Raw genomic sequence first — 72,089 nt, forward strand, 5'->3', positions numbered from 1 at the left:
TCATGAAAAAAGGTTGTAAGTTATGCCCTTGGCGCATATAAGGTTCTTATAAAAAGGGTGGTCGTATATGCTTTGGAAGGGACTCATTGGGTTGGTAATCATAAGTTCTATTGCCCCCTTTAAGAGGCAAAGTGATCAGAGGACAGCTACCCCGCCCCCCACACACACACAAGCACGTCGTTCTTGCCTGAGATATATCCAAAAGATATTTCGAGACAGTCCTTTTATTCAAGATAGTTCAAATATCCTATAACAAGGCTTTTGATGTTGATTCAAACCACCAGAGACGGAGGGCGAAAGTTTTAAGTTATACCACTGGGGCATTTAAGGTTCTTATGAAAGGGATGGCTTTATAAGCTTTAGAAGTGGATTATTTGGTTGAAATTGGAAGTTTTTGTTCCCTTTTAAAAGTTAATAGTGATGGAGGTCAAGTAGCACCCCCGCCCAACTACCCCTTTTTTTCATCAAATACATCTGATTAAAATTGTACGATGGCAATTCTGTTTAAATTAGTCCAAAGAACATACAAAAATGCTTCCAGGGTTGGCACAACCCCCCAGAGCTCTGGGGCAAGGGCTTTAAGTTATGCCCTGGGGGCATATAAAGTTTTTATCGAATGGGTGGTTGTTTTAAATTCAGATGGGTTTCGTTTGATTTTGGAAGTTATAGTGTCCTTTTTAAGTGTCTTAGTGATTTAAGAGACCCCCCCCCCAAAAGCATATCACATCCTATAAAAAATATCCAAACTAAGTTTTGAGAAGTCAATTTTTCAGCATTGTTTAATGGTTCAGTAATTATTCGTAGCAATAGTTTTAGTAGCATTAGAATCAGTATGCAAATAGCACCTTTTTTTCAACACCCCCTTCAACACACGATGTAATTTTTAACTTAATACCATCAACCGGTTCTGAAGCATTGATGATACGTCCTCTTGACAACCCATATGGGCATAGTGAGTTTCAATTCATTTCAATACAGGTACAATATTGCCCAAAATTTTGGCCTTAATACCCTTAGGTTTATTAGTTGTAGTAGTAGCACCAGTAAATGTAGTAGTAGCAGTAGTTATAGGAGTAGAAGCATTAGTATTATGATCCAAATATTGTCTTTTGGTTAGTTCAACACCCCCCACAACAAGTGTTGGAAGGTTTAATTTAACACGAAACTGTTTCTAAGATATTGCTGATATGCCCTTTTGACAACTTGCATACGGATAGCAGGTTGTCATCCCTACAACAGAAATATTCTCTGAAATGTTCACCTTCATTGGTTTTGAATCTTGACCTAGCCAGAAGACACTGTGTGCATTCATTTAATGCTGCTTCTAAGCTTACTGTAACTAACGACACTAATAGCCTTAAGTTGAAACTTTTAGGAAACGTTTAGGAAGAGTTTCAATTAAACGAAAAACCTATATGCATTCAGGTATTAAAAGGGCATATAAACACTTCAGGGCATATAATGACATAGACAGCGATGGTCTATCATAGCAAGTAGTATCATTGTTATTTACCTTGACTGAAAATTATAAGTTCTAGTGTCCTCTTACGAGTCAAAAGTGATTGGAGGGCAATCAGCCCTCATCTTTAGTTCACAATTTTCCACACTTCCAATCAAAATTTTAGGACACTCCTTTTGTTCAGAATAGCTTAATGGTCTTTTAACTATATCTTTAGGGTTATTGGGTCGGTCAAGCCCCCCCCCCCAGTTATGTAATTGGCCCATTATGCTTAAAAACTAAATGTTGCTTTTAAATTAAATAAAAACACACTGTTTGTATGTAGGTTGCCAAAAAAACATTTCAGCAATAAGAACGACTGAGGGTATTAAGTTCAAATTTTTGGGGCGACTTCTATTACTACTTCTCCTCTTAAAATTCGACTAAATCAAAAGAGGGTAAGTGATTACAGGCTGTGAAAGAGCATAACATCAGTTCAACTAGAGGATGTGTATGACTAAATTAAACACTACTATTTATGTCATTATTTTCAAAAGAGTTTATGTTGTTAAAAATAGCTGAAAAAGTTTCTTCATCATATAAATAAAAGGCCAAACTATAAATTCTTGAAGGAAAATCTGGAAGATTCGAACTGTTAGTTTCTTATCCCTGAAAAAGACTATGTCAATATAACACGAACAGAAATTAATTAAAAAACTACACAATACGTTTTTTAAAATAAAGTAAAGAACTTCGTTAAACTAAAATGAACAAAAAAAGAATCAAATAATCTACCAAGCATACAACTACCAAAAATCAGTGTCAATAAATAAATGAAACCCAAAACAAACAGAAATTAAAATAAAAGTCCAACTCAAAACGAGCAGAAATTAATATGAGTAAGGTTCAAAACCCCTATGTTTTCTAAAAGCCAGAACATAATTTGTACTTTGCTGAAAAATTCTTATAAATGTTTTTACTTTTATCACTTTAAGAAATCAAAAATTAATTAAGATTTTAAGTCTTTTTTTTTTCAAATGACAGCATGCCTAGGAGAATTTTTCATGCGAAACTGTCCGCAAGAAATTCCGGGGGATTTGCAGCAAGGATGGCACTGTCCAAGGGTAATTTTCCAGGGCGGATGGATTTTCTACCTGGTAGGAACTTTCTATGGAGAATTTTTTATGGGGGAGGGGGGATATTTCATAGAGGGAGGTGGATTCCCCGGCATTAATTGAGTGAGCTATCAGAAACTAAAAAACAAGGTTTTTTCAACTAAAAGTAAGGAGCAACGATTAAACTTGAAATGAAAAAAAAAATTTCTGTAGATAAAAGGGGCTGCCTTCTTTTGAATACCACGCCTTTACGCTAAATTTCTATATTTTGTGTCAATTATTTAAGAACGACTCCTGAAACGCAAAGGCCGCTTAAGTATAATCTGAATCTTTTTTATAAGTACTAAGCACTTTAGCATAAAGAAGAGGGTATGGATTGGGGACAGCTCCTTCCATACATGGAATAATGCCTGTTCGTTAAAGTTTTAAAGCTGGTCCTTACTTTCAGTTGAAAACTTATTTTTATTTAATTGTTATCAAAGTTTCCGTTTCTAGATTTTCAGGTACTATTGAGTCAAGCCACTTCTTACTTACAATTTGTTCAAAGAATTGTTTGATCTCCGTGATATTGGTTGCATCATAACCTGTTACTGAAGATAATCCTAAATAAAAAAAAAAAAAAAAGAAAAGAAAAAAAAATAAAGGCATTTTACAAGTTCTTATAAGATGATTATGTATTTAAAAAAAAATAAAAGCACAAGCCTAGCTTGGCCAAATACACACTTCATGGTAAAACAAAAAAAGGACAATAACAACAATGATGGTTTGAATTGAACCTTACACTTAAAACTTGCACTTTTTTCATATGAAATCAAGCGTAATAGTAATTCAAACATAAAATGAACGTAAATCTCAATCATTGAATGAGGGAAAATTAAAACAAACAGAAACTAGTAGTCGTAAGCAAAAACAGTCACAGTTACAAGGAGTCACCACTGCAAGAATAGACAGTCTCCAGAAGTCAGAGTTCCAGTTGTTGCAGTCGTAAGCTGTCACATGTGAAAGTGGTCGTAGTCACAAACAGTGTAGTCCCATCTACTCATAGTCACATTCACAAGGAGTGGCGTTAAAATAATTTGCAGTCGTGGTCGGAAGTACTTACCGATGAAAACAGAAGCCTCGGACAAAGCCTAAAGCCTCAAATGAAGAGGAGAAAAATGGTTAATAAAAAGCTAATAAGAAAAAATATTGCGAAGATAGTGAGGTACAATATATGGTCTTGTTTACCAGCGCTAATTTCGACAATGAACAGTTAGAAAAAGCAAACTTCACAGTAAAAAAGGATGCGCCTTTAGGTATTTTAGATATATTTGACTTGTCACCAGAAAGACCTGAAAAAAGTAACTATAACCAACTAGAAACCATAAGTGATAAACTAAAAAATAGTCTAATGAAAACGATTTCTAATTTTGAAAGTCAAAATAACGACCAGCAACGTCTATCAAAATCTAAACAAGAAGAAGAAATAAAAAACTTTCTATATCGGTTAGTTTTTGTAATTAATCAACCTAAAGCAGATGTTTTAGAGTTGAAACTTAGTGGTCTATATCAACAAGAAATATTGAAAGGTACTATTTTCAATGAAATACTAAGTAATTCATTAAAACAGTATAAAAAAATCTAGAAAAAGGCCTATGTAAAAAAGGTGGTCGTCCTTCTGGCTGGATTGATGGGGAAAGTGTCGTACGTTACTTCAAAGAACTGGAAGACAATGTTGTCACATCTTACATAGTAGCTAACATGACTTTAATGTATAATGAAAAAAACCTTGGGTGTGGTTCCTTTCAAAACTTGAATTCATTAACTGACCTACATCAGTTTTTAGATGATGCTAATGGACGTTTATTGCTCGTAGAAACCCTATTCAGTACTATAAAACTTTTGCAGTACCTTAATACTAAATACGACTATACTTTAGAAAAAGCTAGTCGGATTTATATTTCCCTAGAAGAAATTTTACAAAGTGAGCAACATAGAGAGGCTGTTGTGCACGCATTCAAGAGTTCAGCCACCAACTTATTGACGATAGAATGTGATGATAAGGCGTATAGTCAAGAAAGCCTTTTGGGTCTATATAATTCATTATTGTCCAGCATAACTGAAGTAGGTTCTAAGAAAAAAATCATTTTAGTTAATCATAAAGAAAAAACTAATGCTTTAGTTGAACATTTTCAAAGTAAAAATGCACTAAAGTATTATGAATTGGATGATGAAATTAATCTACAGGATTTTAAACCATGTTAAGACCCTTTGGAGAAAAAGCTAATACTTCTTCAGGGCAAAGGAGAAAGAATAAGTTTAAATCAATTGTTACATCCATTTCCTCGAGATATTATAGATTTAAATGCATATGCTGATCTTGTCCAAGGTAAAGAGATAAATTTAGGTTCTCAATTGGCTGATTTACTTAAAACACACGATTATTATTTAAATCGTGAATTCTGTCGATTATAGATGAATTAGGTATTAGAAAATGATATATCATTTCAGTATACACTGATTTAGGCCTATACAAAGGAAAATTTTCATCTCTTCTGTGAAAAAAAACCCTATTGCGCATATTCACTGCCTAAAGCGTGAGCCTGGAAAATTAGTTTGGCAGAAGTCATAAGTCTCTGTATCTTCATTACATAAATATGTCAAGTCTGGAAGAAGTTGCGTTGAGTATTATTCAGAGTCAGAGTTTTTAGACCAGTGCGAAAGAAATAAAGTAGTAATCATTTCTGATACAGCAGGGATGGGGAAGACGACGGTTCTGACGAGCCTATCTGAGAAAATAAAGGAAAGATATTCTGATAGATGGATACTAAGAATTGATTTAATCAAGCATACGGATCAGTTAAATATTCTAAATAACTTGACAAACAGAGGCCAATTAAATGAGGATCAAGCAATAGATTTTCTGCTCAACAAACTATTGAAGCTTGATGATGGTCTAGAGAAGAAACTGTTAGAGAATAATCTTCGTTTCGGTTCTGATAATGGATTACAGGTAGTAATCCTAATTGACGGTTTTGATGAAATTGCCCCAGATTATAAAGATATTGTTATTAATTTGCTTGGCGGGTTGAAAACGACTAAGCTGGAAAGATTGCTGGTAACTACTAGGCCAAATATGAAAACGGATCTGGAGCGTTCGTTTTGTGTTCTTGCCTATGATCTAAAGCCATTTTGTAAAGATACAGATCAAGTAGATTTTTTAATTAAATTTTGGAAACAAAAATTCAAGCAAGAAAACGTTGCTCAGGTTGAGGATCAACAACTAGAAATGTATTGCAAGAAATTAATAGCACGATTTTGTGCATCAACTAGAAGAAGAGAAAAAGAATTTACTAGTATTCCATTGCACACTTGGATGGTAGCAAACGTTTTTTATGAGAATAAAGAGAGAAAACAAACAGAGCCATGGCAAGGATGTAAAGAATTTTTAAATACTCCTAACATTCAGAATGAAAAACCAGTCCTGCCAAGTCAACTTAACATTGCAGATTTATATGATCGTTTCATAGAAACAATATTCTATGATATAAATTTTAAAGAGAAACAAGACACAGATTTCACAAAACCAGTGAACAAAAGGTTACTTAAAAAAGAGTACCAAAAGTTTAAAGAAGAGAAACAAGAGCTAGCACTATACACATTGTTGAATAACGAAGATTTTAAAAAAGTGTCTTCTACAAATCAGGTGGAGATTAATGGTTGGATCCAAGATATTCAAAAGTGGTGATGAAAATACAGGTATTATTGATCAAATTATAGGTGATAAACCCCATTTTACCCATGCTACTTTTGCTGAATATTTTGCCTCTTTTGCTGCAAAAATTATCGTTGATATTAATGGGACACTTGAAATCACGGACGAAATATTACCTTATGCCTCTTGTATTTTTATTAACAGCATAATTAAGCGATTAGAGAATACAAAAAGAGCAGAAGTTCGTGCATTGTTAACAGGACAGCCACTAATAAAATTTACTTCTCAAAAATGATTTTTAGGCGTTGTTGAGGCTTTATTAACGTCAGGCCATGATGAGTGGCCGCAGCCTGACGATGAAGGGAAAACAGCATTACATTATCCTGTTCCAATTGGTCATAACGACATTGGGTTGTATATGGATAAATATTTTAGTATATATTGCAATTACATCTTAGATAAGGAAATTTTAGAGCATGGATACTTCAAGAAAGAGAAAGAATATATAGCGTCGAAGTTAGTTCGTTTTGTAAACAAAAAAGATATTCATGGTAAAACTGCTCTTTATTATGCAATCGAAGACAATAGACTAGGAACTCCTTGGGAATTGCTAAAAAAAGGTGCTAATAGTAACAACTTAAATGTAAAAGCATTAGTGTTATATGTTATTAAACAAGGACTTCAGAATATATATAATAATGGCGAGCTAAGGCAGATAAAAGAGAAATTATTATTACAAGATCCAAGTCCAGTCTCTGAACTTAGAGATTATGAACTTCCAAGGTTGCTTTCTTATTATTTTGAAAATGGGCGGCTTCAAGTGATTATAGCTATACGAAATGCTATAGAGGATCCAGTGAAAAAAAAAAGGATATACTCAATAAAAGTTATGCCGGTTATACACCTTTAGATCGTGTGAACTTCAGTGATGAACTAAGCGATGATGACAGACTGCAGATTACAAAATATTTAGTCAAAAACGGAGGTATAAAGACCAATAATCAATTTTATATTGATGATCCTTGTTATCATTTCTTCCTCGGACATCGTGAGAAATGCATGTATAATGTTGATCATTATGCAAGAATTCTAGAGGGTGCTATTAGAGAGGGTCATATAAAAACCTTTCAACATTTTGAAAGTAAAGAAAAAGATAAATTTTTATATTTATCTATGGCATTGCATTACAGAAATTTTGATATTATACAATATCTATATGATAGCTATACAGAAGCTATCGCATTAAATGAAGACGGCATAACTGCATTACTAAGGGCAATTATTTCTAAAGCTAACCTAAAAATCATTAAGTATTAAATTGGCAAAGGCGAAAATGTTAATGCAAAAGATAAGAAAGGTATTTCCATTTTATGCTGGATTATAAAGCTATAACTTAGATTGAATATAATAAAATATTTGATTGACCAAGGAGCTGATGTTAATATGGAAGATAATTCCGGTAAGACACCTTTACTTTACGCTTTGCAGACTATAAAGGTTCCTTCACATTGAATTTCGGCTTTCCGTTCTCCCCGTCACACTAAACTCCGTAAGCCTTCCGTAAGACTCATAACCCTCCGTAAGACCTTACGTTAACGTAACCGTAAGTCAAAACGCAATGCTAGAGGTCAGACGGAAGAAGTTGAAAGTATTTCAACTTCTTACGTTTACGTTTGAGCAAAATGGAACTTAGATGAGAAAATATTTGAGTTTGCAGAAGCTGTAAAAGGTTATATAGCTCAAAGTACCCTGTTTTCAAGGACAAGCAATTTAAACTAAATTCTGTGGAAAGTCTGAGCCAAGTTTTTCATCAGCAGGAAAGAAAGTAGTAAGTATAGACTTTCTTGATGTGTGGGCCTAGGCTAGGATAGGATGTACTTTGATAAATATTGCTAGTTTTTTTTAAATTCTTTTTGGGTTTGAGGTTAAAATAAAACCTTTTGTGGTACAGTTAATCATTTAAAATGATATTTAGGACATTAGTTTTGTAACTTAACTCAGGATTTAAAATATTCTTTATGAGATTGAAGCAAGAATAAATTTAGATTAGGATCTAACCTACTTTGGTACATTTAAATGGATAGTTTGATCTAGTTTCTCAACATCCTCTATAATCAAAAAGATTTAGGATCATTGAGGAAAAATAAAGACTAAGTTAATTTTTTTTGGTAATTTAGAGGTTTTATATAGGCTATCTTAGGGATATATCCAGGACCACTAGGGAAGATAAGGTGCAGTGTCAGAAACACATGTGATACAGGAAAAGAGCATAAAACAAAGAATCTAATGGTATATCTTTAAGTTTATTAAGCCATTTTCTCCTAAAAAGCTGCTGATCTGTAATGCTACCTTGCATTGTATTGCCATTCCCCATGATTGGGTTCACAATGGGCTATTTAAGGCTATTTGTTTTTTCTCAAAATGATAAAACTACAATATTACCTAAGTTTTGATTGGAATAAGTACAAAAATATTACAAGCATCAATGATTTGCAAACTTTTGTTTATAATATAGGCAATAGGCTATATATTTTAAATTATTTTTTTACACCAACACTTTATTTACATTTCCAACATGTGAAAATTATATTTATGGAATTCACAACAGACAGCATATTCACAGTAGGCTAGAGCAATATTTCCAGTGGTGTTGAAATATATTTGTATGGATTTATTGACACAGATAGATATATCAACTACCAAACATTACTAAGAATTTAAATGAAGGATAAAACCATTTAGTAAAAAGATTTGAGTGACATAGTTGGAAATAATATTTGGTCATTATATCCATGTAATGTGTGATCTTTAAGAACTTTGTCAGAAAGGAAGGAAAATGTCATAGAAAAACATGAACTTTGAAATAAAGAAAAAAAAGAGAATAGTAAATACAATGTCATCATTTCCCCAAACACCTGTGTGGATATGGTCTTCAAGTAAAAGTTGATTTTGAATAACTTTAGTTGGACCCAAAGAAACCTTAAAATTTGATACAAACACAACAAATTGTATTGTATTTTAAAGCTTCAAATCGGGACACTGAATATGCATGGTATTTTGGCCCATCACCAACATGTTTTAAGTGACACTCAACTTTGATAATCAAATGAAAATACAGTAGAGTCTATTGAGTATTTGTGCATTGATGTATTATAGTAGTAAAGAAATGATATTAATTCAGTTAGTACCCTAACAAATGTTGTATAATTGGTTTTAGGCAAAGTACTTGTTTCAATAAATTTGATTTAAGGCACAGTAAATTTTACTTCTTTTCTAAGTGATCTTTGACTTTCTGTGGTTCAAAAATTTTTTTTTGTTGCTCCATAGAATTGATTAGCTATGGAGTTCGTGCTATTGAGGAGAAAAATTAACTAAATCTCCACAGTATATTTTATGAATAAGCTGCAATAAAAATTGGGCTATAAAATGAGTATGTTTAAAGTTTAAAAATTGAAAAATTTAGTAATCATTGTGTTTTTTTCTAGTTAATGAGCTTATGGAAAGAAGGGAGCTTGAGAACCTGAGAGACCACTATGTCTGCCTAGAGAAAAAAAGGGAGATCTAAAACTGGATCTGGTGCTAGTATAAGCTTAAATCCAGAAGACCAAAATTTTGTACAAAGAATGAACTTACTTTCTGAACATATAATTGAAAGGAACCACAAGACAAAAGGGAACACTGTTCAAGATGAGAATATATCAGTGGACATTTATTCAGAGTGTGCAGGGGGTGCCCACAATATAACTATGCTGAAGTGAATGATGCTGATTTTATTACCCTTAGTGAAGAAATTCTAATTAACAACAATCAGACAGATATCCAAAGTTCCCAAGCTTCTAGTAGGCAACAAATATATGCATCAACAAGCCAAAATAAAACTCATAATAGAACAAAGACAGGGTCTAGAGATCAAACAGACCTGAAGGAACAGCAAACAATTGACAAAAAAAAAAAACAGCAATGACCAGCATGATCTGGAGTGGTCTGCAATCACTTGTTATCTCATCTGAATAAACAACCAAATGACTGAAAATTAGAGTTCAAGATGGACATCATGAAGGCAATTAAAAAATACTTTAATCATTCAGTGTATTTTTAGTTTTATAGACGAACTTAATAAAGCTTTTTTCTCTATTTAAGGTAAGCATTAAATTATATGAAAAACATGTCTAGTAGGTCTAAAAAAAATAAATATTCCAGCAATATGAATAATTAACAATAATAACACTAGTGCCAGAGTGAAAACATGATATAAAAAAATGCTTTTGACATTTCTATGGCTTTGTTTTGAAATGTAGTAACTGGTTCTAGATTTATTTGAAAAAAAAATCTAATAGCTATAATTAGGTGTCTTAATTCTATGGGATATGGTGAAAAACAATGTAAAGAGACGTTTTTTAACATAAAGCCATTAAAAATGTGTAAGAAGACATGCCTGCCATGAAACTGAAACTAAGAAAAAAAATAAACAGATTTAGAGAAATTTGGAAACTGCCATGCAGTGTCCTTTTTCTTTGCCAGTGGTCACTTCAAGAGGTTAAAAAAAAAGCCTGAAGTCCCTCTAAAATGGCATCAGATCAAACGTATACTGATGGAGTTAGTATGGTCAAAAACCTAGAAAGGAAATCACAGCCCCCTTCCTTACACAACAAGGGAAACCACTTTTTTGCATGGGTAGCGCTAAAAATTTACGTTGCAGTGTGAAGGGAAGATTTTCGATGTGAAGGAACATAAACGTAAGACCCGTAAGATGAAACGTAACAACCTTAGGACTAAACGTAACGTAAAGTCATACGTTTTCAATGTGAAGGAACCTTAAATGATGAGAGTGAATGGCAAGGGGATATTATAACAAACCAAGTAGAGGATACCATAAAATATTTGCTAGTACAATGTAATGCAAATATTCCTGAATCATTCAGGAATCAAGCTGAATTTTAAACAAATCCAGATGAATTTAATTTGAATCTTCATTTAGAAAGGTCGCTTCGTTTACAAATCAACGATACAGATTGGATTAAATTTATTATACGTAAAGGTGGAGATGTTAATATTACAGATAAAAACGGGAAAACACTTTTACATTGGGCCGCCGAGTTACAACAAATTGAAATGGTCGAGTTCTTGTTGCAACATGGTGCTATGTATAATGTAATTGACTTGAAAGGAAGTACACCGCTTGATCTCTTAACATCAATACATCCAGATTCATTGAATGGACAAGGAAAAAGAATTATTTGGTTACTGAATACATTGGACCAACTGTTTAATGGTGAAAATCTAACAGGTTGGTTAAATGAACACTACCCAGAATTGACCCAGAATGATCCAATAGTATTGCTTAATGCGCAAGATAATCAAAAGAATTCATTACTACACTTAACTACTAATAAGAATGATGAACCAGCCTTGAGACTTTTATTAGACAAATGGGAAGAAAACGATTTTGTGCATCAACTAGAAGAAGAGAAAAAGAATTTACTAGTATTCCATTGCACACTTGGATGGTAGCAAACGTTTTTTATGAGAATAAAGAGAGAAAACAAACAGAGCCATGGCAAGGATGTAAAGAATTTTTAAATACTCCTAACATTCAGAATAAAAAACCAGTCCTGCCAAGTCAACTTAACATTGCAGATTTATATGATCGTTTCATAGAAACAATATTCTATGATATAAATTTTAAAGAGAAACAAGACACAGATTTCACAAAACCAGTGAACAAAAGGTTACTTAAAAAAGAGTACCAAAAGTTTAAAAAACAGAAACAAGAGCTAGCACTATAAACATTGTTGAATAACGAAGATTTTAAAAACATGTCTTCTACAAATCAGGTGGAGATTAATACACACTTCAAAGTAAAACAAAAAAAGGACAATAAAAACAATGAAGGTTTGAAACGAACCTTACACATAAAACTGGCATTAAAATAATTTGCAGTCGTGGTCGAAAGTACTCACAGTTGTAAGTAGTCATAGCAATGAGTGGTTGCTCTCATAAGTCGTCGCAGTCAGAAAAGGTTATGTTTTTTAAGTTGTCACAGTTGCATCTCTTCAGTCACATTCAAAATTGGCTTCAGTGAAGGACATAGGGAGTCACAGTCACAATTCCTTGTGGTCGTAGAATATGCAGTAATTAGTAGTAGAAGCAGTATTATTAATAGCAATATTGGTAAAAGCAGTAGCAAAAGTGGAAGGAAAAGTAACACTCGTAACACTAATAACATCAGAAATTCTAACGCGAACTGCAACTACATACATGTATAATATAGAATATATATAGACGAGAATAACTAACACTCCTAACGCTAACAAACACTCCTTATATCTTTTAAAGACCAAAACGTCATTAGCGCTTTGCTGAAAATAAATACATTTAAACAAACTCATTTTTTTTAATAAACGCTCAATGTTTTAATTAATAATTGAAACTAGGTTGAAAATAAAGTAACAACGTCCTTGTGTGTTTCTTGCTCAACTTCATTTAACATTGATTCTATAATTTCTTTTGCTTTGTTTTTATCTGCAGATAAGTCAGATGGTTTTTTATCAGCATGGTTAGCAGTTTCAATAAGCTGTTTAAGTGTTTTCCCATTATCGTTAATATTTTTAGCATAAGTTAGTAATGTTATAGCGACATCATCATGTCCATGCTCGAGAGCTAGGTGCAAACCAGAGTTTCCATCCTCACCTGTAAACTTTAGAATATTTTCCAGCTCTACAATAATTTTGAGACTTTTTAGCAAACTCTTGACGATATTACAGTAGCCATGTTTAACGGCTAGATGTAAAGCCGAAGGATTAACCACAGCTTGTTTTGCAATCAGCTTCTCTACATTATTCACATTATTACTCAGTACCTCGTGCAATAGAAAGAATTTATTCTTTATTATTTATTCAAAGCGTGTTTCCCAGAGTACCGCGTGCATTAGTAATAGTTTCGATGTTGATTCTATAAGTTTGTTGTAGACCTCTGATCTTGAAATGATTAATAGTACTTTCAGGATCGTCACTCTCTATACCAATAAATAATTTGTTGATTGAGCCTAGTAAATTTATACATGAACTGTTAGCAGAATCATCCATTTTGTTTTCAATATGTTCAAATGGGAATTTTCGTTGTTTGTTTTTAATATTAAAATATGCACCGTGTTTCATTAAAAGCTCAACCGCCTTTATATTATTGTTTTCAACAGCGAAGTGTAGTGGTGTATAATGGTTAACATCTAAAGCATTCGGATCTGCATCATTCTCTAATAGAAGCTTTATAATATCAATCCTACTAGATGAAACAGCGTGATGTAAAGCTGTTTTATGATTATTATCTCTTGCATTAACGTATACCGATTAACGTTGATATATTCTTGGAATATTTGCTTACTATTTCCATCACCGACATTAAAGAACATGTCAACTGGTTTTAACAGCTGATCAACATTATAATCATTTGAAAGTTCTTTGGGAGTCTTACCTTCATCATTCTTAGCATTGAAAATACCTCCATTTTCTAAAAGTCTACGAACAGCGTGACCATTACCTTCTCTGGCGGCAATATGTATTGGCATATTACCTTCATAGTTAGCTGCATTTATCGATATAGGCTGGTAGTCATTATAATGAAATACAACGTTTATATAAACGAAAATAAACAAAGTTTTTTTTCTTCACGGATTTCTTCCCATTTGTCTAATAAAAGTCTCAAGGCTGGTTCATCATTCTTATTAGTAGTTAAGTGTAGTAATGAATTCTTTTGATTATCTTGCGCATTAAGCAATACTATTAGATCATTCTGGGTCAATTCTTGGTAGTCTTCATTTAACCAACCTGTTAGATTTTCACTATTAAACAGTTGGTCCACTGTATTCGCAACCAAATAATTCTTTTTCCTTGTTCATTCAATGAATCTGGATGTATTGATGTTAAGAGATCAAGCGGTGTACTTCCTTTCAAGTCAATTACATAAAACATAGAACCATGTTGCAACAATAACTCAACCATTTCAATTTGTTGTAACTCGGCAGCCCAATGTAAAAGTGTTTTCCTATTTTTATCTGTAAGATTAACATTTCCACCTTTATGTATAATAAATTTAATCCAATTTGTATCGTTGATTTGTAAACGAAGCGACCTTTCTAAAAGAAGATTCAAATTAAATCCATCTGGATTTTTTTAAAATTCAGCTTGATTCCTGAATGATTCAGGAATATTTGCATTGCATTGTACTAGCAAATATTTTATTTGCGTTTTCTGTCTTCTTCTTCAGTAACTTAGGTGATAAGGCTTCAAAAAGCACTTTGGTTTCGTCAGAAAGTTCTACCCTTGAGTTTTGCATCTGGGATTCTGGCTAAGCTAATAAGGATGGACTGTTCCGATAATTGTGTCCTCTATGAAATGAAGCAGAACTTACATGGTGAGCAGTGTCACGTTTGTCCAATCTTTCATTAGGCTATCTCCAAAATACCTGGAAGAAAATAGAAGATTTGGAAAAGATTTTTATTTGCAAAAAGTTCTAGCTTTTATATTGATGCACTGTTTAAAGACTTATGGGACGATATCTCCTCTTCTGTTTGTGGTAAACTCTGTTTGTTTCAAGTTTGACTTGATTAGTCATTACAATTTCAGTTTAGATAATTTCGGAGACAACACTGCCTTTCCATGACGATAAATAAATAAAAGTTCAAATAGGGACAAAATCCTTTTAATAGACAGTAATTTTCAAAAACAGTGATAACATTTGACAAAAAATACTGGATATTTCGGTCACTGCATATGTGACCAAAATATCTAGCATTTTTTGTCAAATTTTATCACTGTTTGTGAAAGTTATCACTGTCTATTAAAAGGATTTTATCCCTATTTGAACTTTTATTTATTAATTTCATTTTTTTTTTATTTCAATTCCCAACATAGAGAATTTATGTCAAGTTTGAATTATTACGATTTTATTGCAAAAGGCCATGGGACCCATGGGACGAGCGCTAAAAAAAAAGGGAGAGAAATTTAACAGAAATTCAAACAATAGAAAACACAACTTATGAAAATTAAAAATAGAATGACAATGGTTATTTTGTGAAAGATAAATAGGGGACAAGCTGACAAATTGGTATTTTTCTTGTATCTAGAAAAATGTAACTTCCACATAATAAATCATGGTCTTATTTCAAGGGTAAGGTAGATTCTTGTGGTTACTTTTATGCATAAAATTAGAACTAATGTAGTTTTATACTTCAGATGAAAGTTTAAGGGAGCTCTTATGGTTAAACCTTTTAGGAGATGGCCATTTTTACACTATGTATTCTCAATAACATGCAAAATACTTTTCTCACAAGTTTAAAATATGTCACACTTTATTTTACTGAATTATCTAGAAGTCTTGCAGTATCTTTTTAGTTCAATTTAAAATTTCTCACGCACAGATTGAAAGGTGTAAATAAATTAAACAAAATCGAAGTGTTGCACTTATGGTAAAGATTTTGCAAACGACATAGAAATGGGGGAAAAACAAGATCTTCACAAGAAAGCAAACATATTTATGAAAACAATTTAGTATATTACAATTTTGTTTTGTTGTGTAAAGATATCCTATCAGCATATGATTTCAAGTTTCAACGTGTTAATAAAGGTTTCATTACACTAAAGAAACAGCCCACCCTTACTTTATTATCATTTGTGTGAATGGGAGGGGATTTTAGTAGATTGTGTTCACACAATCCGAAGGTTTAGGGTCATTGAAAAAAAAATTTTAGTTTTGGAGAAATCTCTTGGAACCTGCACTTACCACCTTAAATGTCAAATCTTAGGCAGTAGCGTTCAAGATTCTCGGAAACCACAAAACCCAGCTCAAAGTAACCAAACAACATTTAGAAGGTTCAAAAACAACGCTGGCCCACATTTACCCCCCCCCCCCCCCTGTGAAAATACTCCCCTGTGGAAAATAAGGCTTTCCAAATTTGAGAATTTTATTTGAGTTTAATTTTTTTTTAATTTCCGTTAGGGGAGGGAATTTTGGTACTTGTGTATTGTGCGCCACTCACTCAAGATTACGCTGTGTAAAATTCAAGAACACACCGGTTTTTTCGTTAGTTTCTTCGTTACTTTAGACATAAATTTGCGGGTCTCCATGCAAAATGTGTTTGGTACAATTATTCGGCATATTAGATATATGGATAAATAAGCGTATGTTAAAGCCAAATATATTGCCATGAACACAGTAATATAAAATAAATGAAAGCCACAAATAACATAAACTTTGATAAGCTATCATCATAAAACACAAATGAAACACTAAATTAACCTAATAATAGTACTTGCTACTTGGAAAAACGGCCATTAAAAAAAAAATATTTAACACTTGGAAAAAACACTTAAAGGAAACATTACATTAACTTTATACTGGGATTTTCTATTCCTTTTTTTAGGTAACAAAATTTCCAGATACCTCGCTATTCTTCTGTAATTTTTTAGTGGCCATATACCTAGAAATAATTGTTTTCTGACTTCAATCTATCCAAATAATTTACCCCCCCCCCCCAATGTACAAAAATATAGCACAAATTATGTATTTCCCATGTATTCTGTCACTTATCTTTGTCTTGTCTCGCACTAAGCTGAAAAAAATAACGAAGAAACCGGTTTTGTTCTTGAGTTTTACGCAGCGTAACCTAGAGTGAGTGGCTCAAACACAAGAACCAAAATTCCTTCCCCCTACTGAAATTAAAAAAATTAAACTCAAATAATATTCTCAAATTTGGAAAGCCTTATTTTCCACGGGTGGTCTTTAGTTGGAGGGGAAACTGGGGATTGGAGGAGGTAAATTAGGGTCTTGTGAGGGCAGTTGCCCCTCCTCTATCCCATAGAAAATTTAGGCACCCCTGCTTTCAACTCAATACAGGAAACCCCGACTAGAGAAGTACACACTACAAGGAATGAAGCCCATTTACTGACCAACCAAAAATTTGTGAGGCTGCAAGATTTATCAGAATCAGATGACACTGTGATTTCTTTTAAGACCCAGATTCCAGCAATTATTGGCAGGAAAAGTGAAATCCTTGCGTGGTAATCCGTATAGAGAAACACAAGTTTTATCAACACTACGCTACAACAATTAAAAATTCACCGTTATATTCACTTGTAACGCCGGTAGCTAACTAACATTTCATTCAACGGAACGCAATTCACCACATAGGCGTACATCTGGCTAAACTATATAATGAGTTGAAAAGTAAGTTTAAAACATTTACTTCTGAATGTTGAAGCCGCTACCAAAATAAAATCACAACATTCCTGCCCCCTTAGACACATAGGTAAGGTAACATTATTTTAGTTTTACCATATTTCCCTTAAACACTTTGCTTCCTCGGCATGAACACGAATCCATCTTACTCTTAAATCGATGGTAGAAGCTGGGCCAGAAGAAAAAAGTAAGAAAAATCTTCACTGTTGCGTTATGGCCTCGGTGAACCAACTTTGGGGGAGTCACGATGAGGTTTCAGGATTAGCCGACTACGATAGTCCTCCAGTACCATCAGTTCGAAATGAGTTGAACCATCCTTCCTTTTGGTACGCCGATATAAAAGACCGTCGGCTCCATTTTCATCTGCCTGGTCAGTGACTAGTAAATTAAAAAAAAACGAGCGAGTTCAATGTCCTTCTGCTGACTATCCTTGGAGTCTTGGAACGAATTGGTCTTTCCTTTTCCTTCGAGGACCTTCTTCAGGAATACGGGCAAGGACTTGGTGCTTATCTATAAAGATACAAAACAAACATTTTTTTTCTATTTACAATAAACGGGACAATACATCAGCATTTCCGTTTTCTAATCGACTCCGACTTCGAATGTCGAAGTGGTGCTCTTGGAGCGCCAGGGAACAGCGTGTAAAGAGAGCGTTGTTACTCCGAGCCACGTTACACCAGGAAAACAGGTTATGATCAGTTTTTACGGTAAACTTCTGGCCTCCGAGGTACTACCAAAAACTTTCCACTCCCCATTTTAACGTCAAAGCCTCACGTTTTACTGTCGAATAGCGCTGTTCCGTTGGTGACAGCTTCTTACTTTTATCTGCAATGCTCCTCTCCGTTGCATTGAGTCAGGACTGCTTCAATCCCCATGTTCGAAGCATCCGTTTGAAGCACAAACTCTTTGGCAAATTCGGCACTGCTCAGGACAGAGGGGGTAGTGAGTGCAGTTTTCAAGGCCTTAAAGGCTACCTTTTGCTCCCAAGACAGCGTAAAGTGGTTTGTATTTCGTTTCTGAAGAAGCTCCGTCAGCGGCACCGCACCCGAAGAGAAATTGCAGATAAACCTCTGGTAATACGCAGCGATACCAACGAATGACCTCACTTCATTTTTTTTGCTGGCTCTGGAAAGTTCTTCACAGCCTCAACATTGCTTTCAAGCGGTGTGATTTTGCTATTTCCCACTTTGTGGCCCAAATACTAAACTTCGTCAAGTCTGAACTTGCATATGTCAGGATGAATGTGAAGACCAGCAGCCGCTATTCTTCCCAAGACCTCCTTTATATGCTACTCGTGATCTTCTCAACTATCGGAGAATATTATACGGTCGTCAAGGTACGCCCTTGCAAAGCAAAGGCATCCAGTCAAAATCGTATCCATGGCTCGCTGGTGCCCCGTGAACACCAAAAGGAGGACTCTAAACTCTTAAAATCCGGACTTCGTTTGGAAAGCCGTCTTTTCCATGCTGTCTGGCATAATTTCTACTTGTCAGTAGCTTCTGGTAAGATCTAAAACCCTGAAGACCTTTTTGTTATCTACTTCCTCCAGCAATTCACTATGCGGGGAAGAGAGTGGGCATCAAACTTGGATACTCGATTTAAAGCTTGGAAGTTCAAACATAAACGAATGCTTCCATTCGGCTTGGTAACCACGACTACCGGAGAACAAAAGGGGCTAGAAGACGGCTGTATGATCCCTAAATCCAGCATTCGCTCTTCAATGGCTTGTTGTCGGCTTGGGGGTATCCTGTAAGGTTTTTGACGAACAAGATAGGAATTACCTGTATTAACATAGTGTCTGACCATTGCTGTTCTTCCGAAAATTTTTGAGAAGGAATTTCTAAATCCTATTAGTATGCCAAAAAGTCCTTTCTTTCTCCTTTCACTAAGATGACTTAGCGAATCTATCACAATCTGGATGTCACCTGGTTATCGGAAATGTGTCAGGTCAAGCGTAGGTATAGTCGGAGCTTCATAAGCAAAGAGAAGGAAATCCGTTGGCCAACGCTCAAGCTTTCTAAGATGATTGATGTGTAAAATATTCTTCTTCTTTCTTCCTTCCAGGAATAGGACTTTGTAGTTCACGGTCCCGACTTTCTGAGATATTTTGAAGGGTTCTTGCCATCTGGTTTCCAATTTATGAATTCCAGTTGGCAGAAGGACAAGGATCTTGTCGCCCAATTGCAGATTTCGTGGCTTAGCCTTCTTGTTGTATTGGGTTTTCTGCCTTTCAGACGCTTCCAGAAGATTTTTATGGGCCTCTCCCAGGATCTGACGTACTCGTTCTCGCACGGACAAGACTTCATGCGCGGGTCTAACGATAGAGTTTCCAGCGTCTTCCTCTTGTTCATTGATGATATCCAATGGGCCACTTGGCCTTCTCCTATAAAGACGCTCAAAAGGACTAAACATGGTCGAGGCTTGAGTAGTTTCTAGATAAGCAAACAAGAATTGGGGGATAAAACAATTCCAGTCTCTCGAGTTAACCACGAAGAACTTCTTCAATAGCCGAACAACCGTCCCGTTCATGTTTTTAACCAGGTCATCCGTTTGCTGATGAAAGGGGGCGAAATTCGTATAGGTTTTATTCCGTAAATTTTGTACACCTCAAGTTAGTTCTTGGCAAGAAAATTCGAAACCTGGTCTGTCAAGATCTCTTTACGATCACCAACCTGACAGAAGTACTGCTGAAATACTTGTGTAATTTTCCAGGCATTCATCGATCTCAAGGGTATGCCCTCGGGATAACGAGTACAATAATCCGATATCACCAAGAAGAATCGATGAAAGTTGCGAGATGGTACCAATGTATCCACAATGTCTGCTGCAATCCTCCTGAAAGGCTCTTCAATGACAGGCAGTCCTAACAAGGGGACCCACTCTTTTGGATTCAGCCGTGCAACTAGCTGGCAGGGCTCACAAGTACGTACACAACTTTTGACATCTTGGCGTACCCCAGGCCAGAAACGGCTATGAATGATCCGATCCAGAGTGCAAGCAACTCCAATTTGGCCACTCATTGGGGAATTATGGGCGGCTCTCAACACAAACGACCTACAAGGCTTGGGAACTACCAGCTGTGCCATCTCTTCATTATCCAACCTGGTCTCGCTCTTCCCTTAGAGAAGACTGTTGATGAGCTGGTAACCCTGGCCTAAACTAGCCAGAGCAAAACACTTTGTCAGAATAGAATCTTGTTATTGAAGGTCAGCAAACTTCTTGAAAGTCAGCTTTTCTTGATCAACTTCTGAAGGTGCTCCTTGAGTTTTTTCGTCTCCATTCTGCTTTCTCCTTTCGTCGGCATCGTCGACTCTTTTTGTGAATCAAGTTGCCATTCCTATTCGCCGACTGGGCTGAGGTATCTGCTTTAAATCCAGCGTAGTTCTTCGCACTAGTCGACAGAAGAATAGAGACAGCAGGCCTGTCTACTTAAGAACTTCGGCTACAAGGTTCTAGGAATCCTGGCAACGATCTTCCAATGATAGCGTCTATGGGTAGATCATCAGAAACTGCAACTACTATTGCTACTACAACTATTACTACGCATAATTACTGAACCTTTCAACATTGCTGAAAAAAAATAATTTCTCAAAACTTTGTTTGAACATTTGTTTGTTATGGTAAATTATGGGCGTGGGGGGGGGAGGGGTCTTTCTCAAACAACTTTGACTATTGAAAAGGGCATTATAACTTCCAATTTAAAATCAAATGAGACCCATCTGAATTTAATAAAACCGCCCATTCCATAAGAACCTTTTATGCCCCCAGGACATAACTTCAAGCCCTTCCCCCAGGGCTCTGGGGGGTTGTGTCAACCATGGGTGCATTGCTATATGTTCTTTGGATTATTTTAAACAAAATTGCCATCGTACAATTTCAATCAGATATTTTTGGTGAAAATAGGAGTAGTTGGGTGGGGGGGGGCTACTTGACCTTCATCAATATTGACTCTTAAAAGACATCTAGAACTTCCAATTTCAACAAATTGATATATCTCTAAAGTTTATACAACGATCCCATCGATAAGAACATTAAATGCCCCAGTTATATAACCTACAACTCTTGCCCTCATGCTCTGGGAGTTTGTATCAACCTCAAAAGCCTTGTTATTTGATATTTGGACTATTTTAAATGAAACGACTGTCTATACATAAACTGAATACATCTCGGAAAAAAACGACGAGTTTTGTTAGTGTGTGTGTGTGTGGGTGGGGGGTGGTGGTGTAGCTGCGCTCGGATCACCTTGACTCTTAAAAATGGCACTAGAAATTCTGATCACTAATTCAGTGAATCCCTTCCAAAGCATGTGCAACCACCTTTTCTATAAGAAAATTATATGTCCCCACGGCATAACTTACAACACATTTTCGTGAGAGATGTAGGGGGGGAGGTTGTCCTCCTCACAAACATAATTTCTGAAACCTTCAACTACGATGAACGAAATTATTGTCTCCAAATTGTTATTGGAGGTGTTAAGGGAAATGATGAGCCTTGAGGGGGGGGAGGTAGTTGCTCTCAAATCACTTTGACTGTTAAAAAAGCCCTTATAACTTCCAATTTCAAATCAAATACGCCCAATCTGAAGTTTATACGACCGCCCATTCCATGAAAAAAACTTATAAGCCCACGTGGCATAACTTACAACCCGATCCCCAGGGTGCTGGGGGGTTGTTTTACCCCTAGAGACATTATTATATGTTCTTTGAACTATTTTTAACAAAATTGCTATCTCATGATTTCAATTAGATGCGTTTGGTGAAAATAGGGTTGTCCGGATTGAGGAGGGGGCTAAATGCCCTCCATCACTTTTGACGCTTAAAAAGGAACTAGAATTTCCAATTTCCAGCCAAATGAGCGTCTTCTAAAGTTAAACAACTATTTCTTCCATAAAAACCTTAAATGCCCCGTGGCATAACTTGCAACCCTCACCCCAAGACTCGGGTGGTTTGTATCAGCCTCAAAAGACTTGTTATATGATCTTTGGACTAATTTTAAAAAAATGAGTTTCTAAAAAATCTTTTTATACGTTTCTTTTAAGGACAAAATCATGATTTGGGGGGGGGGGGTAACTGCCGTCTGATCACTTTGACTTTTAAACAGAGCACTAGACATTCAGATTACAAATCCAATGAGTCCCCTCCGAAGTATATACAACCACCCTTTCTATAAAAGCCTTATACGCCTCGGGGGCACAACTGACAACCATTGCCCTTAGAGCTGTGAGGGCGGGGTTGTCTTCCTGAAAAGTATAATTTCCGGACCCTTCAACTAGAATGAACAAAATTTATATCTCCAAATTTTGATTGGATGTCTTTGAGGAAATTATGTGTGGTGGTGGGGGGGGGTTGCTCTCAAATCACTTTGATTCTTATAAAGGGGCCTATAACTTTACCTGTCAAATCAAATGAGCCCCATCTGAAGTTTATGCGACGACCCATTCAAAAAGAACCTTATATGACAACAGGTCATGACTTACAACCCTATCGCGAGGGCACTGGGGGGTTGCGTCAACCCTTGGGGCATTGTTTTAGTTCTTTGGACGATTTTGAGCAAAATCACTATCTCACAATTTCAATCAGATTCGTTTGGTGAAGAGGGGTTGTCAGAAGGGGGGGGGGAGCCTAGCTGCCCTCCAACACTTTTGACTATTAAAAGGGAACTAGAAATTCCAATTTTTAACCAAATGAGCCTCCACTAAAGTTTATACAATCATCCCTTCCATAATAAACCTTAAAAGCCTCCAGGGCATAACTTACAACCCTTGCCCCTAGGATATGGGGTTTGTTTCAAACTCAAAAGCCTTGTTATATGATATTTAGACTGTTTTTAATAAAATGGCTATCTCAAAATTTCTTTTAGATGCATTTCGGGACAATACGACGTGTGTGTGTGTGTGTGAGGGGGGGGGTAGCAGCCCGGCGATCAATTTGACTCTTAAAAAAAGCACTAGAACTTCTGATTACCAATCCAAAGAGCCTCCTCCGAAGTTTATATAACCACCCTTCTATAAAAACCTTATATACCCCCCAGGGCATAACTTAAAAACCATGCCCTGAAGGCTGGGGGATTTGTCATCCTCAGAAATAATCTCCAGGGCTTTCATATACGTTTAACAAAATGGCTATTTCAAATTTTGATTGGAAGTGTTTGGGGAAATGGTAACTTACAGCCCTTGTCCTGAGGGCTGTAGGTGGGATGTCACCCTCAGACATAATTCCCAGACCTTTCAACTACGGTCAACAAAATGACAACATCAAAATGTTGATCAGACGTGTTTGGGGAAATGATGAGCGTGGGGAGGGGGGGGGGGTATTTGCCCACCGATCACCTTCGACTATTAACAAGGGCACTTGCCCTTTCAATTTCCAATCAAATGAGCCCTTTTGAAGTTTCTACGACAACACTTTCAATGAAAACCTTATATGCCACAACGGCATAAATTTCAACCTTTGCCCTTGAATTACAACCTTTGACCTTGAGGACTGTGACAGCCCAGGGGGGCTGTCATCCTCAAAGACATAATATGCAAAGCTTTCAACTATGTTTAACAAAATGGCTATTTCAAAATTTTGATTGGATGTGTTTGGTGAAATGGTGAGCTTGCGAGGGGCATTAGTTGCCTTCCAATCACTTTCGACTAAATCAATTTCCAATTGAATGAGCCCTTTTTAAAGTTTCTATGACAACACCTTCTATAAGAACCTTATACTCTCCCAGTGCACAACTTACAGCCCTTACCCCGAGGGTTGTGGCGGGCGGAGTTGTCATCCTCAAAGACATAATTTCCGGATGTTTCAAATATGTTGAACAAAATGGCTATCTCAAAATTTAGATTAAATATGGTTAGGAAAATGGTGGGCGTGGGAGGGGGGTTTGTTGCCCTCCAATCGCTTTTGACAATTAAAAAGAACACTAGTCCTTTGAATTTCTAATCGAATGAGCCCTTTTTGAAGTTTTTACGTTAACTCGTTCGATACAAAGTTTCCTGGTCTAAACACACACAATATATATATATATATATATATATATATATATATATATATATATATATATATATACTACTACTACTACTACTAAAACTCACCGCAGCACCAAGCCGCATGAGGCCAAAACAGCTACGCAAGTTCCTCCTCCACCCCAATCTATTCAAAGCCTCCCTTTTAACACCCACCCACGAAGTTCCCATTTCCTTTAAATCTTTCTTTATGACGTCCTCCCACCCCAGACGGGGCGACCTGCTTTCCGTTTAGCCCAAGATGGTTGGCCGAAAAGAACAATCTTCGGCAATCTGTCATCCTTCATCCGCACAACGTGCCCTAACCACCTCAGCCTTTCTTTCATTATAGCCCTAGAGCGGTATTGAACCACACCTTTCGCACAGCCTATTGTTTGAAATACGGTGAATCAGCCGGGTACCCAGAACAATCCTTAAGCAATTTCTCTGGAAAACATCTAGCAAATCTTCATCCGCTTTTCAGAGCGTCCATGCTTCAGAGCCATATTTGACCACTGTCATCATTGTAGCTTCTAATATTCTAATCTTGGTTTGCAGACTTATCTTCCTATTCTTCCAGACTTTTTTTAACTGTGAAAAAACACCCTGAGCATTGGCTATTCTATTTTTAACATCTTCACTGCTCCCACCATCTTTATTAATAATACTATCAAGGTAAGTGACGCTGCCCACCTGATCAATCTTTTCATTACCCAAAGTCACCTTTTCATCTTCACTTATTTCTAGCCTTAGTGATTTTGTCCTCCTAACATTAATTTTCAAACAGATACTAGCTTCCTGACTTCGCAAAAGGACTAAAACTTCGTTAACTTTGTTCACACTATCATCTAAGATGCTTAAATCGCCAGCATAATGTAAGTTCAGGAAACTTTTTCCTCCCGAATCGATTCTCTAGTTTTCCGTTGACTTTCTTGTGATTCTTGAGACGAAATCCATCAAAATAATCCCTATAAAGGGGGATAGAACACAGCCCTTCTTAACACCTGATTTAATACAGAACCAGCTGCTAACCTCATTTCCCACCTTAACCGCAGCAGTGCTATTCTCGTACATAGCACTAATCACTTTAATGTATTTGTCCGGTATACCATACAAGGACAAAACCTTTTCTAAAGCTCTTCTATCAACAGAATCGAACGCTTGCTCGTAATCTATAAAAATGAGGACCAAAGGTGTTTGAAAACGCAGGAACTTCTCAATTATTATCCCAAGAGTGAGAATTTGGTCGACCCATCCTCTACCTTTTCTAAAACTGCACTGTTCTTCTCTTAATACTTTCTCTACGGCATCTCTCAGTCTAAAAAGTATCATATTACTAAGTAATTTACTACCTACATAGACCAGACTACTACCTCGATAATTACAACACTCACTTTTATCATCTTTCTTATAAAGTGGTTTAATTAAGGTTTTCCTAAAATCGTTAAGTACTTCCCCCTTTTCAAAAATCATATTCATAATCTTCAGTAACTTATTTCTAACCTCAGAGCCACCATATTTAAGAAACTCATTTACCACCCTATTAGCACCTGGAGCCTTATTATTCTCTAATCCTTTTAGTACTGTTGCTAATTCCTCCTTACAAAACAAATCTTCCTTCACATCCAAAGCATCACAAACTTTTTCATTTTCCTCTATATTTTTTCCTGCAACTCTATCACGGTTAAGCAAGTTCTCAAAGTGTTCCGCCCATCTCTCTTTAGTTTTTTCCTTATCGCTAATAGCGACCCCATTCCTATCTTTAACTGGGACAAGTCCGGATTGACTACTTCCTCTCAATTTATTAGTGTGCCATTATAACATTTTACTATCATGCTGTCCAGCTTTAGCTCCCAGATTTTTGGAAGTTCTATCCATAGCCTCCTCTTTCCACCTTCTTAGTTCATATTTTAATTCTGTTTTCCCTTTGTTTACATTTGTCTTTTTTTCGTACGATTTTATCACTCAGATATTTCTTGTACAAGTCCTTACTCCTTTCTATTAAACATAAAGCTTTTTCACTGATATTCTTAGCAGCAGCTCTAGCTTTCTTCCCTAAGACACCTTCAGCAACTTCACAAATTATTTTTTTTTAAATTATTCCAACCATCTTCCACATTATAAAATTTTTAACTCTCGAGTTTAGTATTCAACTGTTCCTGAATATATATATATATATATATATATATATATATATATATATATATATATATATATATATATATATATATATATATATATAATATATAATACATTGAGCCAACTTCGTTCTTTACTTAGGCAGCGCTATTGCACTGCCCATGATATGATTTATCAGGGGCAAGTACTCAAGTTGCTTATAGCAAAGATCACAAGACTTCAATGTTGGTCTATTAGTAATTAAAAAAACAATTGCATTAAAAGAAGTTTTTCAAAGAAAAGAAAAGAGCCATATTAAGCCTAGGACCAGCCAAAATTAATTACTATTGTAGCTAAAACTAAAAGCAAAAAGAAATAACTTTTAAAGAATAAATGAAACCCGAGACGAATATAAATTAAAATTAACAATCATTTCAAGTTTAAAGATAAGAGGTGCAAATATAAATAAAGGAATAAATCTTTAAAAAAAACTTGTTTTATTGCTTTTTTTGTGTTTTTTAAAATATATTCTTCAATATTTTATTACAATTTATCCCCCATGAGTACTTTATATACAAGGGTTATAAGTGTTATAAAGTTCAGAAGGGGCTCATTCAAATGGAATTCATATTTTCCAATGCCCTTTTTGTAAACTCAAATGTGGTTAGAGGGGAATATGCCCATCCCCAATCCCAACGCCCTCTTTTCCCCAAATGTTGTAAGATTTCAATGTTTTATTATTATTAATTTTTTAAAAAAATTCCAAAAGAGACATTTTTCAAAGAAAAATAAAGGCCATATTAATCTTAAGATCACAAGAAATAAAAACCTAGGATTTTTCAAACTCGAAACGACCAGGATTACTTTTAAAGAATATTTTTTTCTTAATAAATTCTCTCTATATATAAATAGCTTCAATATTTTGTTATGATTTTTCCCCCAGGGCTACTTCATATGCAAGTGGTGGTGTTATAAAATTCGGAGGGGGTTCTTTCAATAGGAATTGATATGTTCTAGTGCCCTTTTTAAAACTAAAATGTGATTGGAAAGAAATAAGCCCACCCACCGACCCCACGCCCTCTTTTTCCCAAATGCATCTGATCGAAATGTTAAAATAGCCATTATGTCCGATAGTCCAATGTTGAAATATTTAAAATCATTATGCCGCCAGTGTTAAAAATGCTCCCACTGCTCCAATGACAAGGGCTGCAAGGTATACAAGCTGTCCGTCGTTATACATACAAGGTTTATATCGAAAGGGTAATCTTATAGATTTCGGAAAAGGCTCATTCGATTTAAATCAAAGTTCTAGCTCCATTTTTAAAAGTCAAGAGTAATCAGACGGTAAGCACTTCCTTTTTTCTTAAATGCTTCAGATCAAAATTTTAAGTTTGCCATTTTGTTCAAAATCCTCCCAATGTCAAATAACTGATTCCAGATTTGAACCCTCCCCTCGAGCCCTAGGGGAAATGGCTCTGAGCTACGGAACTTCTCATTGTTACTTTGATGCTGTGTTTACTTTAATACCTTATTTACTTTGGTACTTCCTTTACTTTGATATTGTAAAACTGAAAAAATTTTTGATAATTTGAAGAAATTTTAATGTTGAAAAAAAAATTGATCTTGAAATAACAAATTTCTTAAGAACAAATTTCAGTTCAATCAAAAACGAACGGAAAAATAAGTAAAAGAAAAATTCGAGAAGAATTTTTTCAAAAAAAAGTAAAGGCCATATAAAACTTAAAATCAGCAGATACTAAAACCTATCAACATTCCAACTAAAAAAGGCAGAAAGTAAATAAACAATCATAGAAAACAAACATTAAACACATAATCATAGCAAACAAACATACAACAGGTACTAATATAAATAAATAAATGAATTTTAAAACGGATAAAACTGAAATCTAATGTGCAAATCGAGCTTAAAACGATAAAAATATCTTTTACTATTAAAGAATAAATAAAACCCAAAACGAACAAAAATTAAATAAGCAATCATAGAAAAAAACATGCAGGAGATATTAATGTAAATGAATAAATAAATCTTAAAACGAGTAAAATTTAAATCTAATAAGCAAATCAAGCGTAAAACGAAAAAAAAATTTACCATTAAAGAATAAATAAAACCCAAACGAACAGATATTGAATAAGCAATCATAGCGAACAATAATACAACAAGTCCTTGTATAAAAATGAATAAATAAATATTAAAACGAGTAAAACTTGAATTGAATATGCAAACCAAGCTTAAAATGATCAAAAGTAACTACAAATAAGTGTTTGGGTTCTGCTTCCTTCCCTAACTATAACAGTCTAAAACCTCCTTAGTCATTGGCGCTTTCCTGAAAACCAAATGTGTCTTCAACAGTTTTGATAAGAGCTAATAAAATCAAAACAGATTTTTGAAATATTGACTGTTGTAAGCTCATATGTTCAAGATTTTATTTCACTGTAATTTTTATTTTCATTTTGAATGTTGTAATAACTGGAAAAATAAAGATTTGTAATATAATTCGTTTTCAGTGAAGCGCCAGCAGACATTTACAGTTAGTGAAGGAAGCAGTAGCCAAACTCTTGTTTATAGTGAAACTATATTTTTGTCTTGAACAGTCTAGGAAAGAACTAATAAAATTAAACTGAATATTTGATATGTGCTGATGGTAATTGCTGAATGGTCATCAGTTCAAAGTTTAATTTTAATTTTTATCTTCAATCTTTAGTGAAAGAAAATAATTGCAATATAATTCGTTTTCAGCAAAGCGCTAATTACGCAGTGGGTTATGGACTTTTATAGTTAGGGAAGGAGGCAGCGCCCAAACTCTTATTTGTAGAGATTTTTCGTCGTTTTAAGCTCGATATACATACTCAATTTAAGTTTTACTCGTTTTAAGATTTATTTATTTATTTATATTAGTACTTGTTGCATATTTGTTTGCTATCATTGCTTTTTAAATTTCTGTTCGTTTTGAGTTTCATTTATTCTTTAATAATACAAGATTATCTTTTCGTTTTAATCTTGATTTACTTATTAGATTTCAGTTTTACTTCTCTTAAGATTCATTTATATTAGTACTTTTTATATGTTTGTTTTCTATGATTGTTTATTTAGTTTCTGTTCGTTTTGGGAATAGTTTTGGCTGATAGTACTAGATTTTTTTTCGTTTCAGCTATATTTTTGTTTGCTATGATTATTTATTTGAAGTTTGTTTTCTGTGATCTTTTATTTAATTTCTGTTCCTCTTGGGTTGCATTTATTCTTTAACAGTGATTTCCATTTGTTTGTTGTTTATAGCTTGTGTGATTCTATATTATTGTTTATTTAATTTCTGCTCGCTTTGGGTTTTACTTACTCTTTAATAGTAAAATATATTTTATTCATTTTCAGCTCTATTTGCATACTAGATTTCAGTTTTACTCATTTTAAGATTTATTTATACATTTATATTAGTACCTGTTATATTTTTGTTGGCTATGATTATTTATTTAAAGTTTGTTTTCTGTGACCTTTTATATCATTTTTGTTCGTTTTGGGTTACATTTATTCTTTAATAGTAATTTCTAGTCGTTTTGAGTTTCAATTTTAATAGGTTTTAGTATCTGTTGATCTTAAGTTTAATATGACCTTTACTTTTATAAGAAACTTCATTTTTTAATGCTTTTTCAATTAATAGAAGAAAATATTGAAGGGGAAGTTGGCATATCAGAAATATTCTCGGAACTGATTAAAGTATCAAATTGTAATTTCTAGGGTTTGATGAGGGGGTTGTTAAACGGACCCAAAGATAATATAAGCATACTACTATTACTATTAATACTACTGCTAACCTGCTACTTCTGCTACCATAATTAATACTACTACTAGTACTGCTACTACTACAACTATTACTTCTAATACTACCACTGCTACTACAACCACTACTATCATTGCTGCTATAACTACTACTATAAAAAACGGAATATTAAGTTGAAAATTTATGGAAATATAAAAAGGGAAGTTGGCGTATCAGAAATATTTCAGGAAAGGCTTAGAGTAATAGGTTTAAACTTCCAGGACATGATGAGGGGCTTTTGAACAAACCAAAAGGAATATGTGCATGTACCTAGTACTATTAATAAAACTATAATTACTATAACTATAACTACTACTACTAATACAACTATTATTACTGTAACTGCTACTATTAATACAACTTGTAATGCATCTACAACTGCTGCAACTACTACTACTACCACTTCTGCTACTACTATTACTACTAATACTACTATTGTTACTGTTACAACTACCACTACTGCTGCAGCTTCTACTACTACTACTACTACTACTCCTAATGCTACAATTATGACAACTGCTAAAGCTAATGATTTGAAAATAAAAACCAATCAAGAAATAACTAGGGAACTGAATCAAAACACACTATGTGCATGCAAGTTGTCAAAAGGCCGTGTCTTAGGAACGGCTAAGGGCATTAAGTTAGAACTTTCAGGGAATGATGAGGGGGAAAATGAATTGAATTAAATGCAATAAGTGTTTGCTACTACTACCACTACTACTGCTTCTGCTACCAGGGTTACTACTACTGCTAAAACTACTACTTCTATTGCAACTACAACTACTAAAAAGACTAAGGGTATTAACGTGAAAATTTCAGGCAATGTTAAGGGGGAAGTTGAATTAAATTAAAAGACACTTTTTCATACACATGTTCAAAAGAGCGTATCAGCAATATCTTAGAAACAGCTAATGTTGATAAATATGTAGCAGCTAAGTAGCAGCATAATGTTGAAACTTTCAGGGTATGGTGAGGGAGATGTTCAACAGACCAAAAGATAATATGTACAAAAAACCGCTGATACTCCAACTGCTACAACTACTACTTGTTTGACTGCTACTTCTACTATTAAAACTAATGGTATTGCTATTATTACAACTACTACTGCTGCTGTTATTAGGAACTGCTGGAATTAATATTAAGTTGAAACCTACCGGGCTTGTCGCAGAGGATCTTGAACTAAACATAAGGCAATATTTGAATGATAATACTTCTACTTATACTGCAACTACTAAAACTGCCACAACTACTACCAATAATAATATCTCTACTACTACAACAACTACTACTGCTGCTTCTACTACTATTACTACACTAATACTGCTACTACCACTACTACTACTATTGCTGCTGCTACTACCACTGCTATTATTACTACTATCACTACTACCACTAAGGGTATTAAGGCAGAAATTTCAGAGAATGTTGAACTAAATAAAAACTGACTATGTGTAATCAGGTTAACAAATTGTCATATCGCGGATGTCCCAAGAACAGCTTTCATAATAACAGAGTAGACCAGAAATAATCCCAGAAATCATAAGGGAGTAGATATCAATTTCACTTTTGAGGCATTAATTAAAGTTTCTTTTGTATCCCCCCCCCCCCAAAAAAAAAAACCTTTGCTGGAAAATATCCCTTTGCTGGCTTTTTGCAGGAAAACTTTTCCAAGGAGGAGGGGATTACCAGCATAATTTTAAAAATAATCAAAAATTAAAGTCTTTTCCAAATAAAAATGCGATAAGAAATTTTTTATCCCGAGATCGTCCGCAAGAAATTTTCTGGGAATTTTCAGCTAGAATGGAATTGTCTGGTGGGAATTACCCAGGAGGCAAGATTTGTATGTGAAAAGTACTTTCCATGGAGGAATTTTCCGAGGGGGAAGGAATTTTTTATGGAGAGGAAGCCGGATTTCCTGGTATTATTGAAAAACAATCAGAAATTAAATTAAATAAAAAGATCAACTGAATGTAAGGAGAAAATCAAAACTTAGAACATAGTGTATTGGTCTATTATTAAGGAGAGGTGGTAGATCTTTGTGTAGGAAGGGTGAGCGCTAAGATACCCAAAGAAGTGTTTAAATGGCCTAATTTTTTAAGCTAGTATTTCAATGCCTAAGTTTGGGATTAGTGTTTTTTCTTAGTTCGTACGTATATTTTCTGTCTACACCTTTATATTGGCGCTGAGACGTGGGGAGAGTAGTTTCTCAGTAGTAACCAAGTTGATTCAGGGTATGTCTGATGAAATTGTGTACAGTAAAGTATAATTTCCAATTATCTGTTATGAAAGAGTGTCGGTGGGCGCAGACTGGGGAGAGAAGATGGTGCCTGAAACCACCTTGAGGGAGCCGAATTTCTCGGCATAATCTGATAAACCAACAGAAATTACAATTTAAAAGAATAACTAGTTTTGTCAACTTAAAGTACAGAACAACATTGAAAAAGACAAAAATTAGTCCATATATGAATGGGGCTGCACCTTTATAAATCCCAATCTCTTTAAACAAAAGTCTGTATTGCTTTAACAAAGCTTTTTATTCCAATTAAACGGCCCTAATATTTGTGGAGTTTTTCTTAAAGAATTGGGAAGCCGTCAAATTTCAGCGTAAAGAGAGAGGGGCTTAGGAGTGGGAAACCCCTCATATTTTGGAGAAAAGTTTTATTTAAAGTTTTAATGTAGGTCCTTATTTTTAGTTCGGAATTTTATTTTCCCCTTTAATTTCAGAAAAGTGTTACTTTAGTGAGAACACAAATATTTTAATAAATCTTAAAAATAGCACTAGATCTTACAGCTTCCAATAGAATTATACCCATCCCATCTAAAGTTTGTGTGACCATCCCTTCCATAAACACCTTATATGCCCGGGGCATAACAAACAACCCTTGCTCTTTGGCTCTCGAGGGTTGTGTCCACCCGGAAGCCATTGTTGTGCTCTTTGGACTATTGTGAACAAAATTGCTATCTCAAAATTTTTATTGGATGTGATTAGGTAAATGATGAGCAAGGGAGGGGGAGGGGGCTCGCTACCGTCCAATAGCTTTCGACTATTAAAAGGGCACTAGACCCTTCAATATCCAATTAAATAAGCCCCATTTGAACTTTATGCAACCATTCAACCATGTGCGACCATTACTGGACTACTCAACTATGCTGAACAAATTGGTTGTCTAATCATTTTGATTGGATGTTTTTGTGGAAATTATGAGTGTGTGTGTGGGGGGGGGGGGTATTTCCCCTCCAATCACTTTGGCTCTTAAACAGCGCACTAGAACTTCTGATTACCAATCCAATGAGCACCCTTCAAGATTTATACGACCACCTTTTCTATAAAAGCCTTATATACCCCCAGGGCATAAATTACAACCCTTCCCCAGAGGGTTTTGAGGGGAGAGTTGTCATCCTTAACCATTCAATTTCCGGACCTTTCACCTACATTGATTAAAATGGCTATCTGAAAATTTTTATTGGATATGTTTGGTAAATGATGGGCGTGGAGCTGGTTTTCCACAAATCATTTTTGACTATTAAAAAGGGTACTAGCCCTTTCAATTTACAATCGAAAGAGCCTCGTTTGAAGTTTCTACGACCACTCCTTCTACGAAGTGCCCTCTAAAAAAAGAAGAAAAAAGTCTAAAAAAAAAGAATAATACATTGTGCCCACATTACTCTTTACTTTAGCATCACTATTGCACTGCCTATCATTATCGACTTTGGATTAGTTTAATGACTCATGACAGGCCAAAATGAGCGAAGGCAGCACCCTCGTGACACCCTCTGTTAAGGAGCTAATATGGCATGTGAAGACCAGGGGCCCTGGAATCTTTTAACGACATGACTCTTTAAAAAATATCCTTATCGACAGTCACATAAGGTTTTTTTTTAATTAATTAAAAAAATCTTTATCCATAAAACAAGTTTTTTTTTAAGAAAAGTAAAGAGCTCTATAAAACCGAAAATGAGCAGAAATAAAGTCAAATAATGTTCAAAGTAAAAACTATTTCCATAAAACAAAAAGATATAATTTTTATTTCCATGAAAAAGACTATGTCAATAAAACGAATAAACGTTCATTTAAAAAGCTTTTTGCAAAAAATAAGTTTGTCAAAGAAGAGTCGAGCTCCATTAACCCGAAAATTAGTAACATAATTTTTAGCTTATGTTCTTAGCTTAATTTTTATGATTTTTCGCCTACATTTATTATTATTCTTTTTTTTTTAATTTGGCACCAGCTACTTCCGAAAATTAAAGAACTTCATATTGAGGTCTTTTCAACAAAAATGGATTTTAGGAAACTTGTTTCTAGGATACGTTTTTAAGACACTTATGGTGTGTAGATTCCTCTTTTTCACTTTCCTTAGCATTTTTCAACGAAACAAAAAAAAAACTCAAATCAAATAAAATTTTCAAATTTGGAAAACTTTATTTTTCACAGGGGGTTATTTTGGGAGGAAAGAAGAGGCTTCTTTTGCAGGGGAGGGGTATTTTGCGGGGGGAGGGGGGTCTGCCGGGGAGGCATATTTTCCGGGGGGTATTTTCTGCGAGGAGTGAAGCATTTAACGGGAGGGGGGTATATTCCAAGGGGAGTATTTTCTAGGGGGGAAATTATTTTCCGACGGGGTATTTCCTTGGTAGGAGGAGGTAAACGCCTAGAGCCCTTAATTTTTGCCCATTTACAATCCTATCAATTTCCCTATTTATGAGCAATCATTTTAACAGTGCTATATATTTCAGTCTTTTTTTTTAATCATAATCAAGATCAAATTTTAATATCCAATTTCTGCACGGCCCAAATTGTCCACGGAATTTTTATATATTAATAATCTTTTCAATATCATGAAACAAATGTTTAAATATTTGATGGGTTTTCCTCTTGTTCAATTTGGCAAGCAAAAAAAAAAGCCCAACCAAAATAAAAAAAAAGAATGTTAAAACTGTACCAAATAAAAAATAATGCAATAGAATGACGATAAAATAAAACCTAATACAGTGTGAAAGTATTGCAAGAATTAGTAGGCAAGATAGAATGAAGAAAGTTGAATAATTCTTACGGAAAATAAAGGTCTTTTGGGGGTCAAAATCTCCCAAAAATCTCATTTTTATAGTCGTTCCCCATTTCAATAAAAGTCGTCTATCGTTCGGATTTTTTTTTTTTTTTACCAGCCGTGGCAATAATTATAATAATTTATTTATGACCCACTTTTATACAAAACAAGCGGAGTAAAGCACACTAAAAAGGAAAAAAAAATCAATCAAATACACAGAAACAAAGATAATTTAAACATTAATAACTGACAAAAACAGACAGATAATATTATGGTTTTGTCCTAGGGACACAAAGGCATTTTTTGTCAAATTATTACTAAGCAATTCAAACGATTGGGTAATGTTGATAGTATTAAGGTTTTCAGAAATACGTGTTTTGCGACATAAAGTAGGAAGGTACAGTAAAGAATTGCAATATCTAAAATAAGCAATACAGATCTGGCGCAGATCGTTCTTATTCAATAACAAACACATTCCACTTAAAGACAAGACAGAATGGTCACAATATGTGGAATACATTTTAGCTAAAGCTCGGCGTAAATATCTTCCACGGTTATGCACAATTTTCTCATACCCGATGTTCAACTTTCCTTTCACATCTCTCAGTACATTATGTCGAAAAAAAGTGAGTGTAGAACAAATACTAATTCCTAACCACTGTAAACTCGTAACATTGCGAATTACTGACGATCCACAGGACAAATTTTGAGCTGATGATTTGGGATTGAAAACTAAATATTCGCATTTATCAAAATTCAAAAACAGACCAACATCCCGAAACATCATAGAAATACGTTGCACCGATAATGCCAAAATAGACTTGGTTTGGCTTAAAACTAGCAGGTCGTCCGCATACGCAATATAATACACATCAGATAAATAATTAAAATACGAAGGATTGATTCCTAATAACACATTTGAATGTAAGCATTAAATAGATAAGGTGATAGCACCCCACCCTCTCGTACTCCAGATTGAACTGGTATATTACCGCAGTACCCTGTACCAGATTTTAAAGAAAGAAACTAATTACTATACCAAAATTTAAGTACATGTATGACAGATGGATTCACTCCAAACTCTGACAAAGAGTGCCACATTTGTGCATGGCAGATACTATCGAAGGCTTTAGATAAATCCAAAGCGCAAATATGTAATTCATAACCTTTAGATTAGGCATCATAAAGAGATGAAGCTAAAACCTTATGCGCATGTTGACACCCAATATGAGGTAGAAATCCAAATTGGTTTGAGTCTTTCTCAGTTCGTTCAATAATATATGGGAGCAGAACATATTCAAAAACCTTACTAATATTGCAAGCAACAGTGATGGGCCTGTATGAACTGCAATCAAAAGGGTCTCTTCCGTGTTTAAGAATCGAAGTTACCGTTCTGCAAAGGAAGGAATCAACCACCATTGACAAAGATAAACAGAACTGAAAAAGTAACTGGAGCTGAGCGACTAGTGCCGGACAATCACAACGTAAATGGTGAGCGCTAATCACATCAAGATCATTTGATTTAGACTTAAGTTTAAGCATACAATTAACAATACTTTTAGTTGAGACGGGAATACCATGACGTTGCAAAACTTTAGGTGGCAAAAATTTCGAAATTAAGCACTGAAAATGATAACAAACACTATACTCAATCTTACAAAAAATACTTTTATAATGCCCAAGCCATGACGAATCTGGGATAACATCACTAGTCCCTAATGAATCAAATTTCGGCGTATTAATGACTTCTTTCCATTGTACTGCACTTTTAGGGAACTCAGCACCATTATCTCGAACCAAACGAAGATACCGTTTAAACTCCGCTTTTGTCTTACTCTTTATATCAAACACTTGGCCTCGCAAGGACCGCCCACACGCAATCCAGATGCGAATGCAGGGTTTAGCACGATTTTTGACGGCTTTAAGACGCGGGTCTTCGTTCCAAATTGGACTCCCTGTTTTGAGCTTAACCCGGACAAGGGGGATAGCCACATCCTCAGCTTGTTTTATGCACTTAACCACGTGAAGGTAATAAAAATTCAGTTGCACTCTGGCTTGTGGCGAAAAAACACTCGTGCACAATAGATTAAAAGGGATCTTGACGCAGGACAACAGAGCTGTTAGGGTAGAAATATATAAAGGCCAATTGGCTTTGCTCCACTCTCGTTTTATGCACCATTTTTTATTTGCAGCACAAGGATGATTAGATGGATCAGCGGTTATTGTCACAGTAAGGGAAAGGGGAATGCGGTCTAAAGCACGTTTATCTTCGTCGACATTAACTAAAAAACAGGGAATATTGGTAGAACAGATATAGTGGTCAATTTTGATGACAGTGCCGTTATTATGAATATAATTGTGATTTGGGGCCGTATGTGCTATTCAGTGGCTAATAAACATAGAAATTAAGAATAGGTCGGTATGAGGGGAGGAACTATGATCTTCACAGTTGAAATCACCTATCATTACCCAACAATACCCATTTTTTTCAATATTGCGTAATAGAGTTTTAACGGATGAGCAGACATTAGAAAACTTAGTTAGTGAAGCTAGACGTTTCTGATCGCAGTTATGATATACATTTATAAATACAAATTGACCAAGTCGTATTGCCATAATATTATCAGAGGAGTGAAATAAAATAGATGACCAGGGAGTAATAAATCGTTTAATAACACATGCAAGGCCCCCGGAAGGTTGGCATTCTGTTTTTTGGGCATAGGTGGTAAAGAAAATATGGTGGCTACTTCTTCGTAGAGAGTTAACGGATGGCAGGAAGTAGAAGTTCTTGCAAGAACAAAACGTCGAAATCATTCATTTTTTTCTTTAATAAGCCATATTTATCTTTCGTGCCATTGATATCTAAAACAGCATATAGGGACGGATAGTTCGACAGTCATTTCCGAGTCACACATTTGCTGAAGATATCACGCAGAATACGACATTTTAGGCTATACGATGCATGATTAGCCTCACAATTAGCGCATTTTGGATCAAAAACACAGGAGGAATCACGGGATGATACAGGAGAGCCGGCACAGCGGCTGCATTTTGTTGGCTTATCGCATTTGGTTTTCATGTGGTTGAGAGATTGACAATTATGACAGCAACAGGCCGGCCGCAGGAATTCAAAAACCCGGAATGATTCATAGCCCACCTTGAGCCCGAATAGCCCACCTTGAGCCCGAATAATTACAATAATAATTATTATTATTACTACGAGATGTGTTATTTTATATGTCCTATATTTATATCCCCGAATTTACGAGCTCTTATCTCCGTTGGGGGTTAATGTTATCAGGCCCGGAAAATGGCAATTGGAACGATTGGGCCCAATCGTGCCACACGCCGCCATCAAAATACACAATTGGTTTTCTAAATTGTGAAATATTCTTAACAATTACAATAGAATAAGGATTGCTTCTGGAGATTAATCATTTTCCAGGCTAAAACCAATAAAAAAAAACTGTGATATCAACAATAAATCAGAATAGACTAAACAGTTTAGCAATCATGTTGACTAAAAGTGAAGACAGAAGGAAAATAGATTTTAAAACTGATTTAGAAGAATTTACAGAACAAAAATTTAGAAATATGTAAATTCATATGCCCATATTCGGTGATGTAAATTTCAAGAGGTATTTTCAGCAGTTTCATAGTATCTAGGGGAAACAAACATAAATTAACGTTAGCACAAAATGAGTACAAAAAAGAACAGAAGAGGACAAAACCATAAGCTCAAAATGAACAACCTAGACTATCAAAAGTGACAAAATTAATCTTAGCAACTAAGGCAAAAGGCACTGAAAAAATGTCTGAAGCAATGATAAACTAAAATAAAGATCAAAATATACTACAAAAATGTAGTTAAAATATTAGCGAAACCGACAATTAGAACAAGTCAAAAACGAAATTAAAGAATATAGAAATATGCAGTTAAAAGATAAGTGGCAGCAAGAATCACAACAACTCAAAAACCAAAGCGAAGAACAAAAAAAAAAAAAAAAAAAAAAAATTGTTACAAGGCATTTAACAATGAGGATCAGAACGAATCAAAATGAAAATGAAGAACAGAAAAAGTTAGTTAGAACGTTGGAACAAAGAAATATGCAGTTGGAAGATCATCAGAAGGGAGAATTACAAGCTACAGCAGGAATCAGATCTTGCCAAAGATGAACATGAAGAACAAAGAATTGTAGGGTTAGCAGAAACACTAAAGCAAGTATCAAGAGTGTCAAAAATGACAGTGAAGAAGAAAGAACCGTGCTATCAAAGGACTGCAAGAGTCAGAATGAGTTAAAAATGAAAGTGGAAAAGAAAAAGAGGTACTTGAGTACATAATGGTACACTCGAGGACAAACCGGTTTTATCGGTCTGTATTAAGAGACAATTATCTTACGCTCAGTGGAAAACACGTGAGGGGTGACAGAATACTTTGGACTTATACAGTTTGGGCTATATATTTGTACATTAGAGGGTGGGGTGGGGGTAAAGTATTTGGCCAGCATGAAGTTTGAAAACAATTCTTACTTCATAATATGCAGAATAATTGTTGCTAACACATTTTGCATGCAGGCCCGATGTGCAAAAACATAGCCCAAATTTGTTTCTAAAGTATTATATTTTCATTATATTTTGGTATATTCAGTAGGATTGACCTAACTTCTCTTCTCTAGTGTGTATGATTATGAAATCAAGTACCGAGAAAAATATTATGTTAGAAGATGAGCACCATCACAATCTTCGATGCCAACAAATTATGGCATAAAACCCAGTAAAACCTACAAAGATGATGTAAACAAAGATGCTGTAAGTCATTGGGATCCTTCAACTCAGTAGCCTATGTATTCACTGTGGAGTCCTCCATTATTCAACAGGAAAAGTAGCCAACAAAGATGATTTACTTGGGGGCTGCTGCCTCCTTGGTCGAATTGTATTCCTGCATCAAAAGTTTCCAAATGAATTTGTTTGGCCTGTTATATTACATCACTTGCTCTCTAAAGAGTTCCACAAGCAAATACAAAACTGGAACTCATGTTTTGCTTTAGCTTCATTCAACGTAAGCGATGATCGAACCATATGCAGTCGTAATGTTTTCAGCTTCAAAAAAGCTGGACAAATTCATCACAAAATCAATTTAGCAGCACACCCATCCAGGTACGCACCCACTGGGTGAGGTAAAGGGGCTTTAGCCCTCCCCCTAAATAAAAATATAATATCCTGTTTTAAATCTTATTTAATCTGCTCGGTTTTATCATTCATTTCTTAGCCCCTACTCGAAACTTGCAATCAAAGAACTAAAATAAACATGAAGTAGTGCCTTAAAATACCGTTTTTCTAAGAAATTTTTAAAGTTTCCCGTTGGTTGGTCCAGGGACCGCCGGTCAGCCCCCTACCTAATTATTTTATGATTGCGCCACCGCACCCATCACTGACCCCTGAAGGTGATTTTGATCCATATTCATATGGCCAAATAGATCTCTATGAAGAAAAATTGTGAGACACAAACAGCTATGCTAAAGGTTGCATGAAAATGCAATATTTACATATATATATATATATATATATATATATATATATATATATATATATATATATATATATATATATATATATATATATATATATATATATATATATATATATATATATATATATATATATATATATATATATATATATATATATATATATATATAAATAATTTCTGAGACCACACTCACGCAAGTTTTCAGGGAGGCAGTTGAAATAAAAAAGCACATTCACCAAAAGGTAGCTCTCAATAGAGACACTGGAGAAATTTTTCTAAGTCCCATTTATGACAAAATTATTAATTCTGATCGTTTTTACATACATCCACAAAGTTATATTGTGCAATCGAATAGAGTCTCCGATAACAATCAAACTGGAAAGCGATCAGCCTTTAAAAATGCTTTACGCAAAATGAAATTCTGAAATGCCATTTAGATCTGTGTCTTTTATTCAGTTACCCTTCCACCGTTACTAAGAAAGGGTCGTCCAATATTAGCTGGGTGTTTTTATTTCAAGGTTTGGTTTTTATATTTTTATCAGTTTTATTCTGCACTGAGGACGGTCAAGAAAAGGACTTGACCGAAATATTTGCATAATTTTTAAAATTTTTCACTGGCTGTTAATTGTCCTCGTTTCCTTTCTTCACGATGTTTTGTTTATCATGATTAGCCAGTGTGGTCTCAGAAATTATTTACGACTAGCTTACGGGGAGCTTTTGACCAAGTCTGTTCTTAATTATTTTGATTTGTCTAAAAAACACGCCAACCTTATTATTCCACAAGAATTTTTACAGCTTTGTAGAGTAAATATATTTCTTCCTATTTCTATTCTTTTCCGCCTAAACCTTGGTACACAATCCTAAAGGCATTTTAGGGATAGGGTTGTTTTTCAGTCTTTGGTTCACATTTTAAAAGACCAAAAAAAACGACGTTTTTTCCTAAGTAACACAATTTCAAAAACTTGAAAATTTCTACAGCAAAACCTTTCACCGACGGATTTTCAGCAGATATCTAGAATAGCTCAGAATACTTTCCGCCACGACTTTTGTATGGCTAAGGCTCATTTATCAGAAAAGTTTGAAAAATTAGAGTACGAAAAATTTCAGAATTCCAGATGTTTTCTTCCAAGATTTTGTCCTGGTCTGGCCATTGAGAACCTATTTTCTAAAGCTCTTACTCCAGAAGAAACCCATGTTTTGTCCAAGGGACCTAAAATTTTCCTACCTCAAACACAAGTGAATTTTGCAGAGATAGTCTCCAATGTAGAGGTAGGTATATTTGGTTCACGTGGTGCTGTGGAAAATTCAGATTTACTTCGAGGAGAGGTGGTTAAGAATATTCTTGATTACATTCCATATTCCCCAAGGTTAAAAAATCAGGAAACACAAACTCTCAAAAAATTAAAAAAAGACCCACACATCATTATCACCAGGGCTGATAAAGGAAATAAAATTGTTATCCTTGATAAAACTTCATATAATACAAAAGTTACAGAAATTTTATCCGACACCCATACTTACAAGCCCATAGATTCAGACCCCACCGATAAGTTCACACGTTTAGTACGAAAGGAGCTAGGAATTTTGCAAACTGAAAGACTTATTACTCCACAAATGTACAAATTATTTTACCCTAAAGGTTGTTCAGCTCCTAAATTCTACGGGCTCCCAAAAATCCACACAGATGGAGTCCCTCTACGCCCAATTGTGGCTTCTTATAGCTCTCCGACTGCCAGATTGGGGAAATGGTTGTCAACCCTTTTTCGCCCCCTTATGCAAACACAAACTTCATACATAAGAAACTCAGTTCACCTTGTTGAAAAATTAAAAGACATTGAAATAAAAAAAGATACAATTTTGGCCAGTTTCGATGCCATTTCTATGTATACGTCTTGCGACATTAAAAAATGTGAACTAGCTCTTCAAAGGAAATTAGAAGATAATATTGATCAAATAGACTACAAAACACTGGACATAGAAACTATTATGCGTCTCGTCCGTCTTTGCAATAGTTCCTCCTCATATTTCCAATATAATAATAAATTTTTCACCCAAATTAGGGGTTTACCCATGGGTACAAGTCTTTCACCATTTTTGGCAACTTTTTATATGGAATTCATAGAAATCTCTGCTCTGGAAAATTTTCCGATAAAACACCGTTTCTGGGGTAGGTTTGTCGATGATGTTATTTCTCTGTGGGAGCACGGAGGAGAGTCACTTAACTCCTTCTTAACTCATCTAAATACTTTGGACTCTAACCTTCAGTTCACTTTAGAACTAGAACATAACCACAAACTTCCTTTCCTAGATGTTTTAATTTTCAATAAGTCTCCTGGCCTTGAATTTTCTATTTATAGAAAGCCTACGCATAACGATAGGTATTTGAATTTTTCCTCCAACCACTCTCCCTGCATAAAAAGAGGAGTTGTTATTTCTTTGGTTGACCGAGTAATAAGAATATGCTCAGAGCCTCACATCGACTCAGAATTGAACTATATTAAGGACATTTTATTTTGCAATGGCTACCCTATAAAATTACTTGAGACCATTATAGACAGAAGACGAAAAAAGGCAGAGGGGAGGGCATCAGGTCCACAAGCCCCAACAGATACCGTCCCATTGGTGGATGATAAGAAACTTTTCACTGTTCTACCCTACATTCCAAAATTGAGTGACAAATTGAAAAGAATCCTTAAAAAACATAAACTTAGCGTCGCCTTTAAAAATTCAAATATTACACAGAACTTTTTTAACGACGGCAAAGATAAAACCAGCCCCATTCTGGGTAGTGGTGTTTATAGAATTCCTTGTTCTTGTGGCTGTTTTTATGTTGGTAGAACCCAACAGCAATTGGGGGAGAGGTTATCTGAGCACAAGTCCTCAATTGACAAGGCAATGAGGTTACGCCAAAGGCCTGAGGTTTTTGATTCCGCCTTGGCGCAACATGTGTACGAGAATCCACACCATTTCATTTTGTTTGACGAGGCCTCTATCGTTGCCCCCGTTAAAGGTCTCACGCAAGTTTTCAGGGAGGCAGTTGAAATAAAAAAGCACATTCACCAAAAGGTAGCTCTTAATAGAGATACTGGAGAAACTTTTCTTAGTCCCATTTATGACAAAATTATTAATTCTGATCGTTTTTACACACATCCACAAAATTATATTGTGCAATCGAATAGAGTCTCCGATAACAATCAAACTGGAAAGCGATCAGCCTTTAAAAGTGCTTTACGCAAAATGAAATTCTGAAATGCCATTTAGACTTGTGTTTTTTATTCAGTTACCCTTTCACCGTTACTAAGAAAGGGTCGTCCAATTTTAGTTGGGTGTTTTTATTTTAAGGTTTGGTTTTTATATTTTTATCAGTTTTATTCTGCACTGAGGATGGTCAAGCGGAGGTCTTGACCGAAATATTTGCATAATTTTTCAATTTTTTCACTGGCTGTTAATTGTCCTCGTTTCCTTTCTTCGCGATTTTTTGTTTAATATATATATATATATATATATATATATATATATATATATATATATATATATATATATATATATATATATATATATATATATATATATATATATATATATATATATATATATATATATATATACGTGTGTGTGTTTATTTATCTATTTATATGCTGGATTTGAATTTGGCTTAAAAATTTAATATATAGATAGGGCCCCACAAAAAAATCCAATCGGGCCAGGCACCTAGTAGATCTGGCCCTGATAATAACATTGGGTGCTCGCAGCAATAGAAGTAAAAGTTGCTTAGAAAATGTGAAGGTCACACAAACCTTTTTCAGACAATAATTTCACAGTTCATATAGATGGGGTAAAAAACATATATGCATCAATGCAAACTTTCATATAAAAAAAAAGCGGAAAAACTTCAAATCACTATTCAAATTAACTAAAAATTGAGAAATTTGCATTTATATAAAGATAATTTAAAATTTAAATCACAAATTTTATATTAAACTCCAGTGAAGCATCCCTTAACACAATTTAACCAGCTAATATATCTACTATTTGTAGCTATTAAATAGTTTTGTTGTTGCGTTTGTTTTTCTTTTATTGCTAAGTCGGTTAGAAACAATATAAACTCACAATTTCAAAAAACACCATAACATGATAAAGAAAAGATGCAGATGCTGAGCCCTCATATAAAAATTATGGTTGTCCCATAACAATCTCCGCATAAGCAGGGATGAGGCAAAATTCTTCTGTCCAAAGATTGTTAGAAAAACAGAAACCAGAAATCATTTATTTAGAGATAGCTTTCAGAGTCGTAGATCAAAATCACAAATTAAATGTCGCTGTCATTTACAATATAGTCCTGACTCCCCAAAGCTAGAAAAGTTATTATAAACTAAGCTGCTATATGTTCTGAGTTATAAAACAATCACTTTTATCCCCATCAGCTTTTATGATTAAATCAAAATTTATAACAAGTTGCATGTTTCCCCCTCCCTGTTTTTGCTGAGGTCCACTTTATAAGCACAGTTTTTAATGGACAATCTATTTAACAGTTTTGCATTTTGCTTTACATTTTTGGAAATTCTGTAAGGAATCTGACGCTAGAAAATTATCTACTAAAACAAAGCAGCTTTACTTTTATTCTGCAACCGAAACTTTTATTGGATTACTTACCTCTTTTGATATCAGAATCCTTAGAAGAAGGCGACGAGTGCAGCTATATTTCAAATTTGAGGAGAACAGTAGAACGGAAAAGAACAGTTTCTGAAAATATTATATACATTTTATGAAATGAAACGAGGATATTGCTTTCATGTTTTACACAGAGAATTGAAGAACATATTTCCCAAGAATACACTAGCTATAACCACTTCTATCAAGCACTGCAAAGCCACTCTTATCTTAATACAGTTGAAAGCGTAGGTTCAACTGCGTTAGCAGTCAAAAATAAAAAAAATGGGATTCATTTTATATATGAAAATTTACAAAAATGAAAATTTAAAATTTTAACTTTAAATAGTAGTGCAGTTTTTAATCTTAAAATGAAACAAAAATTTAAAGTAAAATTGTAGGGTATAGGTTGTACTCAACATGAGAATGTGAAACTTGCAGGATCAAAATAAAATAACACAGGAAGATGTTGGACCATTATCCCATACAGAAAAACTGTAGCTCCCCCCCCCCGTGGAAAACAAGGAAAATCACCCTTTGTATGGGTGGCACTGATGTGTGTCTTGTTTGTTTTGTTTTTTTTACTTTTATTTGAAAATTTTCTTTTGAAAAAAATTTCGTAAATGAAGCAATATTTTTTAGAAATGAGATATGTAAGTATTATTGACTGTTTTAAAGTTGTTTTTTTTAAGAATTTTGGGTATTCATTTTCTAGTCCAATAAGAAACAAGGTGTCAATTTAAGGGCTCAAATAAATATTCAAAGAAACTGATTAGTAGAATAGGAAAGAATAGTAGTAAATATATGCCACAGTGTGTTGACCTTTTACCTAGATTCATTTTAAAAAACTTTTTTCCACAAATGAAGTTTTCCAATGAAAAGCAAACAGCTATAATAAACCCAAGATGAGCAGATCAAAATCAAATAATTTTCCAACCATAAAACTAACATGTGACCATCAATAAATCAATTAAACCCAAAAATTACAATGAACAACCCAATCAAACCCAAAACCAACAGAAAATAAGATGAGTAGGGCTGCTGCCCCCCTACCCTCTAGATCAGTGGCGTAACCAGGATTTTTTTTTTTGGGGGGGGGGGGGGGAGGGGCCGTCAGTCTACCTTTTTATAGCAGTCATGTGAGCAAGAAAATTATCTATTACAGTGCACGATTTCAGGCGGAGGGTATGGGGGGGGGTGGTAGCTAGGTAAAGAAATGGAAAGTACACACTTGTCATGAGTATTTCTAGTTGTAGACTTTTTTTTTGGTTTGAGAATGGATGACAAAATTTTGCCAACAAAGTCAGAATTAGAAAAAAAGTTAGAAGCAGTGAGAGTTTCTATTTTGGGCAAGTAGATGTTTTGGAACTGCCACGAAGTGGCAGAATTTAGAAAATATAAAAAAAAGAGCATTATTCCTTATATTTGCCTATGGGACCCTTGTTTTCGAGATCCAAATAAATAAAAAATAATATTATATCAAAGACAGTTGCCCAGAATTTGGTTTCGGAGGGGTGGGGGCCTCAGTCTACCTAATATAGCAGCCATGAAAGCAAGAAATGTATTGATATTAACATTGTTTACAGAGGATGAAGCACAACTAAAGTTTAAAAAACAGAATCAACTGCACTTAGAGAAACAAGCAACGAAAGACAACCTAACCTCTCACAATAACAGCCGCCGGTCTTTTTTGGCTGCAAATCAATCAAAAACTTGGTCAGCATCGACCTGGATATCGTGGTTCAGGGTCATGTGAGCTAGTCCGTTCAGACGCTCCTCGCCCGTTGAGCTCTGCAGATAGGTTTTGAATCGCTTAAGACAGCTAAAACTCCTCTCAGCAGAAGCGGTAGTCACTGGTAATGTCTGAAAAATCGTCAAAAGCCTTTGAATGCATGGGAAAATTTTGCATCACATGACGCAAGAGTCGAAGCAACAGTTGATGGTTTCTCAGACATTCCGAGTCACTTCTGTTTCCAAAGGACTAACTCACATTCGAGCGCACGTCTACCCCCTTGAAATCTCTCGTAAACAGCAACAGCGTTCACAAATTCATTAACATTTAATGACTCGCTGTTAGCTGGCAAAAGTCTTCCGATTTTGAAAGATGCCTCCTGATGGCGCAAAAATCTTTGATCAAGTTCTTCAATAAGTGAAGCAAAGTAAGGTTTGAACAATGACTCGCGATAAAAAACCTTGATGGACTCATTATCGTTGATGGAATTTCGGCGGATAGACCTTGGAATAACCGGAGCCACATTTAACTCTTGTGCAAGCTTGTAGGCTTTCTGAAAAATTGTTTCAAAATTATTTTGTTTTGACTGCAGTAAAGTATCAGAACATAGCTTAATATGCTGACAGCACTCAACTAAGTCTAAATCTTTGGCTTGCAGCGCCTTAGAGACAGAGAGCATTATGGCACTTACAAACTCTAGCATAGCCATCATGAACATAAAACTAAATTCGGTTGCTGCTGAAACCAACGCATTCGCTTTTGAAATAACTTCCGTATCACACCGTATGCTACCAACTATTTCCTCAAGTGCGGAAATAATCGCACAATACAAAGACATAAAAACTAAAATGCTGTATAGTAGCAAAGGTTGACCGAACAAGTCCTACCCTACTAGTTTTACATAAAGCCAAATTTAAGCTGTGTAATGCACAGTGGGTGTAGATCACATGTGGATAATTTTTCCTAATTTCTGCCTGTGCACCAGAATACCAGCCTGACATGTTGCTGGCCAAATCAAAACCAACCCCCACAAATTTCTCCATTTTTAAGCTGAACGCAATACATTGGCCGATGATTTGTTCCAATACTGCAGAGCTGGTGAGATTTCCACAAACATAAAACCCGGGAAACCGCTCTTCAAGTAAAGCACAAGTTTCATATTAGTATCTGACTACAAGAACTAACTAGAACTAATTAGGCTTGTCAGCATGTATATCAATAACTGTACAACAAACCTGAAGAATCCATTGATGCTATATGCTGATGACTGCAAGCTCCTAGGACTGGCCCAGAACAACCTAAATCTATCAACTATGCAAGAAGATCTGGACAGACTATCTAGATGGTCATCGGATTGGTGTCTACAGTTCAATGCCTTAAAATGTAAAGTTCTACAACTTGGACGGAATAATCCAAAACTTGCATATCACATTGGAGACGCCCAGCTTGAGGCAGTCAGTGAGGAGAAGGACCTGGGGGTTATTGTTGACAATGAGCTGAAGTTTCACTGCCACACACGAGCTCAAGTTGCAAAAGCAAACCAAGCCCTTGGCCTCATAAAGCGAACATTTACCACCAGGAAGTCGGGAGTGATTACAAAACTGTACTAAGCCATGGTCCGTCCTCACCTGGAATTTGGCATGACCCTAGCCTCTCTGTACTATAAGATGGATGTAAAAGTACTTGAGTGTCCAAAGAAGAGCAACTAAGCTTATCTCTGCATTCCAAGACAAATCTTACAAGGAACGTCTCACCTTACTCCAACTCCCTACCTTAGTATACTGTAGGACAAGAGAAGACGTAATAGCAACTCGTAAGTTGCTAAAAATAACCTATTAAGTCATGTCTTTTCCCCGTCCTTCTCAACTACCAAAAGAGGACACACCAAGAAGCTGCAGGCCCCCCGTTGCATCAAGCAAGAGCGCCAACAGTTCTTCTCAGTCCGTTCCGTCCCACTCTAGAACAGCCTATCTGAAGCCACCATCCAATCTAAAACTCTAGATGCCTTCAAGAAAGGAGTTGATCAAGACTGGGCCAATGCCGAATGGAGGCTGAACTGGGATGTCAAATCATAACCTTGAAACTCCACCAGCAAGATTTCTACAGGAGGCTCAACACCACCTTATCTTGCTGGACATGCGATTTAAGGTAATTTTCTTTCTTTCCTCTCACGTGACCTTTCCGTTTCAATGCTTAGCTTACACTGGAATTATAGCAGCGTTTGAAACTTTGAATGAACTATTGCCTCTTAGTCCGATTCCTTATCGCAATTCATTCATTGCAGAGAAGCTAGTGCTTATAGCTGCAGGGATTAAATAGTGAGAAAAATTCCTTGACATCTTGTTTGATTACAGGAGGTGATTGCATGATTGATGATAAAATAATTATATAAGCTTGCTGGAGAAATGGATAGCCATTTAACAAGAAATGAAAAAAAGAACAGGTGTTGCAAATAACTTAAAAGCGTGAATATTTCGGAACTTAATATATTGGCACTTAAAAAAAAGAAAAAAAGGAATTTCGGGGGGACCCGGGGCGCTCCACCCCCCCCCCCCTGGATACGCTACTGAGCACAGTTAATTAGAATTTTGAAATGGTGAAATATTAGCTAAAATAAAATTATAGTAGTTATGTGAGCTGTTAAGGACAGAAAGAGCTACAAGCAGGATTGACATATGACAAACAAGAAAAAAAATTAAACAGACGCCAAAAAATAGGGCAATGTCATAAAGTAGACAAAAAAGAAGTGAAAATGACAGAAGCAGATATTTTGTCAGGGACTTCCATACAGACATCTTCAGTGCTCAAAAAAAGGAAAACTGATTTTTTGAAGAAAATCAAGCAGAGCAGAAGAATGACTGAATCAAACAAACCAAAAACCCAAGCTAGATTCAATGAAAGACTATTCACCAACAAGATTAGGCGAGAATTCTCTGTACTTGTTAATTAGCCAGAACACACTTAGTTTTTGATCTGAGTGTAAGATCCAAGAAAACTGGTTTCATAGACACAAAGACAAGTGATGGGTGACAGAATGCATTGGTAATTAAGAAGGGCAAAACTAGAACCTCAAAATCCAAATTGGCAGTGCTGATCTCTGTTTTGTGGTTCTTCAGCCAGGAAGTGCAATGGCGGGTTTGGGCCAGCCATCCTATGCATTTGCACATCCTTCCTGCCTTCCCCAGATATCTCCAGGTACCCATATAGAGCTGGGTCAACTCTGGCTGAGCTTACAGAATCACACCACTGACCCCCATTCCAAACAACTGGCAATGTCAGGGATTGAATCCCCCCTTATTTTCCCCTTTGATAATTTTGGATCTTTATTAGAAGGGACATTGAAATTTCTACTCTCTGTTTTAAGTCAGAGGCAATCATATAGCATTCCCTATAGTTAAGACCTCGAAGAATTTAATGTATTAATATTTGTTCATTTATTTTATCTCAGAGGCACTTTGTGTGTAAGGGAGGGGGGATAAAATAGACTTTGGAGGGGGCTCAGCCTCAGTCAATTGAAAGCTCCAGTGCCCTTTTCTAGGATTTAGCCTGCTTTTCAACCAATTGCTACTGAATGAGTTGTTACCAACTACAATGTCTTAAAGAAATTCTTATTCTAGTTAAACAATCCTTGTGTTTCAGCAGTTGTTTTGAAAGAATCTTCATGCAAATACAAAACTATTTATAACAGAGAGAAAAGGGGAGGATGGAGACAAAAATTAATATATAATCCTCAAGCCCACATTCAGGACTTTTGTTTGGAAAGGGGGCACAAAAACTCTTAGAAACGCATCAAAAATGTGTTTTAACCAAAGGGATAAACTAGACTATTAATTAAATTGACGAGTCTCTAGATGAAGAGGTTTTATTTTTTTTTAAGTCCAGGAAAATCAGAATCATTAAAAAACTTAATTAAAGGCTGCAAGTTATGCTTAAAATTAAATGCTCAGCTGGTCTTGCAGCTACAGGGCACCTCTAAAACACCAATGTTACCCTATATTTCCTAGGGAGTACCTTATTTTACCAATTTTACTTACCAAGTTTTATTTTATGGTAATCTTACAACACTAATAAGGAGTGATGAGGCTTGAAAGATTTGGCACATCATTTATATAGGGATTGAAGAGACATGATCTGAGAATAGTATTCTGAGGGATGTCACTTAAAACTTTCATAGGAGAAAAATAAGGAACAACACTAGAAAATTCAACATCTTGGGTTTTATCTCATAGGAAGTCCTGTATACATTCCATTGCATAAAGACCTATAGATGTAGCTTTAATTCAAGGAGTCTCTAGAAAACTTTATTAAAAGATTTACTTGGTCTAGAAGGATAATGCCAACAGCAAAATTTTTGTCAACCAGTTATAGTGACATAACCACACATATGTAGGTTAGTGTCAATAGATCTTCCAGATCTGAAGTCATGTTGAGAATGAGTGAGGAAGTGATTAGCTTCAAAATAGTACATTAAAGCTTTGTTCATAAACCTTTTAAGAACTTTGTTAACAGCGGAAGTTTTGCTGAATAGTTTTTAGGTCCGTTTTTGGTAGATTTGAGTGAGGTGTGGCATTTTCTATCAGAAGATAAACTATCTGTTCAATTTCTTTATTAATCAATAAAAAATGTTTTCACAAAACTATCAAATTAATGACCCACGGGGAGAATAACTTGTGTGTGGGTTAATATACATTCAACAATAAATAAATAATACTATTTGCAAATCCTGGAATAAAAAGATTGCTCTTCAACTCTCTGTATGGTAACAACAAACAAAATCCAAATAAAATCAAAATAACCAAATAAATAAAGTGAAATGAGGAGCATCCACCCCAGAAAATAAATCAAATTAAGTGATTCTTTAATCTAATTTTATTATTAACCAATGATTTATACAAATCTACAAAACTATGGAATTTATTCCAATTATATATAATAATATGCCTTGGTGAAAAATAGGACCTTTCAGATTTTATTAAAGCCTGATGGACTACAGAACTGCCACGGGTCCAATAAGCATGCAAAACCTGATTATCATCCTAAAAAAATGTGTTATGCAAATAAAAATATTCAGGCAAAAGACCTTAAATATGTTTAATCATATAAAGTACAGAATGGAAAGAAGGGAAAAGATCCAGTGGAAGGATATTTAAAATTTGATACATACTTTTTGCTGACAATTTACCAGGGTAAGAAAATGGGCTAGGCATGCAATTTTTCAATAGATGCAGGAATTTATTTTGTTGCCTCTGAAGAGGAAGAATATGAGTTTTAAAAGTATTCAAAAAAATAATGGGACAGTAATTTATATATGAATGCACTAGAGAATGATAAAGAGATTTCAGGGCAAAAAACAGCAGAACAAATTTCAGATGATTCATCATTCCAATATTTCTTGCCAGTTTCATTCTAAGATAAATTGCATGGCTTTTAAATGATAAATTTGAATCCAGTATTATCCCAAGATATTTAATATCATCAACTCTTTCAATTTCAATGGGTAGGCCTTGAATATTAATCATCATAATTTCTGGTGCTGTTTTCCCAGTACAAGAGAAGATGATGATTTTTGTTTTAGTACAATTAATAGTCAATTTATTTCTCCTCTTCAGTGCTGATTCCAACCTAAGCTTCAAAGATCTAGAGTCAGGGCTGCTGACATTGCATGCCATGTCATCAGCAAATAATGTGTTAAGGCCAATATCTTTGTTGCTATTACTGATATCATTAACATAGATAAGAGATAGGAGACGACCCAAAATAAAGCCTTGTGGGACTCCAACTGACTGAGATTTAGATACTGATGAGTAAGAAGTATTGCCTCTGTCTACATACTGATTTTGGTTTTTTAGGTATGACATTACTAAGTCATTAACTGGGCCTCTTAGGCTGCAGTTATCAAGTTTAGTACACAATATTTTATGGGAAATCATATCAAATGCCTTTTTAATGTCAATAAGAATTGTAGTAGGAATATCACCTTTGTTGAGGGTGTCATGAGCAAACTGAGTCATTGCCATAATAGCATGCTCAGTAGAGTGAGACTTCCAGAACCCAAATTGCATCAAACTAAAAAATTTAGATTTCATTAAAAAGCTGACTATACAGTTATATAGGCACTTTTTGAGCAACTTCCCAAATGTAGACAGGATTAAAATTGACAGATAGTTTGTTGGGTTCATTGGGTCTCCTCCTTTATACAAAGAGATAATTCTTGCCGACTTGAAACAAGAAGGAGATCTTCCAGTTTTAAAACAGAGGTAGTCTTTATCAAGACTAGCATGAACTAACTGTCCATTGAATTAAAAATTTATACATTGGACTAGTTATAAGGTAAACACATCAAACTAACCTACAGAAATAAGAAAAGGGTAGACATGGTAGCTTAACAATACCTTCCCAGGAGATGTACTTTTGGCCTGGATTCACTCCTGAAAGATTCATTAATCTAATATAACTGACTTCCATGATAGCAAGAAGCCCTAAACCAGGATTGTATCACATATAGGACCAACAGGAAGGGGAAAGATTTATGAGTGAAACAATTACTATATTTATACCATGACTGTTACCTAATAAGAAAGTATTATTTTAAGGGCTTAAAGTGTTAAAGGTTAAGAATAGCAGCTCTCCAGAAGGAGACATGCTAGAGCAAAGACATTATGGTATCATATAGCCTAGTCCTAGGCTATATAAAAAATAACATGAAAAACAATGCAATCTTTACTTTACAATCCACAGCATGTTTTAAATTAATCAGATTATCATATTTCCTTATAATATTATTTACATTTTAACTCATTTAACATATTATTTTATTTATCCAATATTCAGAAAAATCACTAAGGCTAAACCAAATGTCTACACAGAATAACCAGTGTTACAACACATCAATCCTTAGAAAGAGCAACAAATATATTAGTAGGGCAATATATGTATTCATCAGGGTGGGGGAGGTAGGGTGCATTGTCAGGGTAATGACTATTATGTTGAAAAGATAAGAAAAAGGAATCTGATGGTACAATTGTTATTCTATGTTTGTTTTATATATAATCTAGGGCTATATGACAAGGTAATGATGGGTAACAAGAAGATTGATCAAGTTGATAGCTTCATATATCTAGGTAGTAGCCTATCATTAGTAAAGATAGTGGGTACAGTGAAAATGTTTTTAGAATAGGCAAGGCCCAGGGTGTTTTTTCATTGTTGAATTTTTTTTTTTTTTAAATAGGAAGATAAGCCTGCAAATCAAGATAAGAATATTTGAAGCTGCAGTGATGACAGTCGTCAAATATGGCTCTGAAGTGTGGGCAATCCAAAAAATGAAGGGAGTTTGCTAGATGTTTTCCAGAGAAATTGCCTATGGATTGTTTTAAAGTACCCAACTGACTGAACATACCTTAAACAATAGGCTGTGCAAAAAATATGGTTCTATCCTGCTTTCTAGGGCAGTATAAATAGAAAGGTTGAGATGGCTAGGGGAGTCTTCTAGAGTTGCATTTCTTAAACTTTTCCTTCAAAATACAATTTTTGAGTGAAGACTTACTAATTTTGGTAGCATAATTAGAAAGAGCATTAGGACAAAAGATGTAGAACATACAGCAAATGGCCAATAGCTTCCTTATATGGTTTAAATAAATAAAAAAGACAGGCCTATATTCATTATCCTAACTAACAAATTGAAAAAAGGACACTAGGCTTAATTTTCAATTACTCCTCCTCAGAAGGAAACACTGAAAAATACTGAACATAACTTTGAAGAAATTAAAAAACAGCTTATTAGGGTAAAAAAAAACAGTATGCAACTGAGCCAAATTATGTAAAACTCTAACCCTCACATCTTGTTACCAAATAGTAATTGAGAAGAATTGTATATGTCAATGAATAGCTAAAAATATAAGCTATGCATCAATATTATTATTGTGAAAATTATTTAAGATCAAATACTTGAAATGGTTTGTTTATTGACTTACCTAGAAGGACCTCTATTTGGAAATATAAATTAACCTATTTTGATGTAGGCTATATATCCTTTCAGTGTTTCAGTTTTATTCACATGTTCAGTCTACAGAAAGCTGATGGTCTTCTGATTCTAAAAATTTAAATTCAATAGCTTGATATTTATTCTATGAAATCACAAATTTTAAACATATTTTTTTCTTTTCATTTGCTTCTCAAAACAGAGACTACATTTTAATTTAAGATGACAAATTACTCCCACTGGGCTGGCCTTAGTGAGAGGTAATTGGGTCTACACTCACATTGTGCCATGCTGTAGCAAAATAGGGGTAGTCCAAAAACCCATCTCTATTTATCCAGAATGCCAAAGAAAAGTAGTCTTTCCCCAAAAAAGGTCTTTTGCCCAGTAAATTTGTAGTGGGCCACACAATTTAGCTAAGATGATAGTAAAAACGTCATTTGATGCCTTTTTTATGCTTTCATAATTCAAGAATTGCTTCTGGGGCTAGTTGCATCTTCAGCCCTTAAAGAAGCCCCAAAGGTGTTTCATTTTTGTAACAACACAAAGGAGTTATCAGCACTAGTTAAGTTATTGAAAAGTGGTTAAAAACAAGTCATGGTAAATATTTACCAAATCATATTATTTAGTAAGGACTCATGTGAATATAGCCTACCCTTCTACTTGATGCCCTTTTTTGTGCCCTTTAAGATTATTATAATAAATTTTTCCAGAAATGAATTTTACACTCACCCGTACATGTACCAATTTAGGGTATATATTTGCACATTAAGGGGGTGGGGATAATTTTACTTCTGACTAAAATCACTAGTTTATAAATAAGTTCTTCAAGAGTAACATATTCCAAAAATACTTATTTATAATAATTCAAACCTTATTTATTAGGCAACTCAAATATAAAACATTTTCCTACTGCTTCAAGTTCTTTGAAAGCCTTCAACAACATTCAATTCAGAGTATATATTCAAATTCAAGGTATATATTTGCACATTAGGGTGTGGGTAAATTTCATGGAAATATTGCTGTTGGCCATATAACTTAGCTAGGATGAAAGTGAAAACATCATTTGATGCTTTCATGCTTTTACATTATTCATACAAAATACCTTTTGGGCCTCTTTAAGGGCTCAAGATGCAACTAGCCCCAGAAGCAATTCTTGGATTATGAAAGAGCATAAAAAAAGGCATCAAATGATGTTTTCACTTTCATCTTAGCTAAATAATGTGGCCCACTGCAAATTTACCTTTTATCCTACTGAGGCTAAATCATTCTTAACAGTACTTCCCTTAACATCCCTCTCCCTGATGTGCAAATTAAGATTTTCCAACCTGATTTAAATTTCCCTGTATGTTGATTCTGTCAATTTTGCTTCTTTGCTATTAGGCTATCCTAGGCCTAATTCTATTTGAAGACTAATGAAAAAAGGAAAAATGTATGGAAAATACAAAATTTGGGTTAACCCACATATCTACAGATTATGGATAGGGGGGAAAGTAAGCCTAGATCTAGGCCTAAACTAGGCTAGATCCCAAAGAAGTGGTAAATTTTTACCAAATCATATTAGGGCCTATTGACTAACAACTAAAGTGAATATATCACTCAATGCCTTTTTTTATGTTCTTTACAAATAGCCTATAATAATCATTTTTATCAGAAATGAATTTTACCCCCACCCTTATATATACCAATTCAGGGTATATAGCCTAGGCTAATTGCATATTTTGGGGGTGAGGGTATATTTTATTTATGATGTAGGGCTAAATGGGAAGTAAGTTTAAACTTTACCCCCCCCCCTAATGTGCAAACATACACCCAAATTGGTATGAATAGGGGTGGGGGTAATATTCTTTTCCAACAAAAATGATTACTATATTTGTAAAGAGCATAATAAAGGCATTGAGTGGTAGGCTATATTCACTTTAGTCGTAGCCTAAGTCAATAATATGATTTGATAAAAATTTACCAAAGAAATTGGTCAATATATACAAAGTCATTATTTAGTTAGGAATCAAGTTAACACACCATTTGATGCCTTTTTTTATGCTTATTATGAATAGGCCTATAACGAGCATTTCTGTTGGTAACGAATTTAAGCCCCCCCCCCCGATATAGGCGATACCAACCCAAACCCTGAATTGGGATATATAGGGGGGGGGCTGAAATTCATTTCCGATAGAAATGCTTATTATGTTCGTAATCAGCATAAAAAAGGCGGTAAAATTCGACTTTAGCTACTTTTGACTATCTTGGAAAGGGGTTAGGTTAGGAAAACAAAACTTTCAGGGATGGGTCTACTGGCTAAAGTGTGTCCTGGGAAGATATTTTGAAGCATCCACCTCTGCTCCTTCTCCCTCGAGAGGGTCCTGACCTTTGATGACCTTTAAAAATATTCGAGCTACAGAAGTGAAACCTTGCAAATCTAGATCTTTTGCTTAAATGAAGTACAACAAAATTGTTTTTGGCTTCACAACTTTGCTCAATCCCAATTTATAAGTTTTTAAAGATATTCAAATACATTTCCTAAATTTTGGAAATAAACTATTTATATGTCTTAAAATTCTGCTCAAATAACTGAAATTGCATTTTCAGAGCTAAAGCCAGAGAAAAAGAAACTGATAACTGAAAATTAAGGTAAAATGGTGTTTTGTCAAAATTTCAATGGGTATAGACCTGTCATGTAGGCAAATTTTATGACCCTTTAGAGGGAGAAGGAGTGGAGGTAGGTACTTCAAAATAGGGAGTATACCCAATGGATATTATCTAAAAATTTCTATTCTATAGAATGTAAAAATAATATCCAACCATACTTAGTTATTGCCAAAACTATCCAACTAGTTAGCTATCTGAAAAATCCTTTTAAGCAAATAAGAAATTATCCAACTAGGAAAATAGGCCCTAATTAAAATTTAAAAGAAAAATAGTTTTATCTTGCTAGCCAAATACAATAAAGCATAAGAGCCAACTTAGTATCTCTAACTAGGTGGATAATACTTTAACTTAATGCTTGTGATATATATCTAACTAGACAGATAAGTTAATTCTTCATACAAATTAGTGATAATATCCAACTAGTCAGACAATTTTTTCTCTTAGACATAGCATAAACATCTAACTTGGTGGATAATACTTTATCCTAGCCCTTCTGATATTAATCAAACTAGGTAGCTTAGTTAAATAACTTCCTGCCTAATTAAATATATATCAGAAGATCTAAGATTCAGCATTATCCACTTAGTTAGATATTCTTGCTGTGCCTAAGAGAAACAATTTATCTGGCTAGTTGGATATTATCCCAAAACTGCATAGCCTATTGGAATTTACTTATCTTCCTAGTTGGATATATATCAGAAGTTCTAAGACTTGGTATTATCCACCTAGTTGGATGTACATGCTATGCCTAAGGAGAATGAAATATCTAGCTAGTTGGATATGAACCCCAAACTGCTTAGAAAATCTTCTTATCTGACTAGTTGGATATATATCAGAAACACTAAGAAACATTATTATCCAACTAGGTAGATATTCTCTCAGCCTAAGAGAAACTATTTATCTGGCTAGTTGGATATTAACACCAAACTGCTTAGAGAATCTTCTTATCTGCCTAGTTGTATATAGCCTAGGCTATATCAGAAGTGTTAAGACTTGGTATTATCCACCTAGTTAGATGTTCATGCTGTGCCAAAGAGAAATGATTTATCTGGCTAGTTGGATATTAACCCTAAACTGCTTAGAGAATCTTCTTATCTGCCTAGTTGGATATATATCAGAAACACTAAGCTACATTATTATTGAACTAGGTAGATATTCTCTCTGCCTAAGAGAAACAATTTATCTGGCTAGTTGGATATTAACCCCAAACTGCTTAGAGAATCTTCTTATCTGCCTAGTTGGATATATATCAGAAACACTAAGCTACATTATTATCCATCTAGTTGGATTTTCATGATTTGCCTAAGAGAAACAATTTATCTGGCTAGTTGGACATCAACCACAAATTGCTTAGAGAATCGTCTTATCTACCTAGTGAGATATATATATATCCAAAACATTAAGCCATGTTACTATCTAACTAGGTAGATATTATATATATTGCAAAAACGGTCAAATATTCAGCTAGGTAGGGAAAAGTGTAAGAGTCTTAAAATTGTTAATATCTGTCTAGCATGATATTTTATCTTGATACTAAGTGTAGTTGAATATTATTTTTACATTCTATAGAATGTAATTTTTTTAAGAATATCCATTGGGCACCTTCCCTTCAAAATACCTTCCCGGGACATACTTTAGCCTGTAGACCCATCCCTGAAAGTCTCATTTTCCTAACCTAACGCCTTCCCAAGAGAGTCAAAAGGAGCTAAAGTAGAATTTTACCAAAAAAGGCATTGAATGGTGTATTCACTTTATTCCTAACTCAATAATATGATTTGGTAGATATTGACCAAGAATTTTATGGAGATTTCTTTGACTGACAAGAAGTTGCTGGTCTTTATTTTTACTATTTTCAATTGAGGAGCTTCCTCCATCCTATAGCCTACTATGATAAGCTTGACGGCCAACACCCTAGAGCGGCCTTCCCCATAGTCTAAGAACCAGAGAAACATCTATTAGTAACAGCTGACCTTTAAATTTAGACAGGGGATAAAAATAAATACTCATGTCAAGAACTCACCAGTAAAAATGAAAAAGAATCAGGAGTGCATGGCAAAGTTAACAAATTTCAATATGGCGTTTATTCCAGGGTTACCAAAATTTTTAGGGACAAAAGTGTCCAAATCACTCAAAAATGGACACTTTTAGTGTCCTTCTAGAAAATTAGCCATTATACAGGGTTGCCACTAAAAATTTTCAAAACCCGTGAAAAAGTGCCAAAAAAACTGTAAAATTTGTCCTTCTTTGTTCTGCTACCTCACGGTCTGTTACCTGCAGGACTTCTGCAGGTATTTCCAGCTTTGACATTGACGCTACCAACAAATTAAGTTTAGTGCTAGTTCAGTTTTAAAAGATAGCATAAGAAAATCGTCATGAGAATGACAACAGAGCGAAATTTTATATCGATTACCGATACCACTACCTATCTTAATGGAAAAGTAAGGAACCAATCATAGAGATTCATTTTCACTTCGGCATTTTCATAAGTTATGCGAAAAAGATGCGAGTCTTTGATCTTCGGTAGCTATTAAAGATTTTTGGGTGCGACAAGGTCCGAGCAGCTGTAGCTTCGAAATGTCTATTTTGACCTACATGGTTTTAAAGTTCAACAGAAGACGTCGATCTCCTAAACCACTCAGTCAACTGGTTGGTAAAGTGGTTAAAATCGTTTAACAACTCCTCTATCTTGCCGTTTTCTGAATATTTAGAAGTAGCCCTGAGCAAAAATGACGTTTCCGAGAACAAAAAAGTGAGAAGACAAGGCAGATTGAAATAAATTCGCTTGAGTTATACTCGATAAAAACTGGCGAACAGTGTTTGACAATTAATCACAGCTGAAAGTATAGAATATAAAACAGAAACATTCTCTAGTGGCTATAAATAAAATTGAGCCGCAACACAGCTTTTCTGCGAAACTCCTTTCTTTCTATGACAGCAGTGCAATAACAGCCATATGAACACGGCTACACGCCACAGAGAATTATGTGGAATGTGCCAGCAGGGAATGGCCATTCACTTCTTCTTTCCAGCCTTCTCAGTGGCCTTGGTGACATTGCCACCAGCAGTAGGTGGGTTCTTGAAGTTGACCGACTTAATAACAAACATCAACCGTAAGATAGAAGAAAAATATGGATTTGATAGTTGTAGCATACCACATTGATTAAGACTTTAGGTCCTATTCCTATTCGGTTGATAAATGGTCTTCGCGCAGGGCGCAAAAACATCTAAGAAAAATCCCCAAGCCGTTACCAAAGCTTAAAAGTAAAGTAAAAATTAAAAGAAGTAAAAAAAAAAAGCAGAAAATAAAGACATTTGGTTTTGAATTGGAAAAATGTCCAAAAAGTGTCATTTTTTTCAAAAAGCTGTCTTTTTTGACCACATAGTGTCCCGGTGTCTCTCAGAGTGAAAAAGTGCCCAAAAGCCACTAAAAGTGTCCATTTGGCATCCCAGGTTTATTCGGAAACCTGAAATCTTCACTATCATCAAGAAAAAACAGATTACAGGCTGTGGTACCACTTCTTTAGCTTAAAGCGCTACCTATAACCAAAATCTCTTCGCAAAGAAAGTCCTATGAAGAACACTACCATGACACTCAACGACACAAACAGTAGCCTGATTTTTCCGATAGAAGCATCTTTACCTTCAATAGCTGAAATCCGATGCAGGAGCTTAAAAATTCACTATTAAATTATCGTTGAGTACAATTACTTTCTTTGTGAATAGTATTGTTCACACTGCCATAGACTTTATATCACTAGATGATGGTTCCGTTACATCTTACTCACCGAGAAATGAGGGCGATGATCAGATACTATCTCCCTAGCAGTACAAACAAAGTTATACGTTTGCCTATCTGATGTCTGTAATATTAACAATCATTTTTTTGTTGCCTACTATTTTACAAAATCGAAATAAGCAAAAAAAAAACTAAACCTCATCAAATAACACAAAAGTTATCAAAAACACAAGAACAATCAAAGACACAAAATATCAAAAATCGCCAAAAGACACAAAAGCACGATAAAATGAAGGTAATTACAAAAAAAGACGCATAAGAATATGGAATCAGCCAAACCTTAACACTGTACCAAATTACACATAATGTTTGTAATGTTTGAAAGATTTTTGAACCTTTTAAACTTGACGATTGCATTTGACACTTGACTGACACTTGACGAGGCCTAAATATTCAAGTGTCGTCATTGATATGCGCCACGGTATATTTCCCACCAAGAGGACCATATCGGCGACAGCTAGTGGAATACTTCCTACGAAGTTGCAACTTCATCAGAATAAAATATCCATATGCTGAAATCTTTCTTTGTGGGGACTTCAACTACCTGAAGCCGAACTGGATCGGAAGCTCTACCGCCCTTTAAAATGAAAATACGGGGAGAAAACATGCTTGACTTGATCTTCACTACACTTGGTGATATCTACTTAGATCCTTTGGCAAAAGCACCACTCTCAACCAGTGACCTTGCAACATTTATATTATAGCCAAAGTCAACAATGAAACCTAGTAAACCAACCCAGTTCACCTACCGTTCACTTACAGAAGAAGGTATAATTGGCTACAGAGAATTGCTCAACTCAGTATGCTGGTTCCGCCTTTTCGAAAATAAAGCCGCAAACAACATGACTGAACTTTTCTATGAACAAACGATTCGAGAATACGACCGATATTTCCCTGAAAAACGAGTTACAATTAGGGCACAGAATAAACCATGGGTTACTCCGACAATTAAAGTAGCAATGGCAGAGCGAGACATGCTTTATGAGACAAAGCCACACTCTGACGAATATATACAGAAGAGAAACATAGTAGTTAGACTACTAAAGTAAACTAGACGTCAGTATGGACGCCAAATTTTTTTCTAAGTTGTCAGTCAGTGACCCAAGAAAGTTCCACACAACTGTATGGAAACTAATGGGACAGTAGAAGTCTAAATCCATCATGAGGGACCAGCAAGGAAAGAATATAACCGCAGAAAAAGTTAATTCACACTTCAAATATTTGCAACCAACAGTCTCCCCTCAAGACTTTACCACAGAATGGTCCAATCGAAACTATCCCTATTATTACAGTTTCCCAGGTCCAAGAAAAACTCAAAAACCTACACATTGGAAAAGTCTCTACCCTGGTGAAATTACTATAGGGCTGTAATACCTGTAATAATGTATGGCTGTCCTGTCTGGCACCCGTCGCTTACAGAGAAAAACAGAAACCAAGTTCAAACAATTCAGAAGAGAGCCTGCAAAATAATTCTTGGGCCAAATGATAAAAACTATGAACAAAGCTTGAGCCAATTCAAGCTCCCAACCCTTGATAAAAGGAGCCATGAAATGCTGATGAAGTTTGGAGCTGACATCCTGAAGTCCTCAACACACTGATATATCCTGCCTCCGTTTACTTCAGAGACCCACGCACTCAAAACAAGGATGACAACTCTGAAAGAAGGGAAAAACTGTTGGAATGCCTGCCTACACACTTGACGATAATATTTTTAAACTCCTTTGTGTCCTTCTACGTCAGGCGTTACAACAACAGTGTCCTGAAGTCGAGCTGACGACTCATCATTTGTGTTTTTTGGTGTTGTGTCTTTTTGTTCTTTTCTTCTTTTTTTTAGTGCTTTTGTTTGACGATACCCGTGCTATTGCAGTGTGATAAAGGAAACGAATAAAGATTACTATTATTGGTTGTATCCTTGTTATTAATATTAGTACTCGTGTTACGAGGACGTCGTCAAAATGTCTGGATAACATGTTTTCGTATCATATGTCTGGTAGTCCGGGTGTTCTTATAAGTGATACTTCTGATTATTTTGGTTTATTTGCAAGGTACTCGGTAAGTGTTGATAATAAAAAGTCCGCAAAGATGAGCCATCTCAAGCTGAGGATGGTGCTCGATAAAGATGCACATCTGAAATTGTAAAAATCAGCTAGCCAATAAGGATTGGAATACAGAGTTTTGAGTCTTTGCGGATATAATTTTAAGTCTTAGAGTCTTTTACCAAATAATTCAGCAACCCCTGGAAAAATACTCTAAAAATATTAAGAAAAATAGAAGAATAATTTCAAAGAAGTCTTGGATTACTCCGAGTTTATTGAGATCGATCAATATGAAGAATAATTTGTGTGAGAAAAAGGCTCGTCATCCCTGCTATATAATGAGCGAATTAATAAGAGGTATCGTAATGCCCTAAACAGACTCCTGCAAAGGGCTAGACAAGATTATTATAAAATAGAATGTAAAAAAACATGGAAGTCCGTCAAAACATGGAATGTGATAAGAAGCGCTTGAGGACAACCACCTGGAGAAATTCCTCAGGAAATAGTCCGTGAAGATGGGACCAGTCTTACAAATCCAGAAGAAATTTGGGAAGAATGGATTGAGTTTGGAGTTCCACGGGGTTCGGTATTTGGACCCTCATTATTTTTTATTTTTGTGAATGATCTTCCACAGTCTGTAAGTAAACTGGAAATAAGATTAAGTGAGATCGTCAAAAAGGATAGTGCGGCTACAGTGCCTATGTTTGCTGAGGATACTTCTTTAGTGGTGATTGCAAAGTCAGACAGACTATTCCTAGAGAGTGTAAGAGAATTGCTAAATGAAGTTTCAAGATGGCTGAGAGTCAATCAGCGGAAGGCACTTTTTTCGTATTTTCGAGGACATCAAATTATTATCCATGGATACAGCATTTAACATTTGAAGATGTTATGATTACTTGTTAAAAGATAGTAAAGTATCTTAGCATTATTGTAGATGAGACTCTCATTTTCTGATCCCATATTGAAACTTTATCCTGGATTTTCTTGCGTAATTTGGGGATAATTCATAAAATTAAATATATATTTCCAACTAGTATGCTTAGGCTTCTCTATTTTTCGTTAATCCATCCTTACATTTTGTATTGCTCTTCTGTATAGTGTCTGCTAGGTCCACGTTTTTTTTTTATTATAAAGGGTATAAAATTGTGGAAAAACTTAAATAATGATATGAATAAGACAGAAAATTTTAGTGATTTTAAAGGAAAATTGACAGGAAAATTATTAAGCAAGCATAAATTTTGTTTTGTTTGTTTTGGAGGATATATAATTTGATTTAAATTAAGTTGAAATCTTTTGTTGGTTGGTGAGTGGGACCCCACAGCATGGATGTGGTATTTAGTTTCTGCCCCTTTAATATTATTATTGTCCTTTATTTATTTCTTTTTCTTTCTTTCTCTTTTTTCTTTCTTTCTTGTTATTAATTCAAAACACACTTTTTCCACAAGACAAGTTTTTCTAAGAAAAGTAAGGAGCTCCATTAAGCCAAGAATGAGAGAAATAAAGTAAAATAATCTTCCAAGCGTAAAACTACCACAAATCCCTATCAATAAATAAATTAAAGTCAATACAAACAGAAATTAAAATAAATAGCTGAGTCAAACTCAAAACGAGCAAAAGTTCACATAAATAGGGTTGATACCCCTCATGCCTTCTCAAGATCAGAACAAATTTTGCGCTTTACTGAAAAAATAAATTACCGTGGATTGACAGTTTAATTGACGTATGCCGATATTAATTCTTAAAGTTTGTTAATTTTTTATTTATGAAAGTAAGAACAGTGAAAACGATTCACACGGATTTTATTTTCAGTAAAACGCAAATTATGCTCTGGTCTCGAAAATGCATGGGGGTTATGAGCCATACTAATGTTAATTTCTGCTCGTTTTGAGTTTGAATCGGCTATTAATGTTCGTTTTGAGTTTCACCTATTGATTGACAGTAATTTGTGGTAGTTTTATGCTTGGAAGATTATTTAGCTTTATTTTTGCTAATTCTTGGCTTAATGGAGCTCTTTACTTTTCTTTGAAAAACTTGTTTAGTGAAAAAAGTTTTTTAAATGAAATTCTGTTTTATTGACATAGTCTTTTCATGGAAAAAATATTTTATATCTTTTCAGTATTTTTCTATAAGAATCCATAGTATGGGTTGATATTTGTATGTTGAAGAAACTTTTCAACAATTTTTAATCCTGAGACAAACGGTATTTTTTTATTTTATTTTATAACATCTGAAGTTGACCTGAAAAATAAAGTTTAATATCATTCCCAGAAGATTCTATCTATACTCTTTAACAACCTGGATACGCTTACACAGCTTACACTCTTTCTACTTATTTAAAATGTAAGAGCATAAGTAGTAATAATAGCATTTCCAAAAGTTACAACTTAATACCCCCTGTTGTGGTCGGTATATTTATGAGGTGTCTTATTTGCAACCAAAAAAAAAAATCCTTTTTTTTTATTTTAAATCAAAATTTATTTTCAAAACATAATTTGCGAATTTCATCATTTTGGTGGGTTGACGTGGCTAATATCTATAAGGACACAGTTGCTGGACTGTTTTACTTCACTGAACAAAATCGTTGTCTCAAAGTTTAGACTGGATGCGTTTGGAAAATGAATCGGATTGAGAGAAGGGCTACTGAAAATATTTCTCCAGTATACAAATAACAGGCCAAACTAAGTCATTAAAAACAAAAAGATTTAAAGTATTATTTTCTTTTTCCCTGAAAAGACTATGTCAATATAAAATGAACAGAAATTAATTAAAAAACTTTTTCCACAAAATAAGTTTTTAAAGAAAAGTAAAGAACACCATTAAACCAAAAATGAGCAAAAATAAAATCAAATAATATACCAAGCATGAAACTACCACAAATCACCATCGATAAATAAATGAAACCCAAAACGAACATAAATTACAATAAATAACCGAGTCAAACTCAAAACGAGCAGAAATTAACAAAATTTGGGCTCAAAACCCCTATGCCTTTCCAAGGCCAGAACATGATTTGCACTTTACTAAAAAGATACAAATGAATGTGCATTGTCAGTTTAATATATATACACTGATATTTATTAATCAAAATGTAAATATTATTCGATTTATTAAAGTTATAAAAGTAAAAACATTTATATTTGACCAGCAAAGTGCAAATAATGTTCTGGCCTTGGGAAGACATAGCGGTTTTGAGCCCAAATCATGTTAATTTCTGCTCGTTTTGAGTTTGACTCGGTTATTTATTGTAATTTCTGATCGTTTTGGGTTTCATTTATTTATCTATGCTGATTTGTGGTAGTTTCACGCTTGGTAGATTAGAAGCATGGAAAAGCGTCCGAAGCTAACTCACTACGTAAGCATATAAAAAAAGAAAAATGTGAATCGGTTTCTTCATGCTATAAACATAAATTCAAGGATTTGTTTTCTACTAGCCCAAAAGAAGAACCCTTATCTTTAAGAAGACCCCTTAGACACAGCCAATCATCTGAACAAATTCCTTTCCCTTGTAATACAAAGCCTCACTTTAGACACTCCATATAATTTGAACTCTCTCAATTTCTCCTTTATGCACCGTTAGACGCCGAGACAAAAATTGAGATTGAAAAAAAGTGCAGCACTTGTCCGTAAGACATTTTGAATAAATTAATTAAAGCCTTCATTAACAGTTTTTCTACGCCTTTGACCACACTTTTTAATGAAATTACTTCTAAATAAACAACCTTGGCACTGGCTTCTCGGATAGACGGAAATTTGTTTATGTTCTAACTGTCTTAGACATGTTTCACAAATTGAAAAAGTAGCCCAATGGATATCCTGGAACAGATATCAGATTAAGATTTTACTAACGATATGATAGACAGCCCTTTGAAGTCAATAATTTTAACTAATTTCTTTAAGGCACTCCCTTCTTTTACCTTCCAAATCCCTCTTGAAACGTTAGTTAGCACTGTGCAATTACTGGGTGTCACCATCTCAAGAAATTAAGGGTATTTTTAAACACGCAAATACCACATTTTTTCTCCTTAAATCTCCAAAATTGTATTGTTTGAGGAGTTTCTTCTCATTCGTAAGTCAAATTCTCGAGTAGGCCAGTCCTGTTTGGAATTCTGGGATCTCCAGTGAATGGTCAGACAGAACAGAGGCAGTTCAAAAGATGCCTAAAATGAGGGTGAAGTTTCTTATATCTCCCTCCATAGGAGAGCCAATCTGGTCACACTCAAGGAAAAGAAGATAAAAATTCCTTGCGCTTTTAGTGTCCTCCATACCTCCCTCCTCCTCAACAAATTCACTTTTCCGTAGTCAATTTTCCCCCTTAGACCTCACCTCCCTGTTTCTGCTTTAACAATAAACCCCCGTGTTATACTAATACAGTTTTTCACTGAAAGATTTGGAAGAACCTCTATCCTGTACATAGTTGATTTGTTAAATAAGTGAATCCCCCGCCCCCACTCTCTTTTTAAAATACGATTCTTAAATGTTTGTTCAAAAAAAGATTGAACTTTCTTTTTATAGCCTATTTATTTTAACTAAGTTGCATTTTCCCTTTTTTAGTCTCAAGACTAAATTTGTAATCGTGTTCATATTTGTTTTTTCTCTCTTTTAACCCTGTGAGTTTTAGTTGTTTTTGACATTTTTTTTACCTCTTTGACGTTTCAAAATTACCTCTTCATATATATATATATATATATATATATATATATTATGTTTAAGAGGTAATTACTTGGCAAAAAAAAAAAAAAAAAAAAAAAAAAAAAAAAAAAACTGTCGTCCCAATCCAGCAATTGAGACAAATGTGCACTTGAACGAGGCTTTTATCTTACCCATCTATCCAACTACCTAGGACCAAACAGTATACCCGAACCGTCAACCAAATAGAAATGTCCAAATCCATGCAAAGTCGTCATCAATAAATGTAAGTCGTTGTAAATTTATCAGCAAAAGCACCTTAAATCTAGCAAAATATTTTCAAGTAGAACCTTCCATTTAGGGCTCATCAGAAGAAATACCACCTGCCTTAACGGATTTCAAGGCTTTACATTCTTTACCCGGCACGGTGGAGCTTCTACCATAAGATCTATATGGTAACCCTATGTCAGGTAAAACTTGTGAAATACATGCATACTACTCAAGCTATTAAAAATTACATACAAAAAGTATTTCAATGTTTCCATAATAAAATCCCAGAGGTCACTGAAAGAGACCATTCTGGAACAAATGAAGACATGTCCAGATGTATCTTTTATTCGTATCTGGAACCAATTACCAATTTAAAGATCCTCAAGCTTGTTTGAAAACCCCTACAAACTCAAACATCCAAAAAAGAAAAGCGCAAGAGAAATTATATTAAAATATCATTCTATATTTCCTTATAATTTTTTGTATATTTACTTAAAAGTTCATGATACATGAAACTAAATTTTTTTGAATTGCCAACTAATTTTTTTGGCAGAAAAACCTCTTAAGATCAGTTTTTCGCTAAGCTTTTTACATCTATTTTTAAAATCTGTGTAATTACTGCATATTTTTGCATACCTAAATAATTGGGAATAATAAGCCGAATAAGTAATATTTGAATGTATATTACTTTCAAGAAATGGAAACTTAATTACTTCAAAATTAAAATGATCCGTTTTATTATATAATTTAAAAACTAATTTATTATTATTTGAAATATTAATATTTAAATCTAAGAAATGGTCGGAGTGTCCCATCCCATAGCTAGGCTCAAGAATTAACTCTTGTGGATAAATTTTTTTTGAAATCTCAATAAACTCTGCACAATTTATTACTAAGAGGTCGTCCAGATATCTTTTATTATTTGAAAGGTTATATTTTAAATTGCTTGGGCTATTTTTGTTTATCATATATTCATATTCTAATTGACTTAAAAACAGGTCCGCTATGAATGGACTCGCATTCCCACCCATAGGAATACCTACAGTTTGTTTATATAAAATCCCATTGAATCTTATAAATGTATTAAATAGAACAAATTCCAATAAATCGCATACCATATCCAAGCTATAACATCTTGAATTAGTAGTACTTCTAAAGAAATTCGTCGATCGGGCTTTTTTATTAAAAGTATCAATTTTCAAAAATCCGATATTAGACAAAAGAAAATATTTATTTATCACCATTTTGAATTTTTCTAATAATAAGTTTAGTGACAAATTTGTATAAAATGCATTAAAATAAAATTAATCGACTCTTTTAGCTGAAACATTTGCCAAAGAATCTATCACTTGTAACGAGTTATTAACACTCCATTATGGGTTAAAGTTAGAAAATTTTTTCATTGCGGAGCAATATGCCTTAGATTTATTTCTAATTTCTCCTAAGATTAAAGATATATCAGTAGCGGCAATTCCGGTTGGACACCTTGCTGCCCCAGCTATAAAACGTGGTTTTGGTGGATTTTTATGAAATTTTGTCTTCCAATATAAAAAGGAAACTGTTTATTATTGTCATTTATTTTAATATTGAAATTTTTCAAAATTCTTTCTTCTATATTTTCAATTAAACTATTCTCCTCCATATGGGCCTTTTCGTATGTATTTGTTGTTTGTAACTCTTTTGATAAAATATCACAATAAAGTTTCTGACAAATTATGGCAAAATTATTGCTAGCTTTATCAACTGGTACAATTATAAATTCATTCTGTATATTAGCAATTGCTTGTTTCTTATTGGCATTATAAAATATTGAATTTTTCACATAATCTGTTGAATTAGTTCTATACATACTATTTCTTACACTAGTCAAAATCAAATTTATCCAATTCTGAAATCTATCTTCAGTAATTTTCTCCTTCTTGCACCAATTATCAATAAATAAGTTTAAATCATTCTTTAATCACCTAAGAATATCTGCTATATATATATATATATATATATATATATATATATATATATATATATATATATATATATATATATATATATATATATATATATATATATATATATATATATATATATATATATATATATATATATATATATATATATATATATATATATATATATATATATATATATATATATATATATATATATAATATATATATATATATATATATATATATATATATATGATATATATGATATGATATATATATATATATATGTATATATATATAGTGAATAATAAGTGAATAAGTAATATATGAATGTATATATATATAGATGAAAATATATATATATATATACGTATATATATATATATATATATATATATATATGATATATATATATATATATATATATATATATATATATAGGCTCAAGAATTAACTCTTGTGGATAAATATTTTTTGAAATCTCAATAAACTCTGCACAATTTATTACTAAGAGGTCGTCCAGATATCTTTTATTATTTGAAAGGTTATATTTTACATTGCTTTGGCTATTTTTATTTATCATATATTCATATTCTAATTGACTTAAAAACAGGTCTGCTATGAATGGACTCGCATTCCCACCCATAGGAATACCTACAGTTTGTTTATATAAAATCCTATTGAATCTTATAAATGTGTTAAATAGAACAAATTCTAATAAATCGCATACCATATCCAAGCTATAACATCTTGAATTAATAGTACTTCTAAAGAAATTCGTCGATCGGGCATTTTTATTAAAAGTATCAATTTTCAAAAATCCGATATTAGACAAAAGAAAAGATTTCTTTATCACAATTTTCAATTTTTCTAATAATAAATTTAGGGACAAATTTGTATACAAAGTAGTAAAATCAAATGAATCGACTCTTTTAGCTGAAACATTCGCCAAAGAATCTATCACTTGTAACGAGTTATTAACACTCCAATATGGATTAAAGTTAGAAAATATTTTAATTCAGGAGCAATATGCTTTAAATTTATTTCTAATTTCTCCTAAAATTAAAGATAGATCAGTAGCCGCAATTCTGGTTGGACACCTTGCTGCCCCAGCAATAAAACGTGGTTTTGGTGGATTCTTATGAAATTTTATCTTCCAATATAAGAAAGGACACTGTTTATCATTATCATTTATTTTAATATTGAAATTTTTCAAAATTCTTTCTTCTATATTTTCAATTAAACTATTCTCCTCCATATGGGCCTTTTCGTATATATTTGTTGTTTGTAACTCTTTTGATAAAATATCACAATAGAGTTTCTGACAAATTATGGCTAAATTATTGCTAGCTTTATCAACTGGTACAATTATAAATTCATTCTGTATATTAGCAATTGTTTCTTTCATATTGG

The 72,089-nt window shown here is 34.3% G+C and overlaps 1 long non-coding RNA gene and 1 pseudogene across 1 annotated transcript; one reads left to right on the forward strand and one right to left on the reverse strand.

Moving 5' to 3' along the window:
- The first annotated feature begins 2,475 nt into the window (after window positions 1–2,475).
- LOC148949654 (uncharacterized) lies at window positions 2,476–7,627 on the forward strand (annotated as a pseudogene).
- Window positions 7,628–14,311: 6,684 nt separating this feature from the next.
- On the reverse strand, window positions 14,312–60,149 carry LOC148949655 (uncharacterized). Its single transcript, XR_016142094.1, has 3 exons — window positions 60,023–60,149; window positions 45,650–45,739; window positions 14,312–14,707 (listed from the first exon to the last, which is right to left on the reverse strand). It is a non-coding gene; the product is annotated as an uncharacterized LOC148949655 (long non-coding RNA).
- Between the last annotated feature and the right edge of the window lie 11,940 nt (window positions 60,150–72,089).

Source organism: Artemia sp. Qi Xiang Cuo, chromosome 8 (genome assembly GCF_049724085.1).
Source record: "Artemia sp. Qi Xiang Cuo chromosome 8, ASM4972408v1, whole genome shotgun sequence".
NCBI classification, from domain to species: Eukaryota; Metazoa; Arthropoda; class Branchiopoda; order Anostraca; family Artemiidae; genus Artemia; species Artemia sp. Qi Xiang Cuo.